Source organism: Varroa destructor, unplaced genomic scaffold (assembly GCF_002443255.2).
Source record: "Varroa destructor unplaced genomic scaffold, Vdes_3.0 BEIS01000007.1, whole genome shotgun sequence".
NCBI lineage: Eukaryota > Metazoa > Arthropoda > Arachnida > Mesostigmata > Varroidae > Varroa > Varroa destructor.
The window spans coordinates 24,158,760-24,230,848 of NW_019211460.1; the positions used below are offsets into that span (position 1 = coordinate 24,158,760).

The 72,089-nt window shown below is 43.5% G+C and overlaps 3 long non-coding RNA genes across 6 annotated transcripts; 1 reads left to right on the forward strand and 2 right to left on the reverse strand.

The window, feature by feature from the left end:
* The first annotated feature begins 6,011 nt into the window (after positions 1-6,011).
* LOC147754475 (uncharacterized) lies at positions 6,012-24,821 on the forward strand. Of its 3 annotated transcripts, XR_015317085.1 has the most exons (4): positions 17,470-18,355; positions 19,845-19,889; positions 20,429-22,079; positions 23,591-24,821. It is a non-coding gene; the product is annotated as an uncharacterized LOC147754475 (long non-coding RNA). The 3 variants fall into 3 exon arrangements; XR_015317087.1 differs by lacking the exon at positions 20,429-22,079; XR_015317086.1 differs by lacking the exons at positions 17,470-18,355; positions 19,845-19,889; positions 20,429-22,079 and adding an exon at positions 6,012-6,729.
* Positions 24,822-26,449: 1,628 nt separating this feature from the next.
* Positions 26,450-34,517, reverse strand: LOC147754476 (uncharacterized). Of its 2 annotated transcripts, XR_015317298.1 has the most exons (4): positions 33,259-34,517; positions 32,414-32,484; positions 27,565-27,889; positions 26,450-26,770 (listed from the first exon to the last, which is right to left on the reverse strand). It is a non-coding gene; the product is annotated as an uncharacterized LOC147754476 (long non-coding RNA). The 2 variants fall into 2 exon arrangements; XR_015317297.1 differs by lacking the exon at positions 32,414-32,484 and having other exon boundaries at positions 33,259-34,515.
* Positions 34,518-34,943: 426 nt separating this feature from the next.
* LOC147754477 (uncharacterized) lies at positions 34,944-47,054 on the reverse strand. The gene is made up of 3 exons (XR_015317299.1): positions 45,115-47,054; positions 44,531-44,944; positions 34,944-39,742 (listed from the first exon to the last, which is right to left on the reverse strand). It is a non-coding gene; the product is annotated as an uncharacterized LOC147754477 (long non-coding RNA).
* Positions 47,055-72,089: the final 25,035 nt, after the last annotated feature.

Below are 72,089 nucleotides of genomic sequence, written 5' to 3' on the forward strand. Positions count from 1 at the left end.
AGTCATATCGATAAGTTCCTACGTTTCGGCAATCGAGGCTGGGGCTATTAGTTAATTGGCCAGTACGGCATGCTCGAATCACTTCATGCTTCTCTTCGTCGATCGCTTACTAGGCATGCCTATTTATTTATCTACCTATCAGAGGAACGCTCTCCTGTCTACTGCACACGTTGTATGCAAGTCGTGAGAGACGCTGCGCCGCAGTGCAGCCTCCTTGCCTTTTTTCTCTATGGTGCTGCTAATTCTCTGTTCGAAACTTCCTTGCTCATGCACTACACGCCTTCACATACGCAGGGCAGACGACGAGGACCGAAACCTTTGAGCTCCCACAAAGTTTGCCACAATCCCAGAATCTTACTGCTCCTCGAACCACATTCAGCGATAAGCGAGAGGTGGCTGCCAATCCTACACAACATGGCCAGACCATAGACATTGAGTGGAAAACGACATCGTCCACGAATGCAGTATGCAGAGCAGTCGCTGAGCCCTGACTGGGCAGGCAAGCGAGAATACAGACCGAGTGCACGTCTGCGCACGCAGGAGTCAGCCAACCAGACTGGCTATCCTGTAATACAACCACCCCACGGTTGCATTTCTCCATATGAGTATGACGGACAGTGGCCACAGTCCCGATCACAACGAAACGGCTGGATGCCCACAGCAAAAGAGTTCTACGGACAGGAAGGAACTGGAGACAGTCGAACAAACCCGGGGCACTGAAGACGCAGCAGCGGTGACGAGAGAAGCCAACGGCCGCCAACAAGGCCAGCCCTCGCTAGCGGTTGCTTACCCCATTCGCTGACTCGTGTCCAACGAAACAGCAGCGGCGAGAAACTAACTCCATTGGAGAGAATAAGAAACAGGGGGAGAATCAGCAAGGAAAGTAAAGGGAACAGTGCAAAGCAGGAAAAAGACAGACAGCCTGCTACTGTCGAGGGAGACTTAGGGCGCATCACGCGTTCAGAGACAGATCTATCCCCTTCCGTTGACGATACTACTGACTGCCACTACGGAAGCCGGTGCTTATCTCCGTTCACTGACCATAGAGTTGGCCGGTTTGGCTGTCTAGTCGCTTGCTTCATAGATCCTCGACCATCCTCTAAACAGAACTCTTTGTCTGGCTAGCTGGCCTGCAGGCCATACGGCAGTTAGTCAGCTCAGTTTTGTTGTGCTCTAGCCAAAACTGGCTGACCCACTACCGCCTGTTCCCAGCCGATCCTTTTATCAGTCCCGCGCCTGTCTCGCCCATCCTCTATATTTGCCGCTGCCCGGTATCAGCCGACCAAACAAAGCCATCGCCGTGGTCCGAGTGATGGCATCTTCCGTTCCTGCGTTTGTCCGTCGACGCAGACAACGACGACGATCAGGGGCAAGACGAGAAGGCCAGGACGGATGGCTAACGGACAACGTAGGCAGCTAACGGAACGGAAATGTAGGTGCGTTTGTGAGGACGAATGAGGGCGGAAACAATTGCTGCTAATGGACACAAAGTAAAACAGAGGAAGAACGTAAGTGAACGATGCGCCTTTATAAAAAGCGAGCAATCTCTTCGGTTTTATTTGTTACGGCTGCCGCTACTTCTATTAGTTATAATTACCATCTTCTATACGTATCAATACCATACTTGGGGTTCGAGTTGAAAAAACTACTTTGTCAGAACAGAAACGCATTTACTCTCCCATGCCATACATGCATGTTGGAACCTGTTTCTTCTTTAGTAAACCGTATGTACGTGCTATCGAGAATGTTATCGCCTCGGTTCACGGTGTACCACAGACATTATTATTGCTAAATTATGAAGGTGACCAGTCCTATCGCCTGGCTGTGGGTATTATAATTTTACCCTCCCTAAACATCGTATCTTGGTGTGCTTTGAACCTGCTAGCTATAGATTAAAGCTTTTGAATTAGCACATGTGCTTTATACATCTGAAGTCAGACTAATTGCTTTCTAATTAACATGCTCAGTTCCGAATAGCGAATTGGGTGGGTAGTGCGCAGGATTCATAACTGGAAAATCCTAAGGTTCAGTTCGATACCTAAGTGCAACTTAATGAGTTTTGATGTAATTTCATTTAACGAACTTGGCTCGTGCACTTGCGTTTGACCATTCACATTAAAATATCATTTTTTTTTCTCTAAACAACACAAAACCCACTTTTTTTAGCGGGACAATAGGCTAGCAATATGCAGAATATAAATTATTCTATCATTACGGACTCTGTATCCTTTTCTGACAAAAAACGACAAGTTTGCCAAATAAACTGTCAGGATTCGTAGCTGCTGACAAGATTTAACAAAAAAAAAAAAGGTATCGCGTGTACTTAACTTGAATATTTCGCGTCTGGCGTGCGATACTGATTGATTCAGATGGCTAACTTTCAATAAATTCGAACCGGTGAGCACAGAACTTAGACAGTTACGCAGTTATTTCGATTAAGACATACACCTTACACTAAAAGGTCGAAAATGTAAGAAACAATATTGTTGAGGCATTATCACCATGTTGGAATGAAACTATCTATATTCAAGCATTTTTGACCCGCGTCTATTCCCTGTTTATTGAATCACCCCAGATCTGAACCGTATAACATTACTTGGAGGGTTATCAGCGACATAGCTGGGCCCGCTTCAGCTCCCCACCGAAATCGCGGAGACTGGCCCTCCATTGCGGTAAATAAGATGTATTATTATGAATAAATAGAAATAAAAACTCTTTACTCTTGAAAGTTCGTGCAATTTCGGAAGCCTTCGTTGTTGATTTGGTATATCAACTTAAACCAGGGGCAATATGATAGAAGCGTTTGCGGCACCGCGAAATTCTGTAGGGCTCAGTCATCAGGTCAATCATTGATTGCTCTACCAGCCAACAGTTACCGCACCTGTTACTAATATAGATACCTTCACTGCCTTTAGATTACTCGTATTTCGTCGTAGTCTTGGTCGGTGGATTTATTACACTGTAGCACCTTCGTAAGGTTGTTCCTTACGAAGCAAAGTAGTTAAACAGGAAAGAAGAACGCACATAGCAGCATCGACCCCAAGATTAGAAGCCAAGCTCATATTGTTACTACCGTCCGCAGTTAGCGTTGCCATGAGCGGCCAGTAAGAGCTCATAATAAACACGTAATATCGGGGAATAAATATTGTAAGCGAGCTGCATTACGATTGGAGAGTTCGCATGGACGCACTTCATCGATCTACCAACCACAAACTCGGACATGAATGTATTCGGGGATCAGATCAAACCCTTAGCGAATTCGAGACCATACCCTAGCAAACTGTCATGCTTTGTATAACAGCTGGCCTCATTTCTCCCCTTTACGGGTCATCATCGTTAGCGGCACTTTTTTTCTATTTCGTTATCTCGGTCTCTGCGGGGAGTGGATGAAGACCTGGAGGAATTCGGGCTTGAGGTGGAAGGCTAGCTCCCGAGTACCTATTTATTAGTAAAAAGCATGAAACAGATTAGAAATCGCCATCGTTCAGCAAGATACTACTACACTAATTGTATCTAGACGATATATATCATCTGCACTGAAATATATTAATCACAAAAGGAAAAAGCTGAGTATTAAGGTGCTTGTTTGAAGCCTTCTCTCAATTGAGCAAAAAAAAAGCGAACTCTTGGAAAAAAATAAGTACTAGATGTCCCTGTTTTCCGTACGATAGACATCATCTCACAGCTCACAATAGGACAATATCAAGAAATACGATTCTTTTCTAACTGGGCACACATTTTACACACAGGACCAAAGGGACCATATATAGCCAGAGAAACTAAGCCTGCAGGAGTGCGTCAGGCGCACTAATCGCAGCTGAACCAGCAGCGGTATCTCGTGAGTTGTACCACAGTGTCAAGCCGAAGTAAATATCGCCACTGACGACGACGGTGCTGATAGGACCAATAATCTGACTAAATAGCTTTATTTGGTTTCATTGCTTTCCCTGTTTTAATGAAAAAATTGAATTTAAGCACATACGACTGAAATATCCAAAAGTGTGCAGGCTTCTAGTCCTAGCGGATTAGCGTGTGAAATGAAATTGGCTAATGAGGTGATTACTGGCGGAAAGGACAGAGACATGGCAAGACAACAAGCGAATAAGAATAGCGTAAGAAGCTGTGTACGAAAACGCGGCTATAGCGAAAGGGGGATAGAAAAGACGTTGAATGGATGGCGCATCGCCGCCAAAAGACAGGTTATAGAACGCTGTGAATTCTAGGACAAACAAGCAAGGCTGTTTGTTGGATAGAGTCAACGTTGTTCGCGACATTTCAGTGATACAAAGCCTGCACAACGCCACTGATGGAAATAAGCAGCGGATGCAAAAGCATTGTTATTACTACTGCAACAGCCGAACGTCCTGTGGCTGCTAGAGCAGCCGAACTGGGTCGGCTACTAGCCCAGCAACGTCTGTGTGAGCCAAGCTGAAGTCTACGGCGCTCATTCTCATGCGATGCCACTCTCTTGGGTGCCCTTAGCCTTTGACATAGGCTCGGCAGAATGAGAGAAATGGCGATAACGTTGGCAAGTGTACAACAGCTCTTTCTCTATGCAGGCCACACTGCTATCACATCCCCCTAGGACAGAAACCGATCTATTCGTACCCTTCGTTTTGTTCGCCACTGTCTTTCACCAGCGCCAGCTAGCTCCCACTACACATTCTTCCTATTTTTCTCCTTCTCCTGCACCTCCCGCTACCCCCCTCCCCCCTCCCCCACTGATGGCCTTATCTATCGTGCTAGTACAGCCATCTCTTAGTTTCGTTCCTGATGCTGTTCGAGGCGTAGCAATATAATCGCATCTGCTTATTGCCTCACTTTCAGCTCTCTTCGGCATCACTTAGTCACTCACTTTCGCTCTATCTTCCGTCTGTCGCTCCAGCCCCCAATCTCTTCTCTGCTCTCTTTTCCTCGCCCCTCCACCCGACTACTATGTGATCTTGCCCGTGTGATGAGCGAGAATAAACGCACATTGTTGCCTGCGGGTAAAGCTGCTAGCCCGACCCGGAAAGAAATGTGGGAAGAGGGCTGTAGTGGCTGGGGAGCATGGCAGGAACAGGATTCACTAACTGACACTGTTTTTCGTTTCTGGCTACTGTTAGTGCTGTCGGCCTCCCAAAGCCAGTCCTCGCTAAGTGACTCCGAATTAGAAGCGGGCTGCCAGCAGGGATAGCGCTGGTAACAAGCAACATCAATGTGTAGGGGTACCACTAGCATCGTCGCTTTCGTTGGCGGAGGTTTTTGTTTGTTGGCAAACGTTACCGCATGTATGCTCTGTTCTGTAAACGCGGCCCTCGTGAGCTGTTCAGACCCTGCCGCTTTTTCTAGACTGGCTAAGTCGCCGGCGGCGTTGCGTGGTTCCTTCTATGCTTCCGTTGCTTGTAGTTATTCGAGCAACTGGCGCGACACACTGCTAGTGACGAGTGTCAATGATTAACCGGACGATGGAAAAAGAGAGAGACTGAAGGCCTGGCCATGCGGTCTTCTCTGCAGTTTGTAGAACTGAAAAGGCCCAGTTTTGTCGGCTCGTTTCCACCCAGCTCTTTTTCTTCTCGCTGTCTCTATGCGCTTCGAGATGTTGAGAGATGAGGCGTTTGGTCTGTTGGCGGCAATGGACTGCGGCGAGTCACATAAAACGTAGAGCATTACTAGATTTCAGAACGGCAGCCCGTTACACACGCAGCGCACAGATGCGTACACAGAGGAAACGAGGCGCTCGACGCAGCACCTTTCAGATGCCGTATGAAATCAGTTGACAGGATAATATCACTCCTAGAGTAGTATAGCGCTCACGATGTAGCAAGATAGTATCGCTGACTGTTGACTGACAGCTGGGGCTGACGCGCGAAATTTAGCAGGTGGCTAAGAAGCTGGATCTAGGTCACCAAACACTATCGCTTACTGCCTGTCCCTTTTTGCTGCTCTGTCGCTGTGTACCGCTCCCCGTTGTCGGTGGGCAAGCAGGCCAATCAGGGCCCAATTGGAGCTCAGCTAGCATAGGTTGACGGAACGGAGGCAAAGTCGTTGTAATACTCCTGGAACGTATGAATGGAACAACGAGCTGTGGCTGATGAGGCCGGTCGCCGCAGGAGCTGCGCTCTTGCGGAACTCGCATCACAACTGTGAGCGAATTTTGTAGAAGTACAACAGACCGAATCGACGAATGCGTGCACTGAAACAGACAGGAGAGACGGAAAGGAAGCGGTGTAGCCTAACAGGCCTCGAAGAAGCAACTCTCCGTGTGCGTGCGCAAAAGCGAGCGAGAAAGAGAAGGAAAGAAGCCTCGTATAGGACAGCTTTTGACGAGCTGTCAAGCGGTAGGCGACTATGAAAGGCGTTTGGTTGCGAGGGGCTGGTGAGCGGGGTCTGCTTCACTAGCAGTCGCTGGTGGCTTTCAGTCAGACGAGGCTCGACGACGGAAGGACGGACGAGGAAGCCGCAGGGGTAAGAAACGTACAGAAGCACGCGAAATCTTCATTGCAGGCCGTTACTCGAGTGGATCGTTGACGAAGTAACACTCCATTGAAATATTTGCATCGCCTGCTTGGACGACGAGTGCTATTGCGCCTTCTTCGTTTTAGCCAACGATATTCGGTGGTGCCTCGGACAGCAGTAGTTTTATAAAAAAAAAAAGAAAAACGGAGAAACGAACATACTTATCCTGCCTCTTGAGCCAGCAAGTCCGTTATTCCAAGGTTTCGGTTTCCGCCATGTGGATGTTTGCTGGTAAGTTTTGTACAGTAAGCCATATCTGCAGAAATATGAGACTATTATTGATCATTCAAATGTAGGCACAGCATACAATGTTCCTGCTTGCTGGAAGGATCTAGATTGGATGGATCGTATTTTTTTTTTATTCAGATTTTTTACTACGTTACCACCAAACTTCCAAAATCTTAGCCAATGGAAAATATCACACGATCACGATGCTTTTTACAGAACGATATAAATCTTACAAGTTTCAGGTCAGCGTCTAGAGACTTTTAACATTAATTTATGTCTGTCAGAATAAGCGGTGCTAGTTGTTACGACTCCAACCTTAAAGAGTATTTTTCACAGAAGGCAGGCCTTAAAGTAGATATGGTCTTCAAAGTGTATCATCAGACGCCACAGCAGACATAGACACTTAGCATAAGATCACTTACTTACTCATTTTTACGACAGTACGAGCGTTATGAATAGGCGTGAGGTTTTTCAAGGCATTAGCCTTTAGGGAAACGATGTAAATCTCGGTTAAATGCGCTGAAATTACTTTGGTAGACAAACCCACCTAAAACTGACAATGTGAATCGTCGCTTGTGTACCGCTCTCGTTATTTGGCTCGTTAAACGATTTTTTTTTCTTGTAACCATCGTGCTGAAGATCAGCATTTGGCGCCACGCCGCTACTGCTTTAGCTTCCGCGTTGTTATCATCATCACTTTTTACTACAGCTCAAATGTTTTATGCCGAACTTTCATGTCTCAAATGCATAATTCACCAATCAACAGGTCCACGCTCAACTAGCCGCTGGCCATATTTGGATCATAAGATATTCAGAAACAGGAAATTTCCATAGAACAGTACATTCTTGTACTTCTTCCTCTTCGCCGGCTAGGGAGTGGGAGAAAAATTTTAAAGGCGCGAAAGAGAGAGCAGTTGCTTGAGACGACCTTCTGGCTTGGTCTAACAGGTCGCGATAGATAACCATTGTAGATATAGTCGTCGTACATATTTGCGCGCACGTCCTGCTGCCTGAACCCCATCCTAAAAGGAAGGAAACAAGAACGGCTTGAGCGTATACACCCATTCTATCCCGTCTCGATTGCCACGCACGTACCCGTCAGCCAATCCGACGTCGCCAATGATTGTATAAGCGTGCGCATCGAATCTTGATGCTCGTCTCTTTCTCACTGACGATCCGTGGCAATACCCTCTTGGCTTAAAAGATAAGGCTGGCTCTCGCGCTGGTCGAGTGGAAGGTTACTTAATGAACATGCGGTTAAAACGCACTGGGTAGAGCCGTATGGGTTCGTCAACCTGAACGCTAAGTTTTGCGCGGAAACACAATGGCCACAGTAAATCGCCGTAGCAGAATTCCTCCGCGGCTTATACATGCTTTCGCGATAATCAGCAATCCGATTCACAGTCGCCAGCCGAAGCTCATCAGCCGCAGCCGCGACATGGATAGAGAGAAAGACAAAGAGATCAGGTGTATATATATATATATAAAGAAAGAGAGAGAGAAAGATAGGACTGAGGTGCCAACGTCTGAGCCCTTTCCAAATTTCATTTGCGTCGCTTATACCGATTACGGAAACTTTAGGCGACTTAACGGTCGCTGACAACATTTGAATTTTGAACGTGCCTTACAGTAATATTTTTCTTGTCCTTGTCGCCTACATGAATTAACCGTTAGTCCGCTGCAATGCAAACGTACTCTGATTGTTCTGTGTACCCGCACATCAGTATGGCTTTTCCTAAACACCGAAGTTTCCAGGTCTCAAACAGAAGGGAAGGTGGCGTAAACGAGAACTTTCCGATAAGCATGCTGCTGACTAGTCGCAGTGGCCGATCCCAGCGATACTGGTAGGCCACATTTCCACCACATAGCAGTCATTACTGCTGCAGTGACCCTAGTGAGTTGGCGCATGATCCCAACCAACCGATTGTGCAGTCACGCGTATGTACTTAGAGTAATAGGACGAAGAAGGAGCTCAGTTTATAAGGCGGGTGGAATCGCAAAAGAAGTCAGCTTGTGCGGGTACGCGAGTCACACATACACACCTTCAGATGCCTTCGCGCAACTCGCGTAGCAGGCAGAAAAAGAGTGAGAGAGAAATACGCAGGCTGGTATATTCGTTATCTTCGCCTGGTGGCGCTTTCTTACTAGACAAGCGTGCTAGCTTTTTCGTGGTTCGCGCGAAAAACAACAGACAAAGGACTCCGGAAGACTAACGCTCTATCGGGCGGGCCTAAGCTGACGCTAGTGCGGGTCGACGGCAAGCTGAGGAGTGCGCGCACGCGGAACTGCACCAATGTAACACTATGCGAATACACATACAAAATCCTATGCAATAGCTATCCAGAACTATATTCCTTATATATTCTTAATACGTGCGTTGAATTAGTGCAGAGGGAAATGCGTGCGTCGTGGACGAAGCCAAAGAAAAGTTGGGATAGGGCGAGAGAATAACAATGAGCACAAGATGAAGAGGTGCGAGAGCAAAGAGTGCTTGAGGGAAATAGTCGCTTGGGATGGCTGCCTATAGGTTAAGTGGGTCATCGGCGTGTGTATGCATTTGTATCTGTCGGCGACCGCGTATGCGTTTGGCGAACTGAGGCGGCCGTCTCAAGAGATTCTATTCAGGAACAGGTCTCCTGCCGGGCACTGGCGATATTACCTTGCTCGGAGACAGGGACTGCAGCTTGCTCGTTCGTCCAGCAAGAACAGAGGACGTTATTTTTCTATAGAAGGGAAATACTCTAGAGAGAATTGGGATAGTGGAAGGACGTATAAGCCTACCACCACTTTGTAGACATGGAACCGAAGAAACTGCTGTTGCTAAGCAAAATGGGAGAAAGGTGAAGACAAAATATTGGAGGTCACATCTCGAAGGAATTTTTATTATTATGCTTGACGATTCTGTCACTCTTTAAGGTTAGAGGCCTTCATGTCCTTGAAACCATTCGGGTTCTGAAGACATTTCTAGCCTTAACTTACTTTTTAGCCTGCACTTTTTAAAGTCACTTACTGTATGCGTGTATGTATGATACAGCACAGGTTAAGTCTGCAGGGACTTGGCAGGCCCTATGCACAGATAAAGTTACCTTAATCCATGTCAAAACACCGGAACCGCGGTGAGCGTATGTGCGTAAAATAAGGCGGCCGTCGTTTCATGGCTGATTTTGCGAAGACTGTTCAAAGTTAACACCGCAGTGTAACCTGCATCGTTTTAATGTCTCTGTCTTGGAGGAGTTTGTGTGTTATTGACAAAAAGCAGAGCGACAGCAGCAGGGAACCTGTGGGCGGTAGTCCCGGACGGCGACCTTTAAATCGGCTGGCTTTTAGGTTATATGCGAGCACTATCTGGTGTAGTGCAGCTAACTTCTCGACATTGTGCCGTCTTTTTAGGTGAAAAAGTGACCTGAATCAGTGAGGAAGGATGCTCATTTGTAGATCAGGTGAATCTGAATTTTTACGGCAAAGAATGCACTGATACAAAAAGTGTGTCTTAGGCTACTACGACAGTAATGATTACAATAGGGAAATTTCGGCTTATTCTAAACAAAACACCTGTGTTCGAACAGTTCTTTGGGCAGCAACAAAAAGCAAACGAGAATTGTTGGAAGAAAAAGAGCACCGACTGAATGATGTCATTCACGCAGATACATTTGCACTCAGACGCACATTGAAAATGAGATGAATTTATTGCGAACAGAGCTCGGGTCGGATCGCCAAAGAGCACTGCGACGCTGCGAACGGCATCGAGAAACTAGCTGACCAAAAAGGAAGACATACATGGAAGCGAGACGTTGTATACTCTTCCTGTGGCAGGGAACGCGGACCCCTAGTGCAGACCGTGACTAGAGGCTAAATTACGTTATGCGCATGCATACCTATTTGTATGTACAGATAAGCTTTTGTGACTTTGACAGTGATAGCGTTACGCAGAGCACGCTTTTTTGTTGTCTCATAGTCTGTCGTTAGCAACCCTCGTGTTTAGTCTAAAGCAAGCGTGTTTTGCCCTAAGTGGACTATCGCTGTGCTTGTTGGGTAGCGCGCTGCTTTCTTTCGCAAACGCCAACAAAACGGCTGATTTATAATACGTAGACGGGACTCAACTACAACGACAAGAGAAGCAAGTCGAGTGGATAGGAAGTTCGATGCATCCTGGCAAGAGCAAAAATCCATGGATCTAATGGAACCAAAAATAGGAGATGGTTGAAACGAGAAGGAACAGGACTATGCATACAAATACAATAAGTATAATGTAAATTACAAAAATAACCCTACCATTCTCTCTTGCTTTTGCTGACCTCCTTTTAGGTTCCCTTCACGAGTATTTCTAACGTCAATGCTTGCCTTACCTTTTTTCACTCCGACTGCTTCACCTGGCTGCCATTCAGCTGGAGAAGGATACATGACGGACTGTGGAATAGGTAGGACATTAAATGCAGAATCGAATGATCAACGGGCCAATGATGTGGGATCTTGAGAAGAAATAGGATGATGATGAGAAGCAGGAAAGACCTCTTTTTTACTTGATTCCTTTCGCATTGGCTCGGGTTCTAGCTCTTATTCCACCACCTATTTCTTCCTTCACGCTTTACTTACTCAATTTACTTCTTTTTTTACGTTTTGATTGTTCCGGACTTGGGTAAAGAAAGTAGCACTTTCTAAAAGGTAGAAAATAATACTACGCGAGTTAAAACGCTAGAAACGGGTAGCGAAAAATGGTAAATGACTAACAACAGTAACGGGTGAGACGCAAACAATCAGAACCAGACGAACTCCAGTGGTGTGGGAGAAGCGGCGGCGACAACAAAGAGAGCAAAGATTGAATGGCTGTATCACGTCGCTTACTAGGCCACATAGTCACATATGCGTTTAAACTTCGGCAAAAAGAACCAAGCTTGTAGGTCCGGACAAATACGCGAACAAACACGCACACCATACGAAACAACCCAATTTCCAATTCGCTTTTCTTTACTCAGCCAGCGATTGCTGGCGCTCACCGCTCGCTACTTCGACTCGATGGTACTAGCCATAGTAGCAGTTGTCCAGTTACAAAAGTGGACCACGCCAATCGGACTAACAACTCTCGTTGGCACCGCCATCGCCAAGCGAGCTGCCAGTTGTAGATTTTTATAGACGAACGACGGTGGAAGCAGTGGCATAAAGGTAGCTGAGTGGGTCCACAATTCCTGGGGGGAAGTGAGCGAGCGGGCTGAAGGCAACGACTGGCGTAGGTAGCGCTCGTCTGCCTTCCAACTTGCCAACCAGCCGAAAAGATCCATCCGTACCAGCTAAAGCAGTAGTACAAGGAGAAGCAAAGAGACGGAGAAACAGCGAGCAACTTTGAATAGGGTCGATTCGTTTACAGCTTGCAGTTACTTTATGGCTAGGGCTTATTTAGCACTCCCTGTCCTTCCGAGCTCTCGTCTTTCGGTAGCCACCGTCGCCTTCTCCCTGTTTCTCATGCGCTTCAGACAGTTGACCATCTGGCAAAATAGGCTCGGTCCCTTTTTGCCTATCATGATTGCTATAGCAGTTCTTGCCGTACTGCACGCCTAGCAGTGCAAGTCGTCAGGAGCCCTAAGGTGGGGAAGCAATGGAAGCTTTCCCGTCTGCCCATGGCGACAGTAGCAGCCTGAGCGTTCCATAGTTACGACAATGCGAGGTTTTCCAATAGAAGTTTCTACACCCTCTGTCTTTTTCGAAGACGAACAAGCGACCGTCGACCCTTCGGCAAGGCCTGACCGGCTCGTTGGTTAGATATCTCAGTTATCGTTGGGAAAATGGGACGCAGTCTTCGCTAGTCGAAAGGAACAGCGAAAAGATGTTTCTGCTGCTTGTAAAGAACAAGAAGCCGTAGCAGAAGAATAGAAAGAAGAGACAAGAGAAGTACCGATGCTTACTCGTAGCAGTCACCTTAGTAGCAGTGCTAGACGTCGAGTGAGCCAAGACGAAGTACAGCCAAAGTAAGCTGACAGCTACGACGACTATGGTTATGATGGTGGTGGCGCCATCGTTGTCGGCGATGGTGTCGGTCTGCTCCAAAGCAGACGACACATAGGACACACGAAAGTAAGCCCTTGGGCGAAATACTATTTCAGTGGCACATTTGCTGAATGCCGATCACCAGCGGCAGTATACAGATACTGCAAACGGGTGGATAGAAGAAGACGACAGACCACCGTATGTCTGAAGAAAGGTGCAGAAGAGGAGTTAAAACATACGCAGTGCAGAGCGGGCATACGTGGCGATGGTAGACGATGAACGGTGGACAAAGCAAAGGAGCTATCTATGGAGGGACAGGAAGAAAGGTAAAGTGGGAATCAAGCGCAAGGACTGTATCCTATTTCTCTCGGTTTACTTCTTACGATTATGGAAGCTGAGTCCAAGGATAGGCCTGAAATGGAGTTAGCTCAGGGTAGAAGATACCGACAAGGTGATAGGTAGCGGCTTGCGGCCCGCGACTACAGTGAACTACTGGGCCATATTGCAGCTGCCGATACGACTAACGGCAGCAGCATTGCCATTGGCCGCAATCAAATTACCTATTACCGACTCCAGTTTTTCTCTTTCTCGCTGTTTGCCTAATTTTTGGCAGTAGACTACCAACTGCGGAGACCAACAACGAGTCGACGGCTAAGACCACGACGACTAAGAAGAGGTAGCAAAGCAAAGAAAAATCCTGCTACAGTTTCAGTGATAAGCGGACCAATATCTTCAATGACATCGGTAAGACATCGCTGAAGCAAGAGTTTCACCAACGAAAATAAGACGGCTTGCTTTTGGATATGTCGCCGTACAAGCTTGCTTGTAGAAATATACACAGAAAAATTACCTATAAACCTTGCCTAGGCTGGTTCTATTTAAGCGAGTGACGACGCAAACAGGAAGCAATAGCAGCACGAATATATTGTAGCCGGAGATGAGAGGACAACCTACCATACCGTTGGCATACATAATAAGTCTAATATCCGCGACACGCTGCTGGGTCTACCAATAGAGGCTGTTCCACCGGCAGAGGCTTTTATGCGCACCATACAGGTATGAACGTCAGAAAACGTCGAATTTCTAGAAAACCAAAGCACTTCAGCGAACGGATGTATGGGATGAAGGGCTATCACATGCGATGGTGCTCCCGATCGGGGCATATAGCAGTCGAGCAGCAAAATAAAACCCAAGGAACTTTACCGAAATTTTTCTCTTTCACAAAGGAAGGAAGCGAAAGATAGAGACAAAACAGGAGTGAAAGGTAAGATGGGCGACGTCTTTATGCCTTTCATCGCTTAGTTAAGCCTCTCTTACCGCAAACGACCAGAGATGACGAACGTACTACTCCGTATACTTGAAGGAAAAAAATAGAGGAAGATATACACAGAGAGGATTCTCTCTCATACCGTGCCGTATGGCAGTATCAGCTAACGAGTAAACCAAGAGTTTTGCTGCTCCTGCCACTGCCCACGGATGATTATAGAAGCAAAACCAAGCTCGGCTACGCAACAGTTTGCGTGTGTGCATGATATTCCTTCAGGTATATGTGGCGATTACTACGGCGGGTGTACGAGCCGAGCTGAGAGATGATTCGAAGCTCTAGCTGATATGTTTTACGGTACTACTGAGGTTGTCTCTTCTTCTTCTTCTTCTTCTCTATCATCCTAGGTGGCCTATTAACAATAGTAATAATCTCACTTGACGAAACCCGTATTCGCCCACAACCGTACTGTCGTCACATAATGGAAGTGACGATTAGCGTGAATGAACCGTAGGGCAAACAAACAATATCGAACCCTGGAGTAAGTAATAAGAGAACGTGCGAGCCTGAGAACGCTTCTCTCTTCTGTTATGTCACTGATGCATTTGGTGTGTTGGGCTAATTCAAAGTAAGACCCAAAGTTAGACATCCCTACTACACTATTGTGTTTTATAGTTTGTAAGTAGGCAAACATTTAGCAGCATTATTAAGTCGCACGTTTATCGTTTTCTATTCTATGCTCCGGGCATTTCTTGTAAGTATGAACTGTAGAGCAATTTTTCTTATATAGCACATTACCATATCAATCTTGCCCAGTTTTGCCCAGCACGAAGCTCAGGATACTGGAACAGGTAGTTGTTCGTTGGTAAATATACATAAGCAGACCATTAGACAGCGTGCGTGTCTCTAAGTACGCTTTGTGTAAATACTCACAGAGAATGCTTTCACAACAAAAAATAGATCTTGCAGGTATATTAAGTTCAAAAGCCACATTACCTTTCAACGTTTCGATGCAGATACGGTCTCGACTAATAAATGCATAATATGCCAACCAAAAAATTGCGGATTTTACAATTTTATCGCATTGAGGAAGTGCAACTTTAGAAGGGATTGGACCTCTCACTCCTGCGATTTACTATATGGCAACAGGTTGTCTACTGTCGATGAAAATTTCTTGCTCAACGGAGTGAAATAAAACCCGCTAAGAGTTTTGAAAGCCAGACTCATAATAGGCTTGACTGAATCGTCCTAGGCCTCTTTAACGATGCGAACAGTCAAACGGTCGGTAAACGAGGAACTGATCATGATCGCTTTATGCGATCCTGGTTTGACAACTGTGAGACTATATGGCCAGCTACTTAGTGTCGAACCAATTCCCTTCGAAGACTTTGCGATAAAGTTCCTCCGCGACAGTGTACTAATAGGCAAAACTATTATATCTGCAACATAAATTAATGTAATACTCAGTTTTTTTATTCTGGTGATGGTGGAAAACTAGACGTAATTAAGTTCGATGGCAATTCACCGGATTGTATTGGCTGAATTCACTGGGGCTGCCGCCCTGAATTTGGTCAGAGCAAAGTATGTACATCGATAGAGTTATTAAAGCCACAGCTAGCTACCAGCAATTTATTATGTCCTGAAAAGTTCAACATGTTTATTGTAATACCCCAACAAAGGCTCAATGTTATAGCGAAGGTAACATTGTTTATACAGGCACCAACAACTTGGTAACAGTTAAGTGAGCCAATCATCAATCATTTCGCATTTAGTGGTCTATCAGTCGGTAAGTAGTGAGCGGTCCTATCGAATTTGTGTCTGCTAATAAAATATTGTACTCAATAGAGGCCTGTTTCGAACGATTTGTGCTGATGGCATTTGGTACAAATGAAACTTAAAAGATGAGCCGAAGAAAAATGTGCAAATTACCATTGCGCAGATTGTCCATAGCGCGTAGCTGCAGGATTATGAGGGTTACTGTCTCGTAGCGGACTGTAGTCTTTTCATGTCTTTGTAGTTTCACAGTGGAAATGAATCAATGACTCGGTTTTATTAACTCGCCTATAATACTACAATAGTCTTTAATAGGAAGAAGCTTGGTAGTGCATCTATGCGAGCCGCGTGATTATCCCACTGCAGCCAGATAGAAGCCCAGTAGACCTAGAAGTCAATATAACTTAACCTCTAATAAGTTTGTAATGAGTTTCGATACATTTGTCCCATCACAGTGACAAAGGAAGTATGCTTTTGGCTGATTGGAGATCACCTTTAAAAAGTCATCGCAAAACGTTTAGACGGGCTCGTGTCTTAGAAAATATTAAGCTAAGTTTTACTCACATCTGTGTCTTTTATCAAGACGCGAATAAAACGTTAGAGGTTGCATTGAGTTACCTATACCTGGTTCCGATGATGTAGGTTCAGTCGATGGTTCGTTACTTGGCATCTATTTTTGTAACCTTGGGTAATAAACATAACCTAATGTGTAGTTTTGCGTAATTCAATCCTCTCTTCTCGTTAGACAAAAAGCTCGATCTTTTTGAAAAGCATAACAAAGTTTATTGCTGAGCCTTTTTCTTCTGGCATAAAGATTCTATTCAATGGGTGAAATTCCGTCCCCGTTTCTAATCGATCTTGGAATAGGACAGGAACAAAATAGATATATACTGGCTTGCCGCACAAGATAGCATTACCTGTTATGTTGTGAAAATTTTCATTGTCGATCAGCTTAAGTAACATCTCAAATTGGGTGATTTAGCTGACAACGGTCAGCATGGGTTTCAAAGAAATTGTTTGATATGCCTTCAATTACTAACAATGATTTCCGAGTGGGATATTTCTCTAAATTTTTTCATTTTACATCATCATCATCATCATCAAGAATTTTCGCTGTTACCCCATACTTTGCGAATGCAAAGGCTTTGCACGTTAAGGGTGGAGAAGACAGTCTGTGGGATCGAAACCTATTTATCAAACTGTCGCTTCAAGTAGGAATGAACGGCTCACAGACTGGTCCTCGCACTCTACGACCCGGACTTCCGCAAAGCGAATATTTTGGTAGCAAACGATAAGACTCGTCGGCGTCTGCTCCAGATTCTATGCTGACGGCACCAAGATTTAGTTTTCTGATGATAAAAACGACGACGTTAGCTGGGTCCAACTTGCCAGCCCAGCCCAGCCCAGCCCATATTCAACTAATGTGTAAATAATGAGATATTGATATCTATGCCCAAACGTGTAGCCGTTACCGTAGATGGTTCTTTCATGACCGCTTACTCACTTAAGAAAGACGTCACTTTAATGATTCGAATCATATTTGACCTGAGTGTTTTAGTCGGCCTAAATATCGATTTCACACAGTTGGTTAACTACATCATAATGTTAATTCGATACGATGTTTTGGTGTTCTATAGGGACGCAGGTGTCTATGTGAAATTGTATGTAAATTTGGTTATGGCCAAGATAATAAATTGTTCAAGTATATGCACATTTAATAATAGCAGTAAAGATATGATGCCTGTGCACCTCGTTGGTATATAGAGCCCTGTTGATCTTCAGCTCTTTTATGACTTCAATGCCTAAATAAATAGAAGCTTCGAATTTTACGTCTGATACTGATGTTACACATTGCATCAGGTGATTAGCCATCGGCACGAAATGAAGCGCGTTGGCACCTGATTATTTCGAGGAACATAGTTTACGTGTGAGCAGTACCAGCAGAGCGTAGTGTTTATTTTATGTAGACCGAATGTGAGACTCCGGCCCACCGACTGGCCTTATGTCGGTCGAGATCGCTACGGAATAATTTTCAGTTTCACTTAAGGCTCATTCTGAATCAGCCCAAGTCTTCATTTGAGTGCTGTAGGTTGGTAGGAGAGAGTGGCAGGTCCACTGGATCATCAAGCCAAAAGGTGGGATCATCAAGTCCAGGGTAGTGGGAAACCTAGGTTTCCCATTTTCCTACTAGATGAGCTAGCTTCTTGCACAAGAGAATTCCCCTTGCTAGTCTTTTAAATTTGACAAAGCATCGTCTGCTATGTTGCCATAACTTCAGAAGCCGTTGTTTCTCGCTCAGGACCTGCTTTGCCACAGTCTTACCCCTTCAACACTATCGTGATCGTATGGTAAAAATGCAAACTCTCTGACGCCGTTTCCCAGAGACAATCTCATTTCTTTTGTCACGTGCCTTTCTCCAGGCTGTGCGGGTACCGTAAAAGTCATCAGCATCGGGTATGCCATATCTCCCAAAGCCACAACATAGAGGACACACAGATGACCGATGGGGCTTTACCAATTATATCAACAAAGTTTTGAAACGTACCATGACTCAAAACAACCGTTGACTCTGTGAGGTACCACTACAGCTCACAGCTAGGGCCTACAATCCAGGTCTGTATTTTACATATGTCATTTACTGCCGCTTTCGGAGCAAATATTAGGTATAGCTTTTTACTTTTGTAGCTGCATTTTCGAGATTTAGGCTTTCGCATCATCCACTTTTTCATCCAGAACATGCGTTTTTCCTGAACTCTTGCTCAGGGAACGTTGCCTGTCAGAAACAAGGTCGGGTCTGTGCTGACCATTTGGTAAGCTTAGATAACTCTAATCGCAAGGATTTTTTAGGCGTTTCTATGTAGCTTTCTGGCCGTGACTCCCTTTGGGTAATGTATAGACACCAAGTTTCGGACCTAAACCACTTCACGTGTATCTAAGTTAGTAAGTAAATACATTAACATCACACAAGTAAGTTTACCACGTGACCCAAATGCCCACGCGAAGCTCCGTGATCTCGAATTAACCTGCAATGCATATATTTGATAACGGAGTAAATAATCTTCGCAGTGATGTGTGTATATCCGTCCGTTCGAGGTAGCGTGTTCGGAATGGATAATTAACTTATTCCCTTGGCTTTTTCCCTTGCTAGATACGATTTCAAAAGACGATCCCTAAATAAAGGAGTATTTATATAACAGCGACGGAATTGTTAGGCATTGACAATTATATAAATTGTTATCGATGCTAAAATACAACGATGCACTAACATGATTCTAGAGGTCTTTATAAGTAATATGCCTTCTTTCGATTTGTTTGGTCTCAGTAGTTCTTCAGTTCGAATTCACTTCGGCAATGATCCGTGCCATAATAGAAATCTGTTGTTAATGTGGTATTACAATTGTTATGAAGTACATTGCAGCGGTAGTAAAATGGCTAGCAGGTAACCGTGAGGTGTTGTCATGACATCTAGAAGTTCAAGGTACGATTCCTAGTAGAGGCCCCATAAGCGGAAACTTGTTAGGAGTCTACCCCCCATTATGAGGGGTTATGAGAGCCTTTCCAACGACTGGATTCGACTATACAATTGTCAAATTCACCATGCTCAAGTGTACCGAGCGCAATATTAAATAGCTGACTATTGGCACAAGCCACATAAAGTTGATAAGTTTGCTAGGGGTGCTTTTAACACCAACAAGACAAGTAAGTTGCTCGTAGCTAACTAAGGTTTTTAAACCGCTTTAGGCAACAAAAATAGCCGTAAATTGAATTTCGTTGGAGGTCCAACCCCCCAAACCGTCCAGCTGAAAGCCGAACACATAAATTCGAATTTAAATCATGGTAATTATATAGCAGGACAAAACCTATCTGAGCTGAGTATCCTTATCAACTGCAAGATTACGTTTCGTTTGACTATCTTGATTATCATCTCTTTATTCGTAATATGTTCGAAATAGGTACACTGTGACGTGTGCTATTGATGCGGGCATCAGTATTGCTGTTGAGAGGTTCCTGCGCTAGCAAGGAAAGGACTTTTTATGATAAGAAAATAAAATTAAAAAAATACCAGGCAACGCTCCATTAGCTCGTCATTTTTGTTTTGCAGATTCTCGGAGCCATTACCTTCAATGGCCATGGAACAAAATTCTGCGTGAGTAGTACATACAATAGTTTCAGTTTGCTTATGAATTCAGAGTCTTGAAAATAATAATATGAGGCCGAAGGGTTGGCGCTATGACGATTACCTTTGATTTAGTTACTTCTGTTCATCATATCCCTAAGTTCAAATATATACAGCTCTTCCAGTAGGCGCGAATGACATCATACTACGTAAAAAAGCTCATTTTTATTGGACCTATCCATAGGCAGTGCCTTCAGTGAGCGTCAAACATAATTGCTTATTACTGCAGCGTCTCTGTTGATAACGCAGTCGTGTTTATTTGATATTCTGATATGAGAATCCATACCATAATTAGTATAATGTATTTCTAAATTGAATAAATAGGCACCATCCGCACTCACCGGGGTATAAATGCATATTATTATTCCATTGTAGCCACTCTATAGTATGTGTCTCTTTGATCGATTGATAGACATGGATAAAACACTTCAGATCATTTTTCTCCTCTCGAACTTTTTCATCTTCTCAACAGCTTAGTCAATATTTTATCTCCTTCGATCGATTCACAGTCAGCAAGTGCTCGGTCCATTAGGAAGTGGACGATACCTGGCAATGACCACTGGGCACTGACCCATCTAAAGAGTTATGAGAGAAGCAGCACTAAGGATGACTACATGCCCCACAGCGTTACTAGCCACAGCTTTGTCTCCGTTTCCTGGGTGACGTGGGCACCGGAAAGATAGAACAGAGCAGCGTGGGCTCGAACTGACTTCGGGTCCACCTCGAGGACTGATCCTGACCCTTGAGAGATCCACTACTATTCGCTAGTAATGGCATTGGAGGTGGCATGCCTCTACTGCATCCTCCAGTCCCCCGCTGTTTTCTCGCTATCCCGACGCACGTCCTTCGAATTGGGAAGCGCTGGCACGTAGTGAACGATCCTAGCTAGATGGGTCGACGGACAGACGGACCGTGGCGACCATGAGCATGTGTCCACATTGCTAGCTCCAATAAACCGTATGTGATATTGTGCCTACTCTGGTGACTAGCCGCCTTACTGCCTGTTTGCTTGCGGGGCAGTCCCTGTTGTTATAGACTGGCTCGGTCAAGATATCTTGACTGAGACACAAGAAGAGTCTATAAGGATAATCCTGGCTTAATGAGCAGAATGCCGCGACCATGCAGGTCCTTTTTGTGCACGTGGATCTATCGAGTGGCGTCGTCACAACGAAAGAAAGAGGAAGCGAACAAGTGAAAGGGAAAAGAGAAAACGAGGGAAATGAACGACGGACCAAGGGGGTAATAGCAGATAGGATGCGAAGTATAGTAAGCAAAGCTTCGACAGCTGGCTACATACGGGTTGTCTTAACATTCGCCTCACAAAAGAGGACGGACAAAAAACATACGCTGTGCTCAGTTAGCGAAGGAGATCGGCAGAGAGAAGAAGAGATGAAGATTGAGGTTGTACAGGGTGCGGAGAGAGGAACAAAGATGGAGAAACTGGTGGTGTTAGCCAATGGGATAGCAAGACGGCTATCGAAAGCCCCATGAGGGATATGTGTAGCGATTGCTTCGTAGGTAAATGGCGAGAAGAACAAGCCATCCTTGGAGCAACAAGTAAGCAACATTGAAACACGTGTGACCGATATAGGCTAATGAGGCTTTCGTAGAATACGCAGTGCAGAATACATACGGAGCAGCACATGGTACTGCACCTCTCTAAACAGAGTGCTACCGAAGCTTCTATAGTTGGCAGATTTTCTTGGCCTTCCTGTTGCTACAGCTGCTTGTAAGGAAAATGGCAGCCGGAAGGCAGGCTGCCTAACCTAGGTGAGCACGAAAGTCAGCCAGGCAGCGAACCTCTTGATGTTAGTAGATCTAATCCGGCAAAGAAACTATACTGCTGCCACGGAGGTAAGGGTCATGTGAAGGGGACATCAGCTGCGGCGAAGGTGGTAATGAAGATACAGCCGTACTGTGACTAAAAGAAGCTTTATGGAATCTTTCACTCGGAACAATGATACCGGTTATATACATCATATGTGACACTAAACTAGAGAAATTTTCGGACAACTTTTGTGCAGCCTAGAAAAGGAAGATTTCTATTTGAAGTTGTCAGTTAGAAAATTCGAAGCGAATAATATCGAAGTGACAAACAGTGAAGAACAGGCGAAGCAATCTTTTAGTCACTATCGTCGGGCTACCTGCGGGACAGTACAGGTCTGTTCTTTGCTTTGAATTAGATAATAACGTAATATTATACAGAAATCACCTATTACTCATTAACGAGGATTAAGCTGAGCCAGGTCATGCTTATAATCCGTTTTTTTTTCCTATTTTTTTTTTTTAGAGTATTTGGCCTAAAGATGTGATGCGCAAAAATTGAAAATTTGCAGAAATTTTAACATGACCTAGGTACTTCACACCGTTTGATAACTGTATCTACATGTTTTGCGCTGCTTCTAATTTAGATATGAATATAGTCGAAAACACGTTGGTTTTATAAACAGGATTTTGACACTGATATATGCATTGGACAGCCATGTCCTCCTATATTTTTCTCTACCTTTCCGACCTGATTTGTCGCACTTCACTAAGATTCAGTAAACATTTTTTTTTATTAAAACTATTTCAATTTAAGATGTAAACCAGGAACAAGCAAGTGATACTGGAAAGAGTAGTTCTGTGAGAAATTTCTCAAAATACAGATCGGTCTAAATCAAAATAGAATAAATGCACCATTGTCCCATTCGTCTATGACGACGTGTGGATAAAACAGTGGCCGTATGTCACGGTATTTTGTAAGATATTTAATCATAACCCACTTGCCATAAACTGAACCATCTATTTGGTTGAATATGGTAGTAGGCTTCGTATGATCTTTTGGTTATGTTCTACGTATAGATGCTTCCTTTTCCACTTCTCCTTTGTTTATCTATCTTAAAAAATTTTGCCATTCTATGTACATAGTACCGGCAGTTGCAATTATAATTTGCCTTTTCGCTCAATAAAGAACTAACAAAATGTCGAAAGCAACGTATTTCGCAACTACGCTGTTACTTATGTTTACCGCTACCCTACAAGTCCAAATGGGTGCACTAATTCTATCCGAAATAAGGCAACAAACAATGGAACTGCTATCACGCTACAATCTGCTAAGGGTTAGCTACACGTTAGCCCGCTGAGCCTATCGCTGCATTCATTTGGATGGCATATAGCCATCATCGGGATCTGTTATCGGAAGCTTTTGAAAGGCCAAAGTACAGTGAGAAATTTGTCGTCAGCCAATACTTACAGCCCTAGAAATTTAAGTTTGATGATAGGGACTGCCCTATTATCATATGTGCAGACAAATTTGGTCATAAAGGTCTTCAAAACGGCTAATTAGATTTATTTGTATTCAAGGCTTCCTCTGCGATAACTCTGTTTACGTCCTGCTGTTATGCTGACACAAACTCTCGATACAGAATAATAAATATATGCAGATTGAATTATCTCTAGGCCTTGTTAATCACCGATACTTTTTTCTTCGTACGATAGAAGGTCATTGGCTTTTCTTTGGTCGATCTAGTCTATTTACTGGATGTTTACGTGATTTGTCTTTAGCAATAGTAAAAATAGTGCTGGTATTACCTTTGTGAACCGGCCTGGCCCTCTTATAAACGGCTGACTTCAAGGTTCTTTACTACATAACCCAGCTATGCACCGTAAAGTAACATCATTGCTTCCAGTTTCAGGCAGAACTACGCCCAACGTACTCTGATCGATCGAAATCTCGTGCTTGCAAGGGTCGCGTCAGCCTCTAAAAAACCCCGTGAACCATCTACAAATTAAGTCGGCTCAGGCTGCGTTACACTCATCGAATTATAAAGGGAGCAGACTAACTGTTGACAATTGACAATCATTTGACCCACCGAACTGTGAAGATTGAAGGTCGCAGAAGATCGCCACTTACAAAAAAGATTTCCTTCGAAGACGTTAAATTTCGTTCGTCACTGATGCCATTATCACTGCCATAATAACGGTGGATTGCTATTTTCTGGGTCGCACCACGTGGAACGTGGTATCTAGTGTACATAGTCTGCCCAGCTAAACATATGTTTTGCTTCTGTAAAACGCGAAAATTACAGTGCGGGTGAGTCTAGTTTGGCGGTATATGAATCTTCGGCCATTATAGATTTCATTTCTAGAAGGATTTTTTCGATTTACGTTGCATGGCTGCTTTGTTGCCAACGGTAATATAAATAATCACAATTAGTATACATTCTGTGAATGCCATCATCAGTACAAAATGGGAAGATAGATAACTTTTTGATATCCTTGTGGAACTGATAACTAAGACCTTTTGGAACACAACGGTCTTTATCAAACATTCTCAAGCATAGTGATTGCTTTCGATTTAAGCCTCCTCGTATGAGTGACGATGGACTTACGCCTACGGCCGACTTGATCGGCCGACCGAAAGACCAGTTGATACCATTACAGAGAATTTTGGTAACGAAGAAGTCTTCGTGACGAAATCTGCGGTGTGAACACAGATGCTTATCCAGTTGATTATAAGTAGACGTCACCCGGGAGATATTCGGGAATTTTTCGTATCAGTTCCTTGCCACGGTCCAGGCGCCCAACTGTAGTTGTAATTGTCTTTTATACCTTCATTACAGCGTAACTAAAACGTATGAAGGAATACCGAAACTTGAATTGATTAGTCTCGGTACTTCATTCATCAGATATATGTGATGCGCTAAAAGCCCCTAGTAAAGCAACAGGAAAACTAGCGTTACACATACAGTGGTCAGTAAAGTAAAAGAAAAAAAGTTTACGTAACAAACATATTTGGTTGACTTTTGAAATAAGACCACTAAGTTTAAGCGAGTATTATGCCAATGATCATCATTCAAAGTTACCTGAAACTTAACTAAGAAGTCGGAGTCAATAAATGGTTAGTGTATGATAACAAAATGGACTCGTTCTTCTAAAAAAGTTAGCCTTTTAGTACTGATGCTTAGAAGTAATTATTCGTTCCCAATTACCGATGCATGCATGTATATGGGAGCAGTATACGTAAGTCTACTAGTAGATCTCTTCGAATTGTGCTGGCCTTAAATTCGTGTTGACGTTAGCAGAAAAGGTGGCTACCTATGATGTTCTTTTTGACAGAGGTCCACGTCCACAATCCTTTTCATACTACTAACACAACGTTTTTCCGATGCTATTGAACTTTTGTTCTACAATAAAGCTAGAATGTTAATGAGCCCACTTATCCTTTTTTGCCCATTCTCGTAAAAATCTGTACTATTCTGATTATTTATCTACCATTTAGAACCATCTGAGAATTTCGAGATATTTAGAGACTGGTCCCCCAATTCGGAATATACCATCTGCCAGCGTGGCAGCTTTGTTCGGGTCATATACAGACATGAACGAAGTAAGAGGGAACCTTGAATATTTTTATTGTTTTAAATAATATATATTTTTAATTTTTTTTTTACTCGGCTTTTGTTATTTATAGTATTTTGCTCGCACGTAACAGATTTAACCGTAGTAATCAACTATGGGTTGTGGAAATGCTATCGATTAGGCAAATCCACTTATACATTACCACTTAATGATCATCCAATCGTACGTCAATATTGGCACAGCGGTAATAATGGGAAAACTTTACACTCAACCAGAGCTATCACTGAAACATAAAAAGATTTCGAAACATAGTATTTTTATAGGACGCTAACTTGAAGCATCTAACAAGTTACGTTCGGAAGCGGCTTCAGTATCCCTGGTGTAATGACCGCAATCGTCTAGTCACAGACATAGGTATCTGCAATGGGTCTCTGCGTGTAAAGCAGTGTCAACGGTCACTCAGCAATTGCTTAAATGGGAGAAATCTGTTATAGATCTGCACCAGATGATTTGCCGAAAATCGTAAGTGGGTATATGGGTTAGCTGAGTTCTGCCAGGAAAAAACAATGGTACATTCGTTTATGTTTGAATACAATCGTAAATTCAGGGTGATTTATTCGGGATTTGGATCATCACTAAAGTTACGACTAGCGGATGTATAAGTAACGAGACAAAATACCTCAAGCTATTAATGTGAGTTAGCGCGCCATTTTTCTCTCGGTAGGCATACATTTGTACCGGCTTAATATTATAGGTCAAGATTTAGGTTCCGTTAGGGATTACATCAGAGAAGTTTCTCTTGGAACGCATTTAACTCTTTCCCTATTTTCTAATAAATGGGCACTTGATGTAGATATCTTCTTTATGTCAACATAATACTTTCAAGCTTTATAAATAGAAAGGTAGATTTACAGCTGAATGTAATATCTCTCCTGCATACCGTAGAGTCCTCGTCATAACCAACTGTTGTGGTCTAGTTCGAAGCCAGGCATAGACACACGGGTCATTTCGTGCAGAGAGCAAGCCAGCCGTCCGATGGACCGCCTAACGGCGATGCCGGACATATAACTCAGAACATGGACAACGAGAGGTAATTGAACAAGGCAATATGGAGCTTTCCTAAGCTAATTGTTTCATCCTAATCGCAGACGGTTTCTGAAAATAGACTAATTATTCAAAAAGAAATGGTGTTCCGGAAAATATTCACCCAGCTTTATTTTTATTCATGAAATTGAAGCTTCAATTCCATCCTACACACCGAAGGAATTCTCAGTTTATTATAAACACTAAGGGATATTTCCATATCATGTACGAATAGGGCGATTCCGATAGGGACGCGATCAGGCAAACTTTCCTTTTGAAGACGCCACTTTTTGCATATCGAACTGCTACGTTATGGAATTTTAAGCAGCGAAAATGGCGGGGCAGCTATCCACTTCACCAGCTTGTCTCCTTAGATTTGACCCGCTAACGGTAGCTCAGCTTGGGGTGAATTAACAATCGTAAAACCGCTGAAATATTCCAATATGAAAATAAACGCACATCAACAAAGTAAGTAATTAATTAGTATAGTCGGATAGCTATAAATAAGTTATACGCTAAGTTAGACTATCACTAACACAGGGAAAATAAATGGAAGTCAGGTAACAGGACGACTGCGACAGTATACTACATAAGGCAATAAGAATAACTGTAATCTAATAGCCCCATGGAATAACAAAGTTAGCAATATAGCACCTCAGGAGAGCTGCAATAGATGTAAAAGGAGTCGAATTAGAATGTAGGTCACGTTCGGAGTAACAGCAGTCAAATTCATTTAGATCAGGACTGACGGGTGAAATAAGTGCAGAAAAGCAACAAAGCTATAGAGGATTCCAATCGCAGAACAATATATCTACAACAGGATTTTTAAAGCAGGTTAACGGCAATGATAGGTCGAGTGCGCACCGATAGTTATTCGCTAGCCAGCGAACTGTAGTTTACTTAAAGGAAGACGTGACATCAATGGATCAGGGGAGTTAACTTGATCAACGGCAAAAAAATGTCTAAAATTATGCTTAGCACTCCAATATCGTGCTTAAAATAACATATATATACATCTATATATGTATATATTAATAAAGCAGCGTTGAGTAGTGAAGGCTGAATAAAAGTTTAGTTAAGAAGTTGAGTAGGTTTGTAATCGTTCGCAGTCTGCAGAAAGTGATTTTTTTTTAAAAAGTTTTTTTGGCTCTGGTGATTAAATGTCAGATCAGTGCAGATAGAACGACAAATAAAGGAGTGGGGAAACGAGGTGGTAGCGTACCTTTCAGTGTTTGTTTGGCTGTAAATCGTCGCGGGCGAGGCTTGTGCTCGGGTATGAAGTTGGCCGTAGCTTTGTGAACACTATCAGCGCAGCTTCCGAACGCTACCAAGCATGGTACTCCGACCAAGTTCAAGCTTTTCCAACCTAAACGGTAGAGACCGTCGCTAGCCAGCGAGCTAGCTCGTCACGGACGTCAGCGACTATTGAAGCCGTCGGTCATGGAAGGGAGGGAGGGGCGGCGAGAAAAATCAAGGAACGGGGAACGTCTAGCAGTATTAGTGGGGAGTTCGCTGATCTGGCCTAGGAACGGCAATGCTACCTTGTGCTGGAAGCCAAACGGAGGCCGATCACAGGCCGAAAGCAAACAGGCTCGCACTCAAATTTTTGCTTTATGTTCAAGAAACATCGCACGAAATTACCATATATACCAAAAGCCATATAGTGTAATTTGTTTACTGACAGAAGATGCCAAACACTATTTACATCCTTATACACTTGCTCGGCTGCTAGGGAGCTGAGTCCTGGAAGCGGCCCCCGACATTCTGTGAGGCTGTGGATTTCAACGAAGACACGGAATTTAAAAGGGGTACGTGCTAACGTCAGGCAGAAACAGTAGCAACAACGGGCCTGTAGGCAGTAACGCAAGCAACAACAATTAAGCTGCAACCATTTTACCACTTACAAACTTTTTACCTTCCTTCTCCCGTAAAAGCTTTCTATACTTTACGCTTTATGATCCCAATGCTTGAAGGAGCAAAAGCCCGAGGACCGCAGCCTAACACCAAATCAGTTTGCAACGCTTGGCTAATAGCTGCAAGCGGTGGGTAGTTTTCTTTTATAAACTGAAGGAGAACAGCCTTGTGTTTCCAGTACAGCACAAATGGCAATTTGTTGCAACCCAAAGTCTACCGTAGCAGGACTTTCCAGCAGCGAGCAGCTGCTTTGGGGTACGTTTGCCCTCATAGCGTTCACCGTGCGTTCTTACCCTTGTAACCCAACTCGCTTAATTTTTTTTTCTCTCAATTTACAGTAAGGCTAACGCGAACAGCGATCAGGTGGAACAGACACATACAGAGCGAGAAAGAAAGAGGACGAAAGGAAACAAATGTGAGAGAAAAAGCGATCGTGGCGCCGAACTCAACGATTCCCCGCCTTTAATGAAATAGAATGCGTAGTAAGTAAGTGGATAGCAGATTTTTCAGCAGGCCGCCAATGGCCAACCATGCTCCCTATCTGCAGTATCGTTGCTGCAGGTTCCAGCAGTACTAACGGCAGGCATCAGCAGAAGCAGGGGTAGCCCACGGCTGGAAACCTGCCGGCAACGAAGTGTTGTTCGTATTGGTGCAGTAATGAAATACACTGCTGCTGTTTCTGCTAGAATAGATTCTCTCAATTGCGTCGCTTGCTTCCGTTCCCTCGGGTATTCCACAATGGTCAGGTTACTGCTGATTCTATTGATAGTACCATTCTTACCGAAAACGTGCCCCTGGTCAGTTAGCTGTAACAGTATCAGTAGCGGCACCAATCGCATAGAGCAGCCTGTACCTACTTAAAAGCGACGCGCTTTCAGAACACATTACCTATTAACGTCAATGCAAAAACACATTAGCGGCAAACCCCTGCTGAACCAACCTCTAGGCTGAGTCAAGGCTCAAGATTTGGTTTGGCTATGGCCGATAACTGAGGGGAGACAGGCCTGTGAGCGACAGCGTCGGCACTGCAACCGCTGCCAACTCCCCGTCTTGTGACCTTCGTCCACCTGCTTTTCACTCTCTTCATCATTATCATGCTTACGGCCAATCGCCGCCAGTAAGGATATCCCGTAACATCTTCTGATATTTTATGGTTTTATCATAGCCTGCTGCGTCTTCTATTTCTGCAATTATCCTTAAATTTCACTAAGTTAAGGCATCGTTCAACTGCTGCATCATTCTTGTTGTCTGTCGGACGGCAGGAATTGAACGCAAACAAACAAGGTCTACTGGGTCAAGGCGGCGCCCTCGGCCGGTCAGTCGAACGCTACGGCTAGTATCAGTATTACAGTAAGGAAAACAGCAAACAAGGTTTCCGTGTCCTTTGGTAATCATCGTGTCGTTTATTTACTCTGCGACCATAGACATTTGTAATTATCGATGGGCAATAGGTATTCACCATAGTTGAATGTTGTTGTTGTGTTCGAATGTAATGCCGGTACAGTTAATGGAACATGCATCAGGGTTCCCCCGATCTTCCGCAACCTGTTATTCCGTTAGGCCAAATCTAAGTGCGCCAGCTAGAAGGACAAGTACAAAATATAGACGTCACTGATATGGCAAGAGGCACACCGCGGGCCGAGTACAACGGAGTGTGCAAGTTGTTACTGTTGATATCAACTTTTGCACATGCATCAAATACATGAGAGCACTCCAAGGCAGTCACAGCTTTTAAATAGTTTCAGGATATTAAGTAATTATGTAGACATTGTCAGAAAGCCGACAGGTATATTAACTAGCCAATATTCATTTAATTAGCCTGTGATTTACGATAGTGCGTGAGTGGAGTCAGTAAAAACGTCTCAACACCATGATAATCTCATAATTTCGGGTGTTAATATCGTTTGCTTTAAATGGAAGCGAAGAGTCAAGCTAATTGAACGCTGCGCTAGGTTTTCGAAATTTGGCTTTGCAGAAATATGGGAAAAACATCTGCTCAGTAGGTAAAAATATGATTTATCTTCAAGGTTTGCTTAACATTCCGGAAGAACCTCGCTATTAAGCGGTCCCTATAATACTCTTATTCCATAAGAAATGTATTAAGACATCGTAGCAATTTATAAGACTGTTACCACAGTCCGAAGTGGCTCATTTCTTCTTCTTTATATCTTCATTAATGTAAACGCGTTTCGCTATTTGTCTGTCGCCTCTTTAATCCCTTTTGGACCCGAGGACGACCACAATCCCAGCGAAAAAGCACTATAACTGGAACAGCAGTCGCTGTGGCGCTGAATCAAAAAACCATGGGAACAGCAATCAAAACCCCTATACGAATAGCAGTTATATAACTAACCCATTAAGTTGCAGCAATGACCGACGCTGATTTTGGCGCTTCCAAAAGCTCGCTAAATGGGAGGGGCAACAGCAACAACTGCAGGGGCCAACTTCTGAAAATAAGCTCATTGAGGGTAGTCAGCATGAGAGATAGTTTAGAACAGCTTTCGAAGAAGAGGCAGACGAAATGGTCGAGTATGGCAGGACGAAAATTCTGGCAACATTTAGCCGCGGCGTGAGCGGTAATATTGCAATGGTGCTGGTGCTGTTTCTGCCACGGGGGCTGCTGTGAGCGTTAACCGCGCCACAGTGTGCGATGCCTGTGCAAGGAGCTGTGAATATGGTTGGCAAGCAGGGAAAACGCTCTCTTGCGCCAAGGGAAGGGGATGGGGCGCACTTAACACGAGATTTTAACAATTCCAACAAGACCAGCGGCAGGCGACCATAACTCAGAGATGCCATGGGTAATCCGGCTCGGTGGCAGGCTGCTGGTAATGCGACAGCCGGTGGCAGCGGACGACTCAGACCCGGCCAGGCGAATACCGCAACTGCTCATTTCTGGTGCTTATACCACAGATGCATTGCGGTGTCAATAACATCATTGCTTTTGTCGCCGTTGCGACGAAAAGAGACAGAAGGCATATATTGCCGCAGCGAACAGGGTTCCCAGACTTTTCCGCCAACGCCGTTAAAAGCCAGCGAACACCCCGTGTTCCCCCTCGCAGATGTGTTGCGCGCCTTACCCGTGGTCTGTTGACGGTGCAGCCACGGTTGAACCCCGTACCCTTACCGTCACCAAGACGCAGACGACAAAACGGCAGATCATTGGAGTGCTCTCGCAGTTAATGACACTTACCATTATTACAGTTGAAACAACAATAACAGTAGTGGCTATGGCAACAATAACTGCAGCTAAAGCTATAGCCGACAGCAGGAACACGTAACATGGGGAGAAACTGTTACAGAGCAAAGAACGCACAAGCTGAGTGCTAGTAAACGATGTACGCGTCCGTCGGGAGCCTCGTTCATTGGGACAGGCAGCAGTCATCTTCTATGGCGATGCCGAGAGGCTGTACCACAAGCTACGAGCGCTAGCTGTCAGCTTCTGGTGGGAGCAGCGACAGGTGAAAAAGATTATTTCTGTGAAGATGGTTGTTCCGCGCTATGAACGGCATCAGGGTGATCAGCACCGCCTTCAACTACACGCTTATGAAGCGGCAGTACCACGAGTCATGACAACAGCTATATGTGCGGGACGCAGATCCTACGCACTCGTTCTCTCGTCTTTCGTCTGGCTTCCGAGGCAAATAAATAAATCGGCAAAGCATTACCCCCCCCACCCCTCCCAGTTTTTCATGTGCTGCCCAGGCCCTATAACTGCTGCATGTTCTCTGGTCCGACCCCTCGGCGACTCCATTACTCTGTAAACACGCTTGGTACTTTTCGAGTATCCTCCTCGATGCTGTTCGCGATAGCTAGATCTCTCCCATTTGCAGTAATCTGCAACGGCACATATTTTCGATTTAGGCTGGTCATCAGAGTGATGAATATAGGAGTCGGCTGGTTTCGGCACTTCCGCGCTGAAGATATCAGACATCAGACAAACGAGTGCTATGATGTCACAGACATTGTCATCATCAGAACAAAGTAGAGGAACAGAATGGCGTCAGAAGAACGTAGACATGGCGACTAGAAAGGGTGGTAGAAATTGCATAGCGAAGATGGTAAGCAGGCATTTACCAAAGGCGTGCAAAATCGGCTACCGCGGCTCGGTTATTTGAAAGAGATACGTCATTTGTATGTCTCTAGCGTTCTAGTCGTACTTTTGAGGTTAATTTTCAATGTCGCTTCTCTTTAAACCGGGACAGGAGATGAAACGGCGCCAGAATTCGAGCTGCGGATCAATCCCAATAACATTATCTGGTTTTAAGTATTTAACTTAAGCACGTTTGTGGAAAATTCGACAATTTCTCTTAATAGACGTATGACTTGAACGGTTCGAGAGCCATGCATAGTGAGAGCAAACGTGTTGCATAGTTTTTGATTGGTAATTAGATGCTATAGATTTTAATTATCACTATTAATTTGAGGCAAAGCCTTTACTATTGGCCACCATGTTAGATGACATTAATTGAAGTTTAGCATACTCTCTCTCCATATTTTAAACTATACACTAAATTACAATTTGTACGGAATCATATTGTTGCTGTCCAGCCTCGTCCGTTTAATGGTTACCGCGAAGTATGGATGTAAGTTATTCTCCTACAAGCTGGTTAAGTTTATTAATTAAATCATACGCCTCATAACTGTGTGATTCTGCCTATGTTCTATTTATCTTTCGACTTTCGATTTGATCGAGTACACTACTTTGGGATGGCAAACAATTGTTATCGAACAAAACTAGACAAATAATGATCGCACTCTTAACTAACTTTTCTAAACACAGACCATCCTAACTTAACTTCATATATAATGTATATTTTATATACTTGTTTTGCCATCCGATCGACAAATGTCACCTAGGTCGTATACCCTATCTACCCTACCGAAAACTATTAACCTTACGTCAGAAGCAAAGCAGATATAGTGGAACTATAGCAATAGTAACATTGTCAACGTATGCTGAAGATAAGTTTCGGTGCAGAGTTGTAGTAGATCTAAATATTACCCTTGACAGAGACGATGGAACCCAGGGTCGACAAAATGGGTGACTGTAATTCGGAGGGGCTTTAATGGGTTTTGTATGGTTATGATGTTATTTGCATGTATCAGGTCAAACTGACTGATTTACTTTTCCTTCAGCACTTAGTTGTCGTTACTAATGTTGCTGTTGTCGCCATTACCTCAGCCAATAACACTGGCCACCAATTTCTCTATGTCCTGTTCGAGTACGGACACACACTGAGCACTGAACTTGGCCACACACGCGCAGGCAGCCGCATACATATATACATGCACGCACGCACCACACGAGCATCCGTACACAAATCTTTTATCGTATACTAGTGCCTAACTGCAACTCGGATGTTGATGTTAGCTTCGCAGACGATACACCCTAATGCTGACATGTAAATGTGCATGAGTGTATTAGCCTTGTATAGAATAAACGTAACGTTATTCTATGCACATAAGATGGGCTAGGCTGGGCCTGGCATGTGGCTGTGTCTTCTTTAAGCATGGCTGCCATTGCCGCGGCTATCGCCGCCGCTGGTTATCCGTGTGACGCCAGCTGATGTCTATCTGTAATGCCAACGTGCTCTACATATACTCGAGTAGCATCCGGAGAGTTGGCGCTTATTGAATACTGACCCAGCTGGCGCTCCTATGCCAGGTGCTCTTAATAATTGGGGCAAGATGATATGATCTGCTTTGACCACTAAGGATCATCATCGTTATTGCCAACGTCAACAAGACTACTAACATCACTGGCGTGTGATCGCCTCCACTGTCGTCCTTACCACCATTACCAAGCCAAGATGATATGCAGTGCAATGTTCGCCAGCCGCGCGCCTACGAATAGCAAGTTTTGCTACTTTACCGTATGCATACGCTTATTCTCATCATAATCCACTATCACTTAAAGGCTCCTTTACTATCTGACATCATCGGGAGGCCATCCGTATCAACTAGTAGCTCTGTCACGGCCACCACAAGCGTCTTACTTGGGGATCCAGTCCTGATCTCTTCGTCTACGCCAGCCACGCTTGCTTTTGCTATGAGGGACTGAGCTCGAAGGACTACAAGCCGAAAGGCGCTGTTGTCTACTGCTAGGCGCTACAAAGCTCTTCTATATCCATGTTGTCCCTACCTGTGGCCAGCCAGGAGGAGCCGGTCGTCGTCAAAAGAACGTGGTGGGAAACTTATTGACGACAACTGGCATTGTAAGCACGAGGGCGGGCACACAAGCAGCAGGCTCGAACGTGGCTAGCGGAGTTCCGAGCATGTGTGATGCATCGCTGATGTACGGGATAATAAGCAACCCGGCAGTCTGCCATCATAATTCAGAGCAAAGTAATTTGCTTCATATTCGTCCGTGTAATGCTTCCATAATTTAGTTCTGTGTGGAGCAATTACTACTTCTTGTGGGATGGTCAATCTTCAGGGCCCAGCACCAGACAACCAGCGTGACTCTGAGATGAGCTACAACTAACCAACCGTGCCAGGCTCTATTCATAAATGCTCAACGGTTACTGCAGCAGCAGCAAACGTCGATTGTTTTCTTCAACAATTAATTAATACCTTTGGCAACAAAAGTGAAGTAAAAAGGGCGCATTTAATCGGCACGATTCGCAGCAAGAGCGAGAGTCAATGGCTAGGCAACGTGCTATGAGTCGGAGTTAATCACAATGCATGATTTACGTAATATATATATATATATATATATATATATATATATATATATATATATATATGCTAGACTCTTCTTCCAGAATCCAGCTTTTTATCAAGGCTGTGGTAGAGGTCGAGGTTTACAAGGAACAGTAGCCAACAGAACCTATCTTTGTTTCCACATTATTCATCTTGCCATTGAAAAAATGGATCCTGCACCGAAATATGTAGCCCAGTGCTTGGTATTACAGTTATAAAAAGAACAGACGACATGTATAGATAGATATAAGAACGAATGTTTGATATGCTGCCCAGCGCTGTGGTCGATTTTTATTTTAGGCCTTTGTATATAATAATAGCATTCCTTTATGTTTTTACATGATGTCCTTTGCAGCTGTCATTCCTAATGTAATCTATATTCATTTCAATTACAGTTTCTAGTAGGAACCTAAATCACTCATTAGTAATTTTCAAAATGTTCTTCTTTGAGTCTACATTACTTTTCAACGATAGCTATGCGTAGAGCGATACTGTCAAAATGCCGCTCAAGTGCTTTATGTACAAAGAAATTTTAGCATTTTTGGTTAATAACGGGACAAAATTCTCAAAAAATCAAGGGTTTAAAACAGTCGAAAAGTTTACAAAGTTCCAAAAAGCCTAATCGTTAAAGTTTATCCGTACGACGTAAACATTGTCCTCGATACAGCCGTTAATGTCTATTTAGAAATTCATGTGTATCAAAAGTGACTTGATACTTTTTTTGACTGCTTATATTTAGACCTCATTGAGAATCCTTCGGAACGGCCCTCGGATTTTTCAGAAGCCGTATAAGAATTAGCAGTTACGTAGACTGTCAGTCTTGGACAAAAACGTTCCTATTTTTGATAGGGATTGTAAGAGATCGAATAATAGCCAACCCTCATTTAAACCCTGAAAATGCACTGTTTTTTTTTTTACTGGCTAGAAGAAACTGGACTTCTTCTGATATCGGAAATAATGACAAACAATATAATAAACAAAAAAATAATAATAATAATGGCAAACATTAACTTAATAATAACATAATGGCAAATTAAAGCTGAATTATGACGCAACATTTGGTTCATTTCCACATAATACGACTTAAATTCTAATCATTAGCATTAAAGAGCCGCTGGGACTTGAGGGGTGCGTTTTGAAAGGCTGCATCTTTTTGAACACGAAAATACCTATGCTCAAAGTAATCGAAAACGCTTCGGCAACAGACGAATTTAGATTTGGCCAGCCGCAGTCGTAGAACTGGCGATGCCACCATACGAAGAACTTTATCCGTAACGTAACTTACGTTACGTTAGGCCTCTGAGCCTAAAGCATAGCGAATTTTTTAATGATACCGTTTTGTGCCGATGTACATGATGGCGGTACATCTATACCCACCGCTTGATTTATCTGAGCCGTCATTTAACATATGTGCTGTCGTAACAAGATGTTATACAGTAAATAAATAAAGTCCTGTTAATTGCACATTCGTCATTGGTAATCATTAAGGCTACACATACTTCATTCGGATCGGTGCTCACGTTTGCAATATGGACTATATGGACCCTGTTGTCTTAAACTGACTTACAGTAAACTTATACTAAGTATTGTATTCCCTCACATCTAGTATATTGTGCCAGATCAGAAAATTTGCCCTATAAGCCCGGTTAGAATTAACTAAAAAAAAAAGCTATATTAACATAGGCCTTTTTCTCCTTTGTGGGGCAGCGGATCGATCGTTCTTATTGTAGCTTAATGCGGCTGCTGATGCCGCCGCTGCAGCTACTTCTACCACTGAAACTTTGCGACTTGTTCGTTTCAGTTTCACTGACTATATCCCTCTCTCACCTTTCTCTCGCATTTTTGCCCACCGGGCTGCTTGTAATGTCACTGTTGGTGGTAGTGGTGGTAATCGATCCTACTATGCTATTGCCATATGTGCAGCATGTGCCATTCCTAAGAGTGTGTCTGTACGACCGTAACTTTTCTTGTAGCTGTCTTCGCCTCTGAGTAAGAGTTGGCCTGTAGCCCTGCTGTGCCGCCTATCATAATGTCCGCTCGACCCATGAACCATCCATCACCGCGGGCACTGGGGGCTTGCACATGTGCCCACTCTTTTGCTGCTTGTCCCATCGCGGCTGTCGCTGTTGCTGCTCCGCTATCCTACCTTTAATGGAGTCCCGATGTCGGATCTCTTCCTTCGTGTTCTGTTCCGTCTTCTTCCTTTTGCTCGCATTACCAGCTCTGGCCTTATTCTCTTTATCATTTCACTTTACCTTTACGTCTGAAGCGTCCGTCCTCTCCATCCCCAGTTCCTCAACTCTCGTTACGTCCATAGGCCTGTATAGTTGCTCATTTCAGGTTCTGTTAGACTGCCTACTGGTCTAGCAGTTGGCTAACCAAGGTCGATGGGCTGGTAGGGTTTGCCGAGGGGTCATCCACTGGGCGACGGCCGTCTTTGCCGCCATGCAGTTCGCCAGCCAGCGCACCGACACCGTTCAGCTCATCCGGGCGGCGGTCCGATGGCCGCCACCATAGACCTGTCGTAGCCATTGAGTGCTTGGAATAGCTTTGTGTAGCTTGTTCCCTTTCTCTTTTACTACTGCCCAGTTAACCATTGGTTGAGTAGTACCAGTGGTAGAGGAAACTCCATCTGGCTTCATCCTATCTTTCTTTCTGTCCCCGTGCCACTTCAGCCAGCACGCCGGTATCGTTGCCGCCGCTCCCACTGCCGCTCGTCTGGCCGTCCTGCTCCCGTTTTCCTACCAGCCTTCTCGACTCCTCTTCTCAGGCTGCTATCCTAATAGTGGCCAACCTTCGCTTCGCCCCGCTCTGCCCTGGCATCCCATCCATTTTTCGTTTGCTGACAGCAACACCAGTTAACAGTATCTAGTAGTCGCAGTAGTTGTCGCCGTCTACTGTGGCAGAGGGCCGCAGGGGAAACGAATACGGATGCAGTATAGGCAAGAGAGGAGTAGAACAAGGAGTAATGCCCACTTCGGGCTGCCTCCTGCCTTTTGTCCCGCCAGTCCCTGGGTGCTTAGTAGGACGCTGGGGTTTCTTCAGACGTCGTCCTCTCCCGCTCATCATACATTTTTACGTTTTCTCTTCAGTGGCCGTGCCGGTACCACCTGCAGCTTCTCATCGTAAACGGTGGCACGTTCGCTGGCCCATTGCATAGCCCTCCGGAGCTAGCATCAGCCAGCTTTGCTAGCGGCGTGACGTCGACAACGAAACTAGCCTGCCAAACGATGCCATACCACCTTGTTGCAAGCAATTCTCTCGAACTTTCTGTAGTTACCTGCCGTTGTTGCCCGTAAGACACATGTATAGCAGGTTCTATGCAATTTGTATATATTTAGGTATTATCTAGTTGGCTGCTAGTAGTACGACCATTTGGCAAGCGGTATGCTTTTAGTCGGGTTTATAGGCACGAACGAGAAAAATCAACGTGTCTCTTCGGACGAGAACATCGCGTCTACATCTTTGTCTGTGTACATGTAGAACATATGATAAAAATAGCGTGAACAAAAGTAAAAAAAGAAGACCAATTTTATAGATATCTTTGCGTCCAGTATTATCACCAACAAAAGATGGCAATCTCGTGAGTAGTCAATGAAGAGTCCGATGCTTCACATGGCCGAACAAGATGCTTCACAGCGGATGTCCTGTTACGAATCTCATGCTGTGATCTGCGTTACAAAATGTCAGATGCAGATGTTGACGATTTAGATTTGGGACTTCAATGCGATATACTTTCAGCTGGATGACCCTGAAATGGCATTAGCGCAATTATACAGTAGCCACCACCGTGATCGGCCTAATGTGAGCCAATAATATGTCTCTAATGCTTGAAACAACGACCTGTAGTAATGTCAGGCTTGTTCCTTTTTGCCCTTCCTTTTTCTCGATTTCTGTGTAGTAATTCATGTCTTTTTCCTTTTCTATGGCAAAAAGAAGTTAGATGGTGTCTCCGACACAGTTAGATATGAATTTGCAACCACTTGAAGCGCTATGGTGAACTATGCAGTTTACTATTGGCATTGAGGATCGATAGAAAAAGTACATTCGGCAGCATCAGGTCCTGATAGAATTTCTATTGCTTCCAAAAGAGATTTAATGGTACGAACACAAAACGAGGAAGAGAACATTACGCTTCTGTGAAACCACCGCTAAATATACCGGCAGAGAAGTCGAAAACAATCAGCTAGGCCAAGCATAGACACGACTAGGACTGAAATTGCCATCGTGTTCATATTTATTGTACGCAAAGTGTATGTCGTACCAATCCTCAACGAAAACCGTGAGAGAGAACTAGAGAACACACATCCTCGAGCTTGAGACGTCTGTGCCATTGTATAAATAATGAACCTTTCAGCCTATTTAAACAATTGAAGAGACTGATAATGCTATTTTAGATAAACTGCAAATATAGCAGTTTGTGTGAACATGGCCAAATGTGTAATGATTAGCTATGATATTCTTGAAAATCCAATGACGGAACTCGCCGCTTTTTCCTGAAACACGCTCCGATCGATATCCGTCGAGGAACTCCCATAGTTGGGGATCATGATTGACATTAAAAGAAGCACTGGAGTGTCCTTCAGGACGTGTCGACCAGCCAACGCGCTAGAACATGTCATTCCATGGTGCAGGAAGATAGGTGACAGCGGTCAAACATGCAGTAACTTGAGGATCACAGCGTTTACAAACGAACACCTGTCGCGGTCTTCAACTCGCGGCTTACGGTCACCAATGACTCTCTCGCTTTTCGACCCTCGCGATATCCCCACATTGCCTAGAAACTAATCGCAGAAAAAAAAGAGCCTTATTTCATCCAAATCTAATCAGTGTCGTACTAAGCAAATCAACCATTTACTAAGCAGTTCCTTCTAGATTGTAGCTCGTCGTATAGAACGCTTTCGAGGATCGGTATTCATATACTGCAATGTAAACCACCTTTAGCAATTATGAATCGCTGTAGGAAGTTTAGAACTAGAATTTCTAGCGTTCGTCCTGCTATTTGAAAAAAAAACAAAAGTTAATAAAATGATACAACAAAAACGCTACGGGTAACTTTTGTCTAGACATTCGTGTCCGCGAGACAAAAACCTGTTATACTAGTTCTTTTCAAATTTGAGACATACACAGTGCCTCATTACATAATCGTAGCAGCAATTAGCGGTCGATTGTTCTGATCACATACGGTTATGTCGGCAGAAGCATAGCGTAGAAACCACTGGATTATGAGCGATGTCGTGGGCATTGTGGCCAGGTTCTCGTCAGTTGTATATCGAGCCGATGCCCATTCGATGATTGCCTTTGCCTCAGGTTTGATTGACACGATGGCATCGCGCAAGTTCCGTATCGATGGGTGTCATCGATAAAACGCGGAACAAACTAATGGTATTATGACCCGAATACGTACATCCGTACACATATACGCATGTCCTATACAGAGAATTGCGTTTCGTTCAGTAGTGTTAAAACCTCTTTTTGGTCATTTTGACTTTAGGTTCCTCACCTGCAGCAGCCCATAAAGAGTATGGTGTTATCTCTGTGCACGCCAGGCAATATTTTCAGCATTGTGTATACTGCGAACGGATCGCAGCTTACTTGCTACTGGTATTTTGTTCCGTGAATTGATTTGTGAAATTGATTGGCTAAAATTTTAGCGTACTATAGAGGAAACACGTAGTCGATATTTTTGTATATATTATATACAACACTCCTCTGCTCCTCCTATACAGCTAGCCCTATGCAGCTTGGCGATTTTCAAACCACGTAATTGGTAGCCAAGTGCTCCGCCATACACGTGCCGTGCTAGCGCAATGCGGTCAAAATTAATGTTCTTTTTTTTTATCAGTAGTATATGGGCTCTAGGTAGAGAGTGTGTCATTGGCCGTTATATACTCTATTAACGATGTTCTTTTTTCAAATAATCTTCAAATTTCTATTAATAATACGTATTTACTGTGCAAAAACTACTAGTAGCCAGTGTTGGTCGTGGAGATTTCACTTTGTCATCGTTGTCCACCTTAGCGCCTTTTAGGCTTTACGTAGTAAAGACTTAATTGTTTAAAACTAAAAGAGCAATGATTCAGCGTCTCGCATAAAGACTCAGATTTAGCAGCACCTGGCACACTTTGGCAAACCCGTCCTATTTTCTCCCTACGTTAGTTCGTAATCCCTCATTAGTTCCCAGTCATATTTCTAGAATCACGTAAATGCATACTTCCTACATCAAATTGCAACGGAAGAAGCGACTCTAATGACACCTAAGCGACTACGAAATACAAATAAGACGAATTTATGGGTGTCGTAGTCGTTGTTACGACAGGAAGGTGCGAGTGATTAACATCACTGTCCCCATTAACAACACAAAATTACAATAGCTACGGAAACCATGATGTTGAACGATGTTGGTGACTTTTGATCATCTTGATTGTGTTTCGAAAACGTCGCAGGTGCTCCGACAGCCGACTCCGGCAAGCAGAGACGCAGTTCTGAGATGAACGGCAGCTGGCCAGGTCAAGGCAGGCCTGCCTAGCCCAGAACAGGACAAGCAGGAGGCACTGCCATCCGGGCCAGCTAGCTGTGGCTGCTACGCGGCTCGTTAATGACAGTGCCGCGGTTGACGAACGAACGAACGAACGAACGAACGAATCCAAACATCTAATCTCATCGTTGTAACGTTCCGAGCAGGCTGTGAGTGGATGGGGTAAAGGGATCGGCGGGCAGTTACGGGGCTGCCGTAGTAATTCTCCACCAGGTTATACTGCTAGGCAAAGCTTTTCGGTGGTGGGAGCTACAAACATGTTCACGGCTGCATAAGTATAAGAGTAGTGGGGTAGATTAACGACAATGAGTAAAGGAGGCGATAGTGGCAAAAAGCGGGACAACCGGGGAGAAAGCAAGAGAGGGTCCACAGGGTTTGTAGGGCCATCAAAGGCAGCTAAGCAGACAGTGTCAGCCCCAGTACAAGGGCCGGTGGCAGCCGCGGCAACGGGTACAGGGGCGCTAGTAGCGGCAACAGCATCGGGAGTAACGCAAGAGGGCAAGGGAAGCAGGTAGGTAGCGGCAACGACGGATAGCGGTGGCGCGGCAGCAGTAACGTGAAGTAACCCTCAACCGGAACAGTTAATCCTCTTATTGCAGAAAGGACTGCGTTCATCATCGGCGCTCGCTCGCTCACTCACTTACTCACTCACTCGTAGCCTCTGTTTCTCTTTATCTCGCGCCCTCTCCAATTTTCATCTCCTCCCTATATTTCACCCCCTCTCTGTCCTTTTGACAGCGCTGCAGGACGACGAGGATGGCCATGTCAGTGATGGCGACAACGACAGCGTTGACCACAACGACGATGACATTGCAGTTAAAGCAGCAGCAGTTATAACGCAAGTAGAATAAGACGCAGAGTAAAGAGCCAAGAACGATAGCAGCGGCGAAGGCGGCTGAAACAGTAACAGCAACAGCTTCAGCATCAGAAGAAGCAAAAGGCAGTTGCTAGAGTGAGTGAGTGCTTACTGAGCGGTGCTTCTATTATCGGCCCCGAGAACCCTAGCGCACGACTCGACGGGACGCCGGCAAGGGGTTCTGCCGTTTTTCGGGGGCCACTGAAGAGGTGAGGGACATGAAGACATAGCGAGGCCTTGCGAGTAAATACAGAGTGTGGCCTCCACGGCTAGTTTCGCAGCCGACAGGACAGCAGGACAATAAAGCCGAGGTCCAAAAAGCAACAATGTTTCGTCATCGCATTTGGTCTCTACTGTTTCCGATGTGTCCTGTCATTACGCCGGTAGAAGCCTGTTACAGGCCTGCAAGCGGACTTTGGCTGTTTCCCATGCCACCTTGACTCCCTTCTACCCATTCTCTTATCTAGCAACGAATTACCTTTGAACCAGCAAGGTCTTCTCTCAGAACATGACAAAGTCACTTTCTCTTTCGGGATAAGCGCCTGGAGAGCGCAAGCAGTAGGAGTAGCAGGCATTTGGGGAGAGAAAGATGAACAGGGGTTGCATCAGGAGAGGGGATTGGTGGCACAAATAGTGCCCCTCGTGAGCTGCAACAGCAGCAGAAACAGCGGCATGGTGAAGTATGACGAGTATGACATCCAGTCATACGCAACTATACAAGCAACCAAGCAATGACATCCAACAAGAGTGACTTGCGTGTACTCACTTACAACGTGCAAGTCGGGAAGAGCATCTTTGAGCGGTTATGGGGGCAAAACGACGACCGCAGTGGCTTGCTATGGCTGTAACAACGATACACTGCACAGCCATCTCCTGTACAAGGTACCCACTTCAATACAAAGCCAGCGACACAGTCACGGCAACAGTGTTGTCGTCTTGCTATATGCAACAGTAGTTACGACACTGTACACAGAAGCGGAGAGAGAAGCAATAAATATATACATATGTATATAGTATATACACACACACACTCATACACATGTACATACGCGCACACAAAGGCATATGCATATACAAAAACAAACACGTTCCCGACAAATCCGCTGGCTCGCCCCACTGCTTGCCTGACGCTTGACGAAAGGAGCTCGCGTCTACCGATATAGAACCATCTCAAGTGCGACGAATTCATCGAGGAGTTCGACTGCACGACGTTCATGGTGTCGAAGTAAGATCCTCAATATAGGCATTAAGCCAGCGAGCAAGGCCTGGACGAGGACGTTTTAATTAACAGTATATAAGTAGATATACAGATCGTACACGACTTATGAGAGCGAGTGGACGTATGTTTGTTTGTAGGCAAGATTATTACCGGTCCCGCAGTTAAGCCGCAGTTACCGATTTACTATGATTGATTTTCTCTATTGAAGAAACTGAAAATTATTCTCTTTGGATCAAGCACAATTTTCCTCACACCAATATGCCGCGTCTTGATTTGGGCAAGTGCCTTTTACGAAGAATGAAAAGGCTGAAAAAGTGGTCATGGGGACTTTTCTTCTGCGATACATTTTTCACCACGGGTCTGTACATCTAGAGCTGCAACCTCCAACGAGAACCCTAAAAGTGAGTGCGTGGGATAAAGCTTTTGCTGTACGGAACAAATCGTCCATTGTCGCTGACTGACGCCCACTTTCATTATTTACAATAGGATACATGTAAGGTGTCTAACCTATCTAAGTAAAGAACATTAAGGAAAATTTGAGTCGAGGATTTTCAGTTTAGTCTTCAGGAGTTTGTTCAGATGATAAGTCTCTCATGTAGGTGGAGGACGGACATTTTCCGTTTTTGTGCTACATAAAGTCGCCTTTATATGGCAGTAATGTACAGCGTTTCGTGATAAATTAAGGCCAGTAGTCAACTCGAACAGGTTATTAGTCACCGATTGAAAGCGGAGTCAGCACAAACGATTGGCAGTAATTTTTATTGTAACCTTCGATTATGTTTTGTTTTCGAATCTCGACGGGTGAAGGAAGCCCCAGCAGCAACAGAATTTTACTTTATTCTGGCCCCAAAGTGTAGACTGTATTAGATAACGAAAAATACCCAGTATAAACTGATAAAACACAACCACACAATGTGTGTACGTATGAATAAAGTAACTTTATCTTTGCCGAAACTTACTTTATTTCACTGTTGCTCCTGCCTAAGATCTTCCGATGCTCACTCCCTTTTCCGTATCAGTGTCCGAATCGACCCGCTTCAATTACGTTATTTATTACTTCCAGGGTAGTTTCGCTCATGTCGACGGCCTTTTCAAACGCTGTACGCGCTGCGAGGGTATCCTCCAACATCCCGACAATGATTTTCGCACGCGTCTTGCTTGCAGCTTACTTCCGCATGGCTGAATGAGCCACCTTTCCATAGGACTTAGCCGATTCATAAAAAGGCCCACTACTTTAGTTCATCAACAGTTTTTCAGGCAACAGTTTTTTAAGTGCTTTGCAGACCTTAACTGATACAGGTGTTCGGCTCAAGGCCAAATTTTTGCCACGAGAAAAAAAAGCTTACACTTTTGTAATAAACTGAAACTCAATTCTGAAAGAACACAGACAGGATCGCCTTTCTGTAAGTTGTATTCGTTATTATTATTATTATTACTATTAGGAATAGTGGGACAGTGGCGCTATTTGCCTATCAAACTTTGTGGAGATAAAACTGAATTCAACAACTGAATATCAAAATATTAATAAATGCTCTTCGCAAACCTTTTGAAGAGTCTTCCACTCTATATCGAATTCGCCAAACAGATTATCTTCATCCGAAAATCCGCGAAGACAGCGAATTCCGGTCTGGAAAGGTTCTGCCAAGTGACTCCGTTTGACTGCCAGCGATGGAGAGTTTCCGTAACCATCAGCAGTTACAAGTGAAAACCAGTCAAACCAGATCGTCCGCGGGTCCCCGTGAAGTCCGTCGCCCGTCTGGTAAAACGGTCGTGGCCATCGCCATATCGGGAGAATGTTACCTAACACAGGGAAAAAGAGAGGCCTACGGGCAAACTGTCTTACACGAATACAAAACTTTGTTAAAAGAAGTATCACTCTTTGTGAACAGGCAAAAGAATAGCAACTCTTTCTAAGATAAAATATCAGCTTCTAATGTTATTGAGACGATCTTACACTTGCCAATTTGTTAATAGAATAGATTATAAAGAAGTTCGCAGCCTTATCAGGTTGAGTGCAGGTGTGAGTTTAGGCTACAGATCGAAAATAAAGTATATTCTAAAAGGAGCGTACCGAGTTCTCTTAAAATTCCAGGCTGTAGTCCAAGCTTCAGAGAAACAGCTAGACACTCAACCGTATAGACAGCGGGTGGTTCATCTATTACTTGTACAGTTTCTGTTTGAGTTATATATTTCTTGCCATGCACAAAGGGAATGTCGAAGGTGGCAGTTACGTTTCTTCATTTGTCTTTCTTCGATTGACCTCTAAAGGTTCTATTAAACATTTATTTGAGTAGCCGAATGCCATCTTTTGACCAGATGTCTTTTTTCGCCAAATGGTTAAGTCCATCGATGGACTCTTCTTCTCGAGCTTCGTCGGCCGGTGTTACCTCGCCGTTAGGTCCAACAGTACTTTTTATTATGCCTCTCTAATTCTGACACGGAAAATGCCCGTCGACGGATGCACTGAACTCATAGAATTATGTACCATGTGACTCTGTCCTGTCGTGACTATCGGGTGGCTGACTTGTATATGTGTTGATGTATAACAGCCCTTAACGACTTCAAGGAACAGAAACTATTATGAAATTTGCAAAAATGAATTTTGATTCATGTGATATTTCAGAGACATATAGACTTAGTGAAGAAATTCGTTAACATTGAAGTGTTGAAATCGCTATCGGAACGCTAAAAATCATCAACGCCACATGTCTCACAAGAAAAATGACTCAGCTGAATTCTTACGCCATGGGTATCAGGAATCACGGTTCTTATTTCGAGCACGCTGAGGGGTTCGTTTAAATGTCGCTGCGGTGGTTAATGGCCTATGTTAAACCACCGTGAAAAATAGAATCACAAAGCAAACAATAAAGACAGCAAAAAGCTAAATTCACTTATTTAGATAAGTAGATGATTTTCTTTTGAGTCGTGATGTTAAAACAGACTATCGTTGAACAAATCTTTAACGCTAGGCCCCATTGCTGGCATTCGTAACGGAACAACCAGACCATGACGGGACGCAGTTCTTGAATACCGGCACTCGAGAAAAAATAGGAACAGCGTACTTTAACACTGTTACTTTTATATGACAGCAGCCATTCGAAGATGCTGAAGAGTGCTACATGTAAAGAATCAGGCAAATTGACCACTGTAGGATCGCGCCTCCACAAGACGGCGACTTTGAGAGATTTACGGGTCGAATGGCTTCCTGAATCTTGCGGCAAAAAATCCTGCCTGCCTGCCGCAGATCTTCATTTTTACGGCCTCAGTCTCCGCATACAAAAGATACTAAAGACGTGCTATTTTAAATACTTATATTAAATAATATTATTAAATACGGATTTTAACTATCAGTAAAGACCTACTAGAAGGAAAACAAACAAGACAAAACGTGAATGTAACGAATAGCATTTATATCATATGCATCAAAAGTTCTTTAGCTAACAGAGACTGTGTCCTCAAAGAAAAAATCTCCAAATAGGTGTTACAAAATAAGAGAGATAAAGAAATAATTTCCAGTGATTGCGGGAAAGGTTTGTGAAAAGCGGAAACTTTCGGATGCAAACCAGAATAGGCCTCGAGGTACATTCAGAGCTCTACGGCAGGACGACATTGGAAATTCGTTAGCAGTTCTTCAACAGGTAGGTGACTCAAACTGAGGTAAAAATAATTTAAAAGAGCCACTAATATCCAGCGAAATAAATAGTCCACGTATAATAGATATGTATATATACGTATGCGATAGTCTCATGGTTCAAACGAGGAAAGACCAGACTATACACAAACAACAGCGTCATGTTTATACGATTGAATTTACGGATATATATGCGGCCATAAGGTACAGCGATGAGTTTTTAATGAATTCAATACCCTCTTTCTAGAGCAGAACTTCCTATTTCCTTTAAGTCGTAATTCAAGGTAGCTTTTTAATCCTTGGTTATAAATAGACACAAAAACTAACTTCTTTCATTTTTTAAGTGGCATTGAAGGAAATTATTTTTGGGAATGGTCTCTTTATTATAGGTTTTTTAGGTATTCTAACTGGACTTGGATCAAAATAGTTTTCCATCAGGCAAGTTCATTCATGAGACAGACAAATTGTTTTAAAATAAGATATAAAGCTTAAATTGGCATTTTATTGTATGAGATATATTTAAAGCTAGAATTATCTATCATAAATAACTCGTGCTCTTCTTATCTGGCAGCAGTATTTATTTTTATTACTATTAGGCAACTTTCAAGGCTTAGAAGCTGAGTAAGTATACGACGTCTTTGTCCCTAATACCTATTCTATATTATTCACGAGCAATCATGCTAGTGTTTATTTTGTTCCGTTTAAGTGTTCTTGCTATATGCCAATGAATATGTTATCGACTTTACCACACTTTCAAGGGAAAGCGTCGTATTTATAAACATTTTCAGATTGATACCTCTCACTCCAACCTATTAAACCTACAAGACGCAGACATATTGTCAGCCATTTTTTGCCTTAGTAAAAACATACGAAAATAATAGTAAATAATCTTAAACTCCTTCCGCCCTCTGTGGGATATTGCAATGAGACAGGTTATCATAGGAGCCGATACAATAATTCTTGAAACTGTACATAATCTTTATCGGTGCTATTGTTTGGCAGGGTCACCAAGAACAGTTAAGAAGGCATCTTTCTGGTAGTGCTAGAAAGAGCTTTTTATATGCGAATTATGACCAGAACTGTGTAACTCTTCACAACGGTGATTAGTGATTGATGATCGAACATAAACAACGAAATAACATCGGTTTAACACGACGTGCCTCTAATTTGTCTCTAGATTGCACAGTCAGCCATAAAATATTAACCGATTTCGTTCTGCGCGCTCTCTTCAAAAAATGCATTGTCATCAAGTTAACATCTTTCTAACTTATCAAACAACAATGGTAAATCTAAACCTATCGTTAAACTCTGCATACAGCTATAGATACGATACGAAGCAATTCATCGTTTTGCTTTTAGGGCAGAACGAAGTACTGACCGCTGAAGCCTTGCAGCAGTGTTTTACTGTCGTTTCTCATAAGATAGTAAAAAAAGAAATTAGCCCAATATTTTTATGGGTATAAACACTTTTAGACTGCCTCTATTCAAGTCGCGGACCCTTACTTGCCAAGCGAGCATAAGCGACCCCTTCGTATGTGCGCCAATTTAAGCGTTACAGAATTGGTACCATGTGTCAAGACACAAACTGCGCTCTGTGTAATCTCCATACGCAGAAAATATCTATTGGAAAAGTTCACACAGGACGCATAAGTGTACCGAAGTATCTGGCAAACCAGTTGATGACAACCATGGCTCCCGAAGTAAACAATCAAATGAACAGCAAACGCGGATGCGTTGCGGTCTACACATGAGGGACACTTTTGCTAATGTTACAGGTACAACGCCAATTCTGGATATGACAATGATGGCCGACCTCAGCTGGTTACTATTGGGGGATGTGGCAAAAGCAGAAGAAAGAGATGTTCACAGACGCCATTGATCACTGTGATGAACCCATGAACGGGCGTTGCGGAAGCCTTTTTGTAACGATTCCCCGGAAGGATGAATGCGATGCGCTCTAACGTGAAACAGCGTAACGGTGCTTATAGCTTGAACCTAGTGCAGGCCAGTTCAGTGGACAAGAACCGTACGATGAGTAATTATGTTTCGTAAGAGGAATATGCTAAGTATAAACATGGCATAAAATACATTCGGGAGACTGTTTCGTCTTCCGGATCCATTTTTATCTTCACTTGTACTTCACGTGTTCCATAATGATCCAGTCACATGGGGTATGAAACGTGCCTATGTGATATTTTTTGATAGTATTAGGTCGAAGGCACACATGTTATCACAGTACTTTATAAACACAACATTCAGGCCCCTGTGACGCAACGTTCACTGAGCCCAATGTATTGTTGAGCCAGCTTCGATGTATTGTCGATCTTCTCGACGATATGCATCTATTAATATTCGCAGGGTTTATTTTATCAAAATCAGGTAAACGTAATATTGCAAGTTGCGAATCAGCAGCTAGAGTAAGCCTGGTATATTGGGTTGCTCATAGATAAACAGGTTTGGCTGGTAAAAGAAGTAAGTTATGCTGTCATTTTTAACAAGCTGCCGTTAGCGCTGCATTTGCACGCATGTTGCAGGTCGCTGGCTACAGTATGAACGGCCGCCCCTGCTATTGCCGCTCCGGGACCTCGCCTGAAAGTTACTGTTATTCGTTCGGATAACCTGTGCCGCTGCTGCTGGTATTATTAAATATCACGTAGCGTACGCTATGACACTCCCGCTCGCAGCAGCAGGACACTGCCCCAGTATCAAATAGATTTCAATTGCTCAGTTATGGTTAGTGTGAGTTCTGTCTGTGCGGCGCTCATACTATCTTCGGTGCTGGATAAAGAGCCGAGCATGGAGACAGCAGGTAATTTGGAGACAAGGGTAGGTCGAAATCTCAGACAGACTAGAAGGAACTGCAACAGTGAATGGGTTTTCAGGCTGGTCGCAACACGGACGTTGCTCCGGTGGCCATGTTGGGAATGCCATCGTGTGAACGCAGTTTCTGAATAGGACACTTGTTTAAGAATTTCTTCTTCGTGTAAATGAAACAGAGCGCCTTCCTGCTGGCACAGGAGGGCTAAGTTGTATGGATTGCCAAGGAAGGACGCAAGAGGCACAGCGTTGAAAAGTGAGAGGGAGTGCGCCGACGAAGGCAGTGACGAAGGAGAATCGCGATAAGGACAGCGCCTTTTCGCTTGAAAGGCAAGGCAATGCCCGAAGAGCTCACCTGTCAACACCAGGTGGCTTTTAGAGACGACAATTCCACCAGCCAACTAGACAGGGTTGCCGTCGACACGCAACAACAGCAGGTCCGCAAAACGAACCCGTCGTCTTTTTTTCCCTATCGCCTGCAGCTGAGCGCACGTGTGCGCGTATCTGAAATCTGTCCTGATTTGAGAACTACAAACTAACGGAGGTTTGCTGCTGCTGCCGTATTAGTAGTGACATCATAACGAATAGGTGGACATTTCGTAAGCCATATTTGTTGGGTGCCCATAGGACAAAACTGGATCGGCTGTTGCTGATCAAATTTGTCATCTGCTGCCAGTTGGCAAACATTAGCGTCAATGTTGGTATCGAAGAAGGAGAGATAACGAAATTTTTTTTAACGCTGATATTCATATGTCGTCCGGTTTCATAAAATGGGTAGAGCTGGGTAACAAATACGATCCATTCAGCCCACCCGAAGCCTCCTGGGATTTTTGTAGTCCTTCTCATGAGTTAATTAGTGCGTGGCCGACGGCTTGCGTCATCCTTCTGCCATGTATGTCCGTTGAATACATTTGAAGTTTGAATATATTCTCCGCAAACGTGTCCTATCCCTTTGCAACACTCTCCGCTAAATTTTATGCTGTCAAATTTGCCAACGAATCTAACACTTATTAACAACAATGAGATGGGTAGTAGCAGTCACTCCCAATCGATCAGATTTGTTTTTTCAAATAATCGAATGGGCAGAATACATTGGGAACGCTAAACTAAAACGGAACGAGCAATGCCAGTTTTAACCACCATACAATGCACTCACAAATGATCATTGTGCCGCCGACCTGAAACACTCAGTTATGATTTATTAAGCTCTACTTGTTGTCTATGCAACGACGTTCCTCTACAGGCCGGCAGTGATTTTGCTCACAATTATACAGCTACCGTACTCTGAACGTATTTTAGTAGTTTTACGAGCTATAATAGGACGAGCCACCCGTTAGCATTACGGAAAAATATCTCTGATCTGACAAAAAAATTCACTCTTCGTCTTTTAACACACATGCACAATTACACTAATCGTTATACGGCAATTTAAATCGTGGTAAACTAATATATCATTGAATTACTGTATGGCACTGATTCGGAAGCTACCATATACGGTTTAAGCATGTGTATATGGCGCGAAAATCAAATTTCTCGTTATCTTGTGTACGACACGAGATCAAACAGCAGTTCAATCGCACGAATAGCCTTAACAACCGATGTCTTGTCTTCAGGCGTCTGCTGGATAATTTACTACGGTAAACGTCGACGGTTGACGCCAAAATTCAGCTCCGGTACAACAGTAAAGCGCTGGATAGCATCGTTGTTATTATGTGGTAGATCAATTTGGCAATGACTCGATTTAAACTAACAAATGCATTGCGAACCCAACGCTTTAACGATACCCCCACTATTCGATCTCGTACCTGCAAATTATCGACGTTCTTTCTTAATCGACCCGGGCGGCTAAAACGCACGATACTAGATTATAAGGGCTATGAATCCATACGGCAATCAAGACGCGACGAACCTGTGACCGATTCTCAAATCTCTTCGAGCAACAGGGCCTGCAGTGTAGCAAAGCAAGGAAATCCCGTTCAGTTTCCTGCCTAGGGTATGCTACGAAGAATCCAAAAAAAACCTTTTAGATCGTTTTATTTTTAGATTGGATTGGCTACTATTGTTCCGTTTATCTCTGCGGTCCATAGTCGCCCGTTGTCATTGACTGACTGAGCCTTAGAGAAATGTCGTCTGGAAAGAAAGGGCGTCGAGTATCATTTTATCGTTTCGGATAGACTACTCGCTACATAGAGACTTGTCATGCAAGTAGCTGGTGAAAATGAGGTACTTATGCCGTCAAGCAATACTCTCCAACATTACGGATATAGAAACAATTGCTAGAAGAGCGCCACAAGCGATGCTTGTACACGCGTTAAGGGCCAAGCGGTGCCGTAATAAAAACAGGTCGACTTTTCAGCCGACGTCACCCAAGGCTCACATCGCATAGACTGTTTATTGGATTGAATCAATGTAAAGCAGTTAATTAGTAGCAATCATTTTCGAACGGCTGATCGCGCTACCGTTCCAGCATGTTTCTATTTCCTAGCTGAACTATGTCTCACCTTAATGTCTATAACTATATTATGATCCATGATTTTGCGAAGCTACTTCACAGGAACTGATTCCGTTTCTAATTGGAGCAACACTGACCTTGCTGCACGCTATCGGACAAGAGTGATATGCTATATGACACTTCCATAAACCGTGGGTCGTTCCCACATCATAAGCAAAGCTTCGATGCTATCGACATTAGTAGATAGCCCTGAATCGTGTTGCATAGATGTAAGTTACCCCATTGGACTATCCCAGTCATTTGTTGTACTGCAGGCGATCAGAGTGTTCGTATTGGTGTCCAAGCGATTCGTTTGACGCCTTTTTAGTGACTGCACTCGACGAACCGCAGGTTTGCATATTATCAATCATTTTTGTAGATTTATCTGTCGACCAGCTTAAAGACCTACGGCTGGGACACTTACTCATCACAATTTCGTTCAGCTCGTCTCGATGACGGTCACGCTAACCAAATTCAGTTTACTCAACGCGATTCAATGCCATCGTTATATGGCAGCACTAACCAATAGTGGTATACTCGGTGAGAGATGCATTATTCATTTTGACAAACCAAAACGTATTTTCAATGTGTCGTAATGCTATACGTAGAAGGTCCTCATCTTCCTTACTATCTTTCGCTGAAGACGGACAAGTAACATACATAGCTCTTCACCAGTAGCAATTGTTAATAAAATAAGCCATTAATGGGCTTGATACCCAGCTTTGTATTTTTGTCCCCCTATCAGCGTAACGCGTTTAGCATCTCGAGTGACACGACAAGTCTCTTTACAACCACTCTCAATCATTCTTTGGCGATATACGTATCGTAATGTATTTCCTATATTCCTACAAAGACTAGGCTTGCTATGAGTAGTAAGCGCAGGTTCTGCAGATCCTTCTACTCTGTATGGGTGCAGAGTATCGGTGTGTACGAGAGGTAGCGGAGTTATCTCGCGTAGTTTCGATGCACGAAGCACTGTTGTAAGTGCCGTTCTATACAGAAGCTCGAGTGGGGCATAGATCTCTTCCTGCATTATCCTGTTCTATTGTTGGGTGTAATAACATCCAGTGGCAGCACCGGCTGGCCAGGAAGTAAAGCTACGTACGTAGTGCTGTGTGAGCTCTATTGACGGAGAGATGGACTAAGCGATTGTTGGCTGCTCTCTGTTCCCGGCTGCCGATGGCTGGTTCGCTTGCTTGCCAGTTGCTTTCATGTTATTTTCGATACAAGATGCCTCAGGGGATGTACTTCTCATTGCGATCTGGCGGTTGACGTGCTTGCTGCCTGTTGGGTCGGCCCTTCCACGCTTCTCGACCTTTCACCCATTACTGTTCATGTTGCAAAGCTAACACCGTGCAATAGAGGATGAAATAAACTCTGCTATGTTCAGGAAGATTAATATCACGCAGGTTCCCTTTCGTCATGGTGGGCTGCTGCTATATAACTTCTAGTGGCAATAGGGCAGAAGCGTCAACGGCGACGCTGCTGCGTGCTGCTGGGCAATTGAAGAGGAGTTCCAACATAATGAGTTTGCTGGGAAGCTTAACGCGCGATGTAGCAAAGCGGCAAGCGTGTAACCAACGATCCAGCTACATAGCAGAACGATTTCGTCCGAATGCACCGTTTGTCATATATTAAAGCAATACGGCACCAGCGCACCGTAGGCCTGCCTGCCTGACTAGAGGCAATCATCGTCGCCAACGGGAGCAATATGGTGATCAAAATAAAAGTCTGATTGGAAGTCAAGTTCATACATAGAAAAGGCGAGATTGCACGATTGGTTTAGAACGATATTGCTCGATAGCAATGCGTACATCTTTTAACAGAGACCATAAGTTTAATAATACGTTGGACAGATTTACGGACGACTGGTCAGCAGTATTACGACTTGACGAAGCCTTTATTCATAACGAATAGTAGTAGAGTGAGAAAAAAAAAAAGATGAACGTGTGCGTCCATGGATTCGTAGACTCTCCTGACCAATTTGCAAGACAATCATAGATCAGATAAGAGACACCTAAAGCTTCCAATTGGCCTAAACGAATCGGCATTGCCAAATGTCGACACATTGCCTCTATAAAACGGTTGACCTATACAATGCTTGTGATGTATATTGATACATGAACGCATGAGTTGAATCAAGTATAAATGCATACGAGTAAATAATGAGCATTGATTAATTGTGACAAGCTTTTTCCTGTGTGGTAGGACAAAAAACTCTTCTTAACTGTCACCGCTGAGCACCGTTCTCTTAGATCACATACGTAGACTTTTGCGTGGGTTACTTTGTTACTACTGCTGCTGCTGCTGCCGCCGGCGCTGCGTTGCGGTGCTTCACTCTGCCCTGTTTGAGCTCAAGCTAACGTTGCGTTATTAATGTTCCCTGCACTGCCTCCTTGAAAGCATTCCTGCATCATCCACACGCGTCTTCCGCTATTGATGCTAACAGTTGACACCGCTTCCAGTGCTCGAGTCCGTTAGGGATGCTTCACGTTTGCGTCCGTAGAACTTCGCGGCCTGACTAGCAGCAGCAACAACAACAATCACGGTCTAAATCCTTCGGTTTCCTGTCGCCGTTTGTCCGTTCAATCGTCCGTTCGTTGTCGACAGTGCCTTTCCCCTCTGCCCTCTTAGCTCTTTGTTGCCTTTCCACGTTTTGGAGTTACGTTGCTGAAAGTTTTAAGCTTGGGAGCTTACTGTCATCGGGGTGGCTGAATAACGAGGCAATGAAACAGGAGAAGTGGCAGCGGAATCAACAGCAGGAGCGGTATCGCGCACTGAGTATCAGCAGTGTGTTACTAGTCGCCGCCTCCGCCTTTCTGGTTTCGAGGGGTTGCTGCTCAATGCTTTCGGTATCTGGAGTAACTTCCCGTCGTTCTGCTGCAATTGAGAGTCATGGGCTGCTAGCGAGTACAAATCACGCAGTGAAAAATAGCAAATGGGGACACTGCGATAGCGACGCAATGCGAGCAGAGCAGAAGACGGCAGCAAAAGCAGCACTAAAAATGCTACAAATCGACCCTTGGCCTGTGAGTTTCCCTAACGAGTCACGAATAATCAAAAGATCATTTAGGATCCTTTTTTCCTTCGTCCTCCCGATGCCGCTGTTGCTGCCAAATTTGCTTCTATCCACCGGCCAGTCCGTCAGTTCCTTTTCACTACTGACCGTGGTGCTTCTACTCCTATTGGCACCGTTACGCCCAGGAGTAGCGTTTTCTTTAGCCTCGGCGAATGCCACCGCCTCACAAAGCTATGCCATGCTACTACATCACCACCGCTGCTAGTATCGCCGCATTACTACCCGCGACTTTTGAGCCATCAGCGTTACTGCTTGTATTGCCTTGCGTCCGTTGCAGGCTAAAGCTCTCCAGCCTTTCCCCCGCCATGGCTGCTGCTCCGTTGTACGCGTAGAAATGTCTGATAGCCCCCACTCCTCACGCTAGGTCTTCGTTTCTCACCCTTCCTACTGCTCTCTTTCTCAGTTTCAATCGGGACTAGGACGACAGCCAGCTTCTCCCAAGCAAGCGTTTTCTTGGGTGCTATTACAACTCCTTCTGCCGCCCCTGTTTCTTCTAGTGTGAGTAACGGTAAGAGCCTTCAGTTCGTCCGAATTGGACAGTCCGCTGGTTTGCACGCCTTCCCGTTTACTCGTCTCGTTCCAACACAAACTAAGTCAGGCCTGCTGCCCCGGACCGACCAGCGAGGCGACTAAATGGAGTCATAACATTAACTTCACGAGTCTCTAGAGGGATCTCCGCTGCACCAATGCTATCCTGCGTCGTATCGCTCCTTACGATTTATTCGACGCGGCGAGGAACAACAAGAGAACGAGCGGAAGACTTGGGAGGTGGAGGAAGAAGCAATAAGAGGCAGCTGGACTAGTTCGCTCTTCGTGATTCCACTAGAGTCATGTCGTCTGGAGTCTTGTAACTCTAACGGCATCAAGGGCTGCACACCGGCGTTTTCGTTCGTGGTCCCTCAGTCTTTGGGGAAGGAAAACAACCGCCCCCAGAAAAACCTGCCCTTCCAGCTCACCTTTAGTTGGGCAGACGGGAAGAGTGAGTGAATTAGGCAATGTATTTGCGGAAAGAGGTGGAAGATTTGCAATGAATTTGCGGAAGAGAAGGTGGCGCCGGCATTGGACAGGCTATCCGGTCTGATACAACGCGAAAGGGAAAGAAGGTTCCCACCAGCCCTAGAACTTCAGAGAAGTCACCAGCAGCCATGAAAGAGGGAAAGAGAATAAAACTGCTGAGGGTAGATTTGGAAAAAGGATGAAGCGATACGGCGAGAGCGGCCGCAGTACGGCGTCGATTTCGTCAAAGAACACTCCTCGGGCACACTGACGTCGATCCCGCTGCTTAAATCTCGGAGGCACACCAAGCCAAGAGGTGCTTCTAAGTGTCCGCAAGTCCTGAACGATGAACTCTCTTCTGCCTTCTCCCTTTATTTTCCTGTTGCCTCCTCTGAAAAACGTAGAGTAGCGTATAGAGGGGTCAGCCACCGCGTCAACTCCCAAACCACCGAGCGCCGGCATTGAACCGTTCGCTTGACTCGGCTTTTCTCACTTAGGCAACAGAGTCCCGTAATTCAGGCCCCGATTTCTTTCTGACCCTTCTGACGCCTTTCCTATTCCCAGTTGGTTTCAACTGACTTGAGAGCTGGCGCTAGCTAACTGGACCTATGCTCCGACCGCCAACCTGTGTGAGTCCAAGGACTCTAACGAAGGCATTAAATGCACCGAATCAGATCAGACAAAGAGGGAGTAGTAGTGGACAAACGCTCAGGAGCTAACTCGTTGTTTAGGAACTCTCGCCAGACCACTCGGGACTACCGCGGGCACCTGCATTGCGTTTAGGCGACTAGCGGAAGCAGTTCCTGGCCGGTCGGATGGCCTGTTAGCCTCGTAGCGGGCGGCTGGTTAGGTTAATTGCGTTGGAGTTGGGTTAGGGAGCCGACAAGTCACAGCCGGTACCCCGTAACGACTTTAACTAGGGTTCCCCTTCCTTCTCCGGTTTCCAGCCGGCCACAAGTTGAGGCCGGCTATTGAGAGATCAGGCCTTGTCGGGCCATGAATACCACTGCCTCTGTTGAGAACACACGCAGATAAACAGGAAAATTCTCTAGTCGACTATACAACTGCCTATCGAGTTGTTTTAGCTGTGTGCTTTGCAGCCCGTGAGCTGCATTTTACTTGCACGGAACTGCGTAATCATCACGAGACATTTATTATTACTTCCTTTATATCCGTCACATATTCAGTAGAATATCCTCTATATATATATCACAAATTGGGAAGTGTTAATATTGTACACTAACAATGGATATATACGTACCTTTTTAATTTATTTTATTCCGAATCATTTTTGTCATTTTATCTCTTAAACTTCTGTAGAACCTGGCATGTGTTATTAATCTAGAAGTTCGATTTTCCCATGCCTTTCATAAGTTTCACTGACGTACCTTTTTGACATGTGCGATTTTTTCATGTCTTTTTTTTTTTTTTTATAATATTGGCTACCTCCTAAGAGTATGTACACTAGCCGAGGTTTTCTATTGCCTCTATTATTAATCTGCGTATCGTTTTTCTATGGAATCTTCAAAACATCTTGGAGCCTTTTGTTCCTTCTTTTGTGTACTCTCAGAAACTCAACTTCCTAGTACACTTTTTCCTTAAGGTCCACTGTTTAAGCTTACTTTATACAGCGCTTTCACAGCATTCGTAAATCATCCCTTCGTATTCAGGTACCTTACCCACAGCCTAAGCCGTTTGCCTATTCAGTATTATCTCTTAGCGCTTAGTAGCGATCATCGCTGTGTAATCATTGAGAAAGCCAGCTCCCGTTTCGTTGAAAGTTTCTTGCGATTTCATTCTAGTACATATTTATTCTATGACAGCCTCCTACTATCTTTTGATATCGTTATTCCATAATTTAATACAATGCACTCAGATGCTCTTGCGACTCCTTAATTTTCCCTTTCCAAACGTTCTATTATTTCTCTTTGTTGAAGCCTTCTGTGTTTATTTTTCCTCTCCGATACTATCAGACTAACCCTCCTTGCAACGTTATTTATTTTGGCTTCATCAATTGCAATGTCTGTTACTCGATTCGAGGTTTCATATTAATTAAAATAAATTATTAATTTTTTACACCGTCCTATATATGTATGTCGTTTTCTGCACCGTTTTATATTTGCACTTTAGTAGTAAATACGCAACTCTTTTATATCCTTGCCTCTTTAATTCATACTTTATTAATTTAGATTGATGTCGGCAGTCGGTACTGCTTATACTTTTGCTAGAATAACTTATTTTGATCGTCTTTACCACTGGGTGATCTATATTTCTGGCTGGGAATCTCATTCCACCGGGTCTATGTACGACTTTGATGCTACAGACATCTTCACCGAGTTCTGTCATCAAGTCGCCTGTCTTCTACTATTTATGATGCAGAAGGCTCACACCTTCCAACGTTGTGTTGTACGTATTACAATGTATTGTAAGCTATCAATTTAAAGCCTAGGTTTACAAGTGGTAACTCGAACTATCGATCTATTCTGTTTACTTAAAAATAAGCACGAGATTTACCAGCCTCTTGTAAGGCATCCATACTCTATTTTTGGCAGTTCATTAATTTTTTCCCCTTTTTCTACAGGCGCGCTTTTTATATATTCTCATTGGTCCATAACTCTACCCGCTGTGCTAAGATTTTTCCATCTCTTTGTCATCCACCGTTGTATTGGTCCCTCTCGGGTTAGGGCTCCGCTGTCTTCATGGCTGATCAAATACGAAGCATTTTTCTTTTCCCATTGGATGGTACCAGAGATTGAATCGGAATTCCATACCTCTTGCGTTTTCCTTGGGTGCTCTAAATGGAAGCGGCCTTGCGTCGTGCTTGCCGTGCGATCCGTTGAAGGCCGATTTTATGTCTTCTTTTCATGCTGATTTCTTCCTTTCGATATCTATAAGAGCCCAATTTTCGTAGTAGGCTTTTTTCAAAATGGTTGGAAAAGTGCAGGGTTGTTTCGTGCGCAATCGTGCTAGCTCAGTGGTTAACGTATTTACATGCTAATCTCAGGAACGCGTTTCGTCTAGGTTCGAATCCGTGCATAGGCGCACCTCGCTTCTTGCTGGGAGACAGTCTGCCGTCTATTGGCTCTTTGGTGCTCTCCGATTTCTCGATCGAATTTTCATGGAGTGGCAATACCAACAGGCCGGTAACAGTAAACTGGATGTCATTTATTTCGAAATGGTGGGCCTCTCTTACTGTGTTAGTCCATTTTGTTCTTATTTTTTCATCAACGAGTTGTTGCGGCGCATTTTTCAGTCCCTCTCCACGCTGTTACTTATGGTTGGCACTGGTAAAACCACATCTATTACATTTTGGATATTCCTTATACATCATAATCAATCTTCTGACCTAACCGACAACATTTAAATGAGCTTTCCGCATTTTTGTTTTCATCTGTAGCGTATGGCTAAGCTTAGCCCACGGGACGATTACTACCGGTATGAGTATACGCTGTAACCGCTTGTTAGCTCGTCATTTGTCCGTCACCGTCTATAGAAGTAGGCATCTAGTTCCGTATAAATCGACGTTTCGATGTGAAACTTGTTCCTTTATCATATCGCAGTGGAGTCGTTTATTCTATTGCGTTCAATTTCTTTGTGGCCTATTTTAACCATTTTTACCATCTGTTACCGACTGGCTCAAAAAATACCGTTGAACAACTCTTTCTATTCTGCTCTTTTTGTTGCTTAGTGATTTCTTTAATCTGTCTCGTACTCCAACCGAATTAATTCTTCCAGCTCTTGCCTAAAAGTCTCTTCCAATTCATTCCTTAGTGTATAGACTACTGTCATTAGATGGTGCTTTGCTTTTGGTGTTGCAGGACCAGCTTCCTACACGCAAAGAAGTTCTATGGACGTGGTTTTCCATATGCTTTTTTTAACTGTGCCGCACTGCTTACTTCACTTCATTTTGTTCTGTCTCTCGTTCAATCCTTTATTGCATATTTCCATTAGTTTTCTTAGGGCGGTTTTCGATTGGCCATTATGCCACTTCATTAAATTTGCTCTTCTAGCTACAACGTTTGTAGCACCCGCCACCTTTGCAGAAGCTCCAAACAAACAGTGCTGCTCCAAGAACTCTCGAGCTATATAGCTTCGACCTTTACATACCATCGAAGCAGGCACATCCTTCAATGTACTCGGGCTCTACCGGCCTGCCGGCTCCGTACTATATGTAAATATATATATATCGAGCTATTTAGGTTATTTTTGTGACAGCGTCGTCAACGAACGTGCGCTTCGTACTTCGTGTCATATTACCTACCCCCTGTGCTGTACCCAGGGGAAGACCATAAGCAGATATTGAAGAACGCGGATTGGTCCGAGTGCTAGCCTTCATACCTTATATATTCAATGTGCACTTGACAATCAAAGATCGAACCGTAATTCAGACATTTTAAAAGACTATTCATTGTGAATCCAATTTTTCGTCTCTCAGTGGAAATCAAAGCTATACTTATTTTTCAATTGCACTCGAAACTTTTTTTTCTGTCCTCCTTGTGATCATATCGTTCTTAACTTACCTCAGATTGCTCAAAGTTCAGTTCTTCGAATTTTTCAAAGCGACATCACTTTATGCCACTTATAAGTTTATTCAGAAGTTCTGTAATTAGCAGGATAGCAGTTGCGTAGTCGGTTTCATGGCAGATCTATCACACAATGGCGGTGAATGCAATAAATCACGTTTATTAAACCCATTCAGCTCGTGAGCTCACTTGAGAGGATAAACCAGGCAGAGCATTAGTAAATGGACGGATTTTAGACGTTCGCGGTTAGCCCGATGCGGATGTTGTCCGTTGAAGATGTAACGACCGTCAACTGTTCAAGTCGTGAGAGTAGCTACTTTTATGTATTTTTTTTTTTTTTACTACAGCTGAATGTTTACTAGAAAACATTGGTTTCTATGAAAATCAGTCCCGCCAAAACCGTCCCTATGTATAACTGTGTAGAGATGTATAGAGCCGGGGCCATGTGAGCCATTCCGTTCTTTCTATAGAGGAAACGTTGCTTATAAATTCTGTCAAAGTTATAGAATCTTTTTAGATTCGTACGAGTTGAATGCGTCCCATGTTACAGGACTTTTCAACTGCTTCCACACTTCATCGAATGAATGATGATAAAGTAAAATGACTAAATGGTTTTTCTCGCATAGCCTCGTCTGTACCAACGCTACCTTTACAGGGAAAAAAAATTACGTTTTGTAAAAATCACTACACTAAATAATTATACATGGCCATCGTGAAAACTATATTGGCCAGGGTGAGGTAGAGCTGTACAGACCACTGCACCTCGAGCGTACATGAAGCCGGACGCCGCTAAAATAGAAAGAACTGGGTGGCTTCAGGCCACATCTCATCTTATAGGAATCTGTATGTATCTAACGAAACAAAGATATCGTAGCTTCGCACTCGTTTTGCTACACGTTATTGTCGTCAACAATGTGTCACATGTTGCTTCTGAACAATTTTGACAACTGGACCCGCATAGCGTGTCATTCCGACAAAGCTTTATTGTCGGTATATGCACCATATCGCAGATAATCCTGACCATAAATCAGGTGTTACTATGGGCAATTATTGATACCAGAATAATATATAATCAGGATAGTTTTACAGGCTTTAGTCTGGGTAAGCAAGAGGACGTTTTCCACGTTACTGCTATCCCCGCGTTCTTCTCAAGTTGTAAGAATCTGGGCTATTCAGAAGCCGACTTCACACTGTGCGGCAAAATTTCGTGTGGACACAAAGAAAACGAATCGTGATTTTTGGTCCGCCCAACTTTGCAGGCATGTACATATAAGGACGACTCGGTTTCTTATTGCAAATGGCAGAAATCGTTGGTTTGTTCGCTTTTTATGTGACACATGTATACATAGTTAGTCTTCATTGCAGTAGATACAGCAGCTGGCTGTACACATTGTATCTGTGGTGTTTTGCTTTTTTGACTCGAACACAGTCGCCTAGATACTACGCTCATTATTATATCATGAGCCTGTGTTCTCGTTCATTCGTATATCATACATGCTGGAAGGATGAAATAGACCTAAGCGTAACCTCAGCTCGACCCCAAGCTGTCACGACCTCACTTGCAAATTGTCGAATACTCAGCCAATGTTATTGTCATCAACACCATCATCATCGGACTGCTCGCACAGTCGTTATCGCTCTGGCCTTATTACTGACGCCTTCTCTTCCCCACCCCTTATTTCCATCAAGTGCCTGACTTGTGTGACATACTCCGCCGCATCGCTTACAGATCGGCTGAGGTCATCACAGCCTCAAGCACGGTATGGCACACTTACTAGAGTGCAAGTGACAAAGCGACACAAACCATGGACTGGGTTGGACGCGCATCATCGCGCGGAAAGTTGTCAAACTTAGTTATGTCGTTAGTGCTTGGAGCAGTGACTGTCGTTGCTTTGGCTGTCGGAGAAGCTCGAGTCACTAGCGAAATCCGCCCGCTAGTGATGCTGCGTCTGTCACTGTCTATTTGGAACAGCCCATCTGACTATATTTTCTACCGTTGCGGTATTGGCCGCATACAGTCTTTATACACATGCGCGAATTGCTGCAAAGTTATTAAGCATTGCTAATGCGGTTATGATGTCGTTTGTTGTATGGAACATCCGAGTAACAGTTCGCAGACCAATCGTCGGCTACCTCGTTTAGCTCTTTGTGCGCCTTCCATAAATAGCAATTCCTTTACCTTACCGTCCCCGCTACTCTACATGCACGAGAGGTGTTCCCAACGAATGATGAGTGAGATTAACTCCTGATTGTCCCGTTGTGCGACAGTTATTACTTGAGCAGCTTGGTCCGGTCTATAAGCAATGGATGGCTCTCAAAGTAGTTCACGTTCATGCACGGAGATTTATTAGAAGTAGTCATACGAGAACGCAAGTACAGCTAAAACTTCCAAACGGTCATGAAAATCAGCAGGTATATATGTACATATTTTTCTTTTCTGCAGATCTATCCTGAATGATCAGCAGTGTATACTAGAGATCGACTTCTGACTTGTAAAATAATTGGATTTTGGAAAACGGTGTCAGTTAGCCAATATAAGACATAGTTCGATCAGGTACGATGAACGCAACGTCTCCTAGAAAAAAAAAGCCTACAAGGAAGGTGGCGTAGAAGGCGCTCGCGTAGTCGAAACGTGCACTCGAGCGCATGCATGCAGCTATGCATGACCTTGCAAGGCCTGTTGGTGAGAACGACAGCGAAGAGGAAACTCCGTTGCTACTGGACGTGGCCAACCTGAATTAATAGCTTGCCTGCCTTAGCCATCAACCTCAGTCATTATGTTTGCATGTAAGTGTATTTACGTGATGGAAGTGTTTGAAAAGTTTTAGTCCCTAGAATGCTTGCGATTGTCAGTGTTATTTAATAACCGCTTAATTAACTAAACTTTAAGTGCCGTGCCATGTTTACATTCCAATAGTATGTTCACAACTTAGACCGCACCGATAGCTTCTAAAAATTTAGGCTTAGCGAAAGTTCGTCGGTGAGTAAAACGGGCAAATATGGTCTGCCCCAACTTCACAAACGGCATTAAAACCTAAGTAGATTTCCTTTCAAGTAGAAACGCTATTGACTTGACGCAAATTATAACGATGGTAATGATGATGAAACTAAAAATTAAAGACCTTCTTCGAAGCCCCATAACGTTCCCACAAAACAATTAGATCGACGGACACATCGCTACGGCCCGTAAGCTTCGTCGACCCATCAAAAACGACTGCCTTCCCCGAATGCTTAAAAAATATTGGTGAAATTCTATGAACAATACCTGAGTATCGCTAAAGAGCATGCGTATGCGCTAACTCGCGCTTAGCCTTCAAAACGTGCGTTAGTGGGAAGAGCTACAGGTACCTTTGTTAAATAATATACTTTCTCTGTCCAATCGACGGCCTATACGACTGCAAGTTTTCGTAGGGCTTGCAGAAAGTAGGAACTGTTTTATAAGCCGGGTCTGACGTTCCTCAACTAGGTTTAGATGTAAAGTCTAGGAATTTAATAAAATGCCTTCTAGCCCATTTTTCAACAGTTTACCATTGAAGTGTATTTAGGTTTTTAGCGTTTTCTTGTAAGTGCCGTTTTAGAAAGGAAAATATTAGTTTCCAATTGGGTTGTTCAGACAAACTTTAGCGATCAGTTTTTGAAGCTTTTTTTTTTTTAACTTTCTTGACTTTCTGGTCATCTTAAACTCCAGCGCTGTTGGGTTTTTGACCTGCTATGTACAAAAAATGCGCCACTTTAGCGTACCGACACCCGCTGTTAACGGTCGACACGCGGCCACTATTCAAAAGCTGTTTGCCGATCAAAAAAGAAATATTTTAGTATTAATTGACTAGTGCTTTAGATACCGAAGTGAAGCTGGGATCATAAAGTATGGTACTTATGTTACCTAGTCATGACCACTGGTACTACATACAATTAAACAATTCTTCTGATCACATCTGTACGGGTACAGTGTGATAGACAGACCATACAGAAAATTCTCAATTTAATCACTCCATCCTATATATGATAAGTACATTGCCATAGTATGCTTGCGGTATTTGATTTGAGGCATAGATTGCATAAAAGGTAACTATAATCCCCCTGGAACGAAATCACAGAAATATACAGATCGAAGCTATAACCTGTCTATCAACCGAAGCACAAATTGGTGATACCTAGTTTTTAATCGATTTCATGACGACTTTTTTAATTTCTTAAAAATGAAGGAGTCATTGGTTTAACTTCTTTAACATTGATATATATACGTGCCATAAAGCAAGGCGAATACTTGTAGGTGTTAACTGTAGTTATGAGCAAACCCTCTTTTTCGCAATAGGCACAATCTTATTAAAGCGTTATATTTTATACTTGGCTCTTCCTCAATGCTTATATACACATGTCTAACTGTTTATTTGAAAATGTAAAATATTATACTACCGCGGTATCACTGCATAAAGCCTTCAGCAGTAGAGCACACTTCGTTCGAGCAGTTAAATATACAGAACACCATGTCGGACGAAGGCCTTTTCTGGTGAGTTAGCGTGTTATCATGTCTGGCATGCTCCCAGAAATTATACTCAATACGAGCTCCTAATAAGATCTAGCAAAAAGAAACGGTTTTGCAACAGGGTTCGCATTACCGGCCAGCTTTATGTCCTTGTAGACCGTATTCTTCAGGCACGAAGGTAACAGAAACACTGTCTAGAAATGAATCGCATCCAATAAGGTAACAGAAACTCAAAATTTTAAATACCTGATCTTTCTATTGGCAAGCGAACTTCGAAGAGACGCCAGTGGTGGCTAGCATCGTGCGGATCTATGGCAGGCACGCGAAAGCGCGGTTCTTGGAAATAAGATTTGAACAAATTGGGTAGAAATAGGAACATTTGACATTTGAATACAATCCTATTCAGGGCTTCAGTTCCAAGATCATCCACTGATTTAAGTTTCTCACTCGAACATCATTAAAACTCCACATTTGTGCTCTACGTTTTCCAGAATATTTTTTTCTAATAAAATATCCGATGTTCATTTTCAAGATCGGTTTTCCAAACGCGTGAGCGCAAGCAACCACAAGAACGGGACCATTGGCCTCTTTCTTCGAAGCCAGACAGCCCTTGAACTCGTGGCAAATACAAAATTATAAAACCGAGTGCTAAATAATTCTCGTTTCGTTCTACGTAGCGCCCGCCACACAATGCCCAGATTAGAACAGATTTGGACTTACCTTGAAAGTCACATTCACTACATTATCTATGTATACTGGTCAAATGTGCCATGGGTTTTGATGCCACAGCCAGTAAAGGCTATCTTTCAAAAATTGCTTCTGAAGCCACAGTCCGGCAGCAGCCCGGCCACGATTTGCTTCGGGTTTCCCTTACATGGCCCGGTACCCCTTCTTATCCAAGCAGGATGAAACGAAATATGACTCGCCGGCGTTTTTGTGGTCAGACCGTGGCCCGTTCCGACAGCCAAAATTCCCAGGCTGCTCATATGACTTGTTCTATCTATTTCCCTCCGGACCCCCCGACCCCTAACCATTCCACTCCCATACTCTTCCGTCGTTCTGCCGCAAATTTCCCGCTGTTGGTGGCTGCTAAAACCAGTCTTCATATGCTATTGCGGTAGGAAAGGGTCAGAAAATGATTATTTGATTTATTCTGGAGGAGAAGTGATAGGGAGAAGGATGAGCTGCACGGACATATCATTTTTGTCATGTCCGGGCCAATCGGGCAAACTGTTTGGGCTGATACCAGTTTCCTGTAAACTGTGCAACGCTTGCCGTCAGGGCGTTCGCTATAAGGTGCCATAGAGTAATTTAGCGGTCCTAACCTTGCAAGGCCGCCCACGGTTTTTTCTCCTGCTGTCTCTGGCCCAAATGCAATAGACTCATAGCTTATTAGGCTCTCTAATATGCTGGCATACAAAGTGTTTGCACTGAGCGGAATGACCACATAATACGTGCCACTGTGGCAATAAAAAGCACGGCAGTGTGTTCGAAATAAGAGCGCATTATTTTTTCTACTTACTTTCAATCATTCATAAGACTGTAATAGAAGTGAATTAATTTATTACAAGAAACTATCATGTCCACGACAATAGCGGAGGGACACCTATTTTTTGGTTCGTCAATTGTAAAAATGCTGCTAAACACGTAAACCTAAAAAAAGGATTTGGAAATGGTAACGTAAAGGTCGCTCCCGCTGGTTGAAATCGTAGCCAGCTCGATGATAGGGCCAATATTCGCAAATGGTTAGCATTGCTGAGAACGGTTGATACATAGAGAGTGAACTACAAGTCAGTATCATTAGACAACTACACGGACGTATTTCAAATGGGTAGCGTAAGATCTGTTTGTCTAACGGGAACATTTATTCGTGTAGGGATGGCGATGAGACGGGTATACAATGCAGCTGAATGTCGATGCTATCAATCAATAGACTTGTTCCGAGCTCGTACTGGCTTTTATATATTGCAATTTATATTTGAGTCTATTATTTGATAACTAGTCAGATATACCATGGTTAGTACATAGATCGATGCCGTAACGGCATACGGCAATCAACTTGATAATATATATATATATATATATATATATAGAGAGAGAGAGAGAGAGAGAGTTAATAGGGTTCGGAAAAAAGGGTAATGATGATTGTTACGTTACGTAAAATACCGGCAGTGGGTGTGACTAGATTCATTTGACTAGGATACAACCCGAATTGAACAGATTCAATGAATTTAGTCGGATTAGTTCGTCTCTATCTATGCATGGCTTGGAGGACACATAGACGTTTTGGTCCTCCTATATAAATCATCGTTGCCTGAGTGCGTATACTGACGATTACAATTGGAGCTGCTGAAGAAAAAACCTGTAAATATCCCGTGAGAGCTGTGTTAAATTCTTCAACATTTCAAGCTTTCAGAACCTAACGGAAACATAAAATGCTACCGCTTGACGGTAGGTAAGTCTGGCAACTCAGTAATTACTGACCTTCCTTTCGGCAATTGCCACCTCAAACGCTTAAGGTTCAGCAGTGGCCTCGTCCCTCTACTATATCTACTATGGGAGAGGCAGGGGGCTGACGTGGTAATGATCTGCGTCTGCCAGCTACTCTTTAATGCCATATTCCACATAATGAAACGGTAACGCGTACGGTACACTCATAAGTGTGGTAACGCTATTTATTAAGTTGAAAGGTAAACTTCCGCACTACGATTTGTCTACGTTCCTCAACGTTGCGTATGCGATAGCCGTCTGTAGGCCGCTGTATATAGGTGTGTGTATCATTTTTGCGTCCTCTTTACGATTAAGGAATTCGTGTACGAGCGTGATTAGAACGGGATTTATACACGTGGAGATAGAAAATTCAAAGGCTTCGCGTGATACGCAACACCTGTGGCAGGTGATGCCGCTAACAACCGAGGGTTATGAATCGATCGGCTATGAGCTGCGACATCTGCGACTAGGAACTCGTATTAATTTTATGACGCTGTGCCACATTTGTCTAATTCGTTTCTTAAAATGTTTATATACGTTAGTGGACACAGATCTTTGCAGGTCACATTTGATTATTTAGCGTTATTGTTCATTACTATACCTACATATTGTCTGGCTGCGTTCGGGTCCTTTTTTTCGAAATTAAGACGCGTCTATCGTTGTTTACTTTTCGAGCAGAAATCTTGTTGTCATTCGCTTGAATATTATAAGCATTATTATTAGTAGATAAGGGCACGCATTCTGAATATTTTATATACGATTATTACGACAGACAACATCGATGAACAACAACGGATCCAACCGTATAACCTGAAAAATTTAAATCCGCGGATTCGATATTTGAGTTTTACAATTTGCTCGTTACTATTGTTACTGCGTTTCCCTTTATTCCACGATTTTTTACTCTCAAGGACTTAAAGCTCACCGGCAATTAATTTTATTCCGCTTTCCAATTATTCCGGAAGCTACAATAAGACAATTAATTGTAGCCAAGGCTTCAATATGTCTGGGCTTTTGGCGGACGTTTTCACCTGCGGTTTACCTCAATTCACGCGGTCTTCTCATACTATATATGCATTTTTAAGTATGTGTAATATATTTTTTATGCAGATTCGTCTCGGTGTCGACATCCGAGTGCCGAGACATACGCTTAAGGCTATCAGCGGTTTGGAATCTCTTTAAGAAAGACAGGAGCCCTATAATGAATCAAGAAGTGGTCGTAGTTCAAGAGCAAAGTTGGTCCTTCTTGCACAAAGTAAGATTTTGCCTCAGCTGTTTTTGACGGCTCACCCTTGGGCCGTACTTGAGCCTCTTATTCAGTCATCGTAGTACAACGTTTAATTGAGATCACCTAATAGTGATGCTAGAAGATATCATGCATTCAATCTCCAAATCTTTATTAATTTCTTTTAATAATGCCGCATGTGTATTTTTCTTAAATATGTTTGTAGTATGCTACAATAATACGATCTGTACATCCGGTGGACTATCAACTACCTGATGTACTGAATAAAGCTGTCGCTCAGATGATGTTGACAATTATGTAAACTCACAGAATATGTATAATGTAGATACTGCGCTGAAGAGTTCATTACGCTGATCTGGATAAATGTACCCTATACGGAGTAATCAGCTTCTTCCTTTCTAATGCTTTCCACGAAGCTATGTAGAACTATAATAGCCAATTTATCTTCAGAAGAACACGAACCCACAATCCCCGGTTTAGGAAACCTGTACTCGATAATACCGTTTGCGAGAAGAAAGTGCGGCACCCGTTACCTAGCCAGACCGAATACCCGGTTAGTTGAACGGAAATATTCTATATTCAAAGCAAATCAATCTAAAAAGAAAAAGCACGCCTTCAGCAGATAATTATAGAACGTAACTTGCCCTAATCACACGCGTGGCCTTCGATTGAGATTAGCAAGAAGCGCTTTGTTACGTGTTATGCTGTTCAACTAACAGATTTTGAATGAAAGTACAAGTAAAAAGGGCCAGTTGAAGGGCATCAGATATTAAACTTCAAAGTTAGCTACCCCTAACGCGGCGCTGTTTGTCATTGGCATGTTAGTTGGCCTGTAGTCGACGTCAGGTAGCTCGCTAATCGCATTAAACGGCCTAACACAGGCCTGCGCAGCATTTTTGTGAGACTAGCACAAATCCCTTCGACTTTCTTTCAGTAATACATTTAAAAGTTGTTCCCATCGTACAACGAGCTTCAGTTATTACGAGAGTTATATCTGATAGCAAATGGTTGTTGATTAGCTCTTATCTTTCATTGAACCTGCTTGGTTAAGATATGTTAAAGCAAATCTACATTAGGTAATTCGGGCACAAATGTATTTGTTTGTTCTCTACAGTATATACACAGACGTCCACGATAATTTCAGATTAAAGCAGAAATTGTATGACAGCTTGCTTCTATTCCGTTGATACGATTCAGGTGTACGACACAAGGAACACGTCAATCACTAATCAAGGTACACCCAGCCGCTGCCTAACTGTTTTCGATCACTGTACAGACCGCTTGATTGCCATACGTCCAGAAATAAATCTATGGTCGTGGCAAGTATAATAGAATTGTCACCCTAATTAGAAAGTCCCTTGCATAGGAAGCTAACAAATGTGTTTTCTATAGTAGAACAGAGTGGCATTAGGCTCCGGTACAGAGGAAACGTGCGCATGGACAACCATTTACGGGCCACTACTACTACTACTACTAGCAGATGTAAGTAAACCTATTCTATTCATTTGTAACTCTCAACCGAATTATATAATAATAATAATAAAGAACTACTTTACTTCTAATAACCTCTAAAAACTACATTCATATAGAACGTTAAACGTCAGGGGTATTGCTTAAATTGCTGCTACAGAACGAGCTACTACAGATATCTAAAATGCATTCCTTATTCTATAGGAATTGTACATTACGTATTCATTCCTCTTAGAAGTTAAACAACTCTGTCTTATTAAACTTATCGTCTTTATCTATTTTCCGAAGTGATTGAGGTCATTGGGTGTGATACCGATAAACGCCTAGTAATCCACGACTCCTAGTCATTCTACTTCTAACAGAATTACGAAGAGTTATGAATAGTATTTGAGAAAATAGTTGCCGGGGGTTGCAAGCCAGGTAAGCCATAAGCATAAGGAGATTTCTTTGCTTCGCCACAATTGACGACAGAGCTCCATTATTTGAACGAGCTTTAGAAAGGTAAGTTTATTTTTGGTTAAAAACAACGTACACACACACACACACACACACACGCACACTTAGCGACGAAAAAGCCAACAATTGTCTTAGCAACGCATTGCATCATAGATCTTTCCTCGTCTAATACAGCTTGTCCTTTTTCTTTCGTATATAACTTAAAAAAAAAAAAAAAAAAAGCAAAAAACAAAAACAGGAAGAAAGACCAATAGTTGTCAGTTCGTTTAATTGTAGTATAAGCCAATTTCGTCTCTTGTTTCCCTGATCCTCCACGTTGCCGGTTGACTATAGTACGAACATGTAAGATACTAGGAAGTAAGTGAATTCAGTTGTAGCTAGTTCATCTGCTGGCAACTGCTATTGGATTAGCTAGATTAGATTGAACTTAAATTACCATTTAAGTTAATATTTATTAATAACAGCGAGCGCAGTCCAGCGCGATTGGTTCGATACAGACGATCGGCATAGTTAAGTGACGGTCGTGATTGTGACTGGTGATACCCGCTAAACAAGGTCATAGACGAGACAGGCAGGTAGGTTAATTAGGCGTTCACGGAAGCAGAAATAAATACAATTATAGTCTGGACATTGTTGGCTTTTTTTTTCGCCTGTGTACGTCGAAAATGGCAATGCTTGGCCTGTTCCAATTGGTAGCATGCGGGAATTCTTACTTCCGAAAAGCAAATATATTATATTGATGCAAGCGAACTAGAACAACGATCCGAAATCCTTCTCCGATCCTGTTCGGGGGCAACGGGTGGCAATATCTCCGGCTGTGTGTTCTTTAAACT